Source organism: Perognathus longimembris, chromosome 12 (assembly GCF_023159225.1).
Source record: "Perognathus longimembris pacificus isolate PPM17 chromosome 12, ASM2315922v1, whole genome shotgun sequence".
Taxonomy (NCBI): Eukaryota; Metazoa; Chordata; class Mammalia; order Rodentia; family Heteromyidae; genus Perognathus; species Perognathus longimembris.
Window position 1 is genome coordinate 53,718,780 of NC_063172.1, and position 72,089 is coordinate 53,790,868.

A 72,089-nucleotide genomic window follows, 5' to 3' on the forward strand; every position below is an offset into this window, starting at 1 on the left:
GAAATCAGTTACTTTTGATATAAGTATTTCAGTAAGAGTGTCATCTATGAATTCTTTTGAAGACAGATATGTAAGTAGACACAATTATACAGATATTTTCTCTTTTATAGCATTTTGAATTTTTAAAATTTGGTTAGAACTTACAAATACTAAAGAGAAAATCATTTAAAAAATAAGCATACAGAAATCAAGGCAAGTAAGCGATGAATTAATCAGTAAAGAAAGCGCACATGTACCATCACTGCACTGAACAGCTTGACTATATACAGTGCATATATTTCAATTAAATTTCAAATAAAAGAAGAATGACACAGTAAAATGAAATACATGAGAGCAGACATCGGCAAATGACCCGTGATTAACTGGATCTGCCCATAGCAATTGGACCTAAACTTCAGCTCATTGGCCAGCAGTGGTTTAACCTGAGAGTCTCATTTGGTACAACAGGCAGTGCTGATTGATTCAGCCAACCATTTGCACATTTGCTTTCAAACCACATTCACATCCAGAGAGCCTGGAAGGAATGCAGAAAAGTGCATTTGTGAGGTGCCTGTGCCTTGAGAGGTGATAGAAGGTTTATTGACTGGGCTTCTTCCATACTCTCTTAGTTATGCCACCTCCTTCCAGGACTGGAGAAACTATGAGCATAAAAATCACTAGCTATAGGGCAGTCTGGGCATCGAGGGCACTACTCAGCCCAAAACACATGTATATTGTGTTAAGTAACCTGCAAAATAGATCAAATATGAGTGCCATTTGTCTTGAGACTCCAAAACAACAAGCATATATAATCTCATATTTACAAAATTTAAACATTTCACTATCTCTACTCTTTTCATAAGTGCTAATTTCTGACTAGTGTCCCTATCTCTAAGTTAAATAAGTTCATTAATTTATGTTTACTTATCAGTGTTTTGTTTTGGCCTTGACTATTTGATATAAAGGGCTATGAACTGGATGCAAAACTCTCCTGTAGTTCTACTGTACCTCTACAAAGACAGCAGCTTTTCCCTGATCTTTGGAACTCTTGTATTCTTCTTTACTATTCTGCTGAATTCACCAAACTTAGAGGCCATGATTAATGGAGAAATTGTGACATAAACAAGGGTGCTAATAAAGATCCTGTACTTGATAGACTCCGCCCAGGTTCCCTTGCCATCTCCTTCAACTAGACCTGATTTCTGAGTTTCCATGTCCAGCTTTTCATTTTCCCATCTAAGCAAAGACCTTGCCCAGTCCATTTAACCAGAGCCCTCTTCTCTTATTATCTAATCATGCTCCCCATCCTCTACCACCACCTAAGTAACATCTGAGTACCCTGCCAGTTCCAGCAAGAATTAAGCTAGGTCATTTTACACAGAATTTCCCTTACTTGGATGTTTCCTTTTAGTAATTTTTCCATCCATCCACCCTTACCCTGACCATGGCATTAAATTTCTGCTTGCCCATGCTATATTGAGAGTTTGGCTCCTCTCCAGCAGTCTCACACACACACCCATCCCTGCAATGGTTCCTACACCTAGGTCCCCTTGAATTCAGTCTTCTTTACTGTGCTTTAACAAGTGTTGTTCAATATATTTTTCTCTGTGCATGTGGGTGCCACAGAGTAATTCTCATCCCCACAATGAACCTTACTTTCTGTGTCCTGTTTTTGTTTGTTTTTCTGTTTTTATTTGCCCATCGTGGGGCTTGAACTCAGGTCCTGTGCACTGTCCTGAGCTTCTTTTGCTCAAGGCTAGTGCTCCACCACTTGAGCCACAGTGCTACTTCTGGCTTTTTCTGTTTGTGTGGTATGGAGGAGTCAAACCCAGGGTTTCATGCATGTTTTTTTCTACCACTAGGCCACATTCCCAGTCCATCTATGTCCTATTTTTGTCCAGAGTAACATTGGAACAAAAGTTTCCGGTAGAGAAATAGCTTGCAGCAAATTGCAGCTGGACCTTGATAAAAGCCAAATACCTTGGACCATATAGATCTCTTTTACTGTAGTGCTTGTAAGTTTATTTCTTTATTTTACAAGTAGGGTAGTTCTACTTCTATATGACAATAATAGTAAACTTGATGCTATAAAACATTTTCAAGGCTGGAAATTGAATCATTGATCACACACTAAAAGACATTTTCTGTGCTCTAAACAAGTAGACTAAAATTAATTGTGTAACAACTAAAATCAAAACAACAACAAAAATAATTACACAATGATGAAATCCTAATACTAGATATGCAAATGCTGAAAGACCATTACTATATTGTTGTAGACATTGTACAAATGGTAAATAAATATCAGAAATGATGTAATGGCAACATTTAGTTTGTGTTATATGTACATGCTTTCATAAAATTCATGCCATGTGTGTGCTTTTTCCCTTCAGCATTATGAAGGGAGAATGTGATTCTTCTCCCTGAGGTTTTAGTTCATGTTTCAAGACAAATCCCTTGGGAAATCCAGGAGACTTTCTGAGAAGTAGAGAAAACTTAATGTTCTGGTCTTTCTGCTTGAGAAATGTCCCTGCAAGGACTTGACCTGAGTTAATACCCAGTAAGAAAGACATCTTGCAGTCTGGATGCTCCACGGACAAACACCTGGCTCAAAAGAGGATTAATGCCTGCATTTTGAGAACCATGTGTGTCTTTTTTGAGAAAACAATATCAAGGTTTTAATTCCTTTTGGTGTACTTTTTTTTGGTCAAAGCCAGCTAAGGCATGAAAGTCTTTGAGACTTATCTCCAATTAGCCATCAGAAAAACAGAAGTGGCATTGTGGCACAAAGTGGTATTGTGGCTCAAAGTAGTAGAGCAGTAGCCTTAAGCCAAAGAGCTCAGGGTCAGCACCCAGGCCCTCAGTTCAAGCCCCAAGACAGACACCACCCAAAAATCAATGAATATTCCAAAACAGTATGCAAAATAACAACTCCTGCTTGGTGACAGTATGTACACCAAAGAAAACCACAAGAGTTGTCTGCACTAGAATGTCCAGGCTCTCATCATTTTGGTATTTGCAAATGACATTGGAGAAAAAATGATATAGTTGATATATCCTTCAATATTTACTATAAATTATTAGCCAAAGCATCAAAAACTTAGTATGTTTGGCACGACAAAAGAAAAAGGCATAATTTCAGAAAGCATGTTTATTTTTAAAGAATTATGTGCTTCAATAAAATCTTCATAATTTTTGTGCTGCCATACACTCTCATGTATGCCATATATTCATACACTGTCCTTTTTCAGAAAGGGAGTTCGGTCTTTTTTGGGCTGATTTTTCTCTAGGTTAGTATTCACTATCATCAACCTAGGAATTTCCTTCATATTTTCCTGGAGTTGAACCCAGGTATTATTTCTTCATTTTTCTTGGTTTGCTTCTTTATTCTGCTGGAGCACATAATTAGGTAACCTGCCTAGATGTGTGCATGTGTGTGTGTATGTGCATGTGTGTGCTCTCCTTACACGTAATTGATGGCTCATTTAGAATGAATCTGTAGGTTCAAAAACAGTTGCACATGATATTTGAAGGCTGTTCCATTTCTTCTAGTTTATTAAGATCCTTTTTTATTTTAAAGAAAATGAATTTTATCTCAAGTAAAGATTTAATTTTTTTCTTTTTCTTTTTTGAAACCTTATAATAAATTTATATCAAGAAATGAAGCTTCCAGTTATTGGGGTGGCTACTCCCTGTGTTCTTCTAGTCTGAATACTCAGTCAGACACCATGGTACATGCCTGCAATCAGAGCAACACAGTATGACTAATACTTAGGTTAGTTCTTTTTAAAAATTAATGTGACTATGGTCTCCCTCACAGGGAATAATTAGCACAGGTTTAGGCAAGTCACAGCAGAGGATCACAAGAGCCCAATAGCTATACCCTTATGAACACATAAGATGATGCTAAGTGAAATGAACTCCATGTTATGGAAATGAGTGATATATCACTGTTGTAACTACTTTCAACGTGCTATGTGTAACTGTAGCTTCTATTATTGATGATCTTCTTGTATCCCCTTCCTGTGGTGTACCTGCACTATTTCTGTATCTTATCTGAGTACATTGGAAGCCGTGTATACAGATATTAAAACTAGGAAACTGAAAGGGAATACCAAAATCGAGAGACACAGGGTAAAAAAAGACAAACAACTACAAAAACAATACTTGCAAAACTGTTTGGTGTAAATGAACTGAACAACTCATGGGGGGAAAAGAAAACGGGAAGGGGTAAGGGGGGAATGAGGGAGGAGGTAACAAACAGTACAAGAAATGTATCCAATGCCTAATGTATGAAACTGTAACCTCTTTGTACATGAGTTTGACAATAAAATTTTAAATAAATAAAATAAACAAAAAATAATGTAATCAAAGCTGTCTTCCATTAACTTCATGAACTTCATCCTCTGTCACATCTTTCAACGGAGGTATGGCAACAATGCAGACCTGGATGTTGAGAGCCTCCAGCTTTTCTATAAATAGAAGGATTTATTTGGAAATCTTTCTTAAATTAATTTTTCTTTTTTTTTTTTTTTTTTTTTTTTTTTTGGCCAGTCAGGGTCTGAGCACTGTCCCTGGCTTCTTTTTGCTCAAGGCTAGCACTCTGCCACTTGAGCCACAGCGCCACTTCTGGCCATTTTCTGTATATGTGGTGCTGGGAAATTGAACCCAGGGCTTCATGTATATGAGGCGAGCACTCTTGCCACTAGGCCATATCCCCAGCCCCTTAAATTAATTTTTGAATTGTAATTTTAAAGGTGATGTACACTGGGGTTATAGTTTCATAAGTCAGGTAAAGAGTACATTTTGTTTGAAACTCTTGATGCCTTATGAAATTTGAAATTTTCAACAATGGCTTTGTGGTTTCTTTTGCCAGTCTTGGGGCTTGAATTCAGGGCCTGAATACTGTCCCTAGCTTCCTTTTTCTTAAAGCTAGCATTCTACTACTTGTACCTCAGCACCACTTACAGCTTTTTCTGTTTATGTGGTGCTGAGGAATCGAATTGTACTCATTTCTCATTACCTAATTTTTGTGACTGTAACCCCTCTGTGTGTTGACTATACAATAACAATAAACTGTTAGAAAGCGTAACACCCCCTAAAATGTAAACTATTATTATATTGCCAAACCAAAGAATTTATGCAAACTTGTTGGGATTCCTATGCTTGATGCTCGGGCAACAAGTTGAATTCATGTCTAACATGTCAAACATACTAAGATTTTGATGTTTTGGTTAATAATTTGTGGTAAATATTGAAGGATATATCAACTATATCATTTATCTCCAATGTCATTTGCAAATACCAAAATGATGAGAGCCTGGACATTCTAGTGCAGACAACTCTTGTGGTTTTCTTTGGTGTACATACTGTCACCAAACAGGAGTTGATATTTTGCATACTGTTTTGGAATATTCATTGATTTTTGGGTGGTGTCTGTCCTGGGGCTTGAACTCATGGCCTGGGTGCTGACCCTGAGCTCTTTGGCTTAAGGCTAGTGTTCTACCACTTTGAGCCACAATACCACTTTGAGCCACAATGCCACTCTGTTTTTCTGATGGCTATTTGGAGATAAGTCTCACTTTGACAATAAATCAATAAATTAAAAAATAAAAGTACATTTCTACAAGTTCCCTTTCCATCAGCACTTGCCTCCTCCAGAAAAGCAAATTGAAGTAAGCAAAGTAATTCTATGCATTTCGATCTTTGTTCTTTCACAGGCAAATGAGGTTGAAATAACTTCTTGGGAAAATAGTTGACTCTTACCTTTTACTAGTCTATTTTATATAATGGTAGGACACCTTAAAATATTTTTAATAGCTTCATCTGCTAAAACAAAGGGAGGCTGTCCAAATGTCCTCTTGGTTTCTCGATTCTTTGAGACTATTGAAATGACAAATCCATCAAGGAAAAATGCAGAGGCTATGCTATACAGCACAATGCTTTTCCTAAAAGTGAACATCACTACATAATGACCACCAGATAAACGGGAGAACCAAACACTGCCAGGACCACAGAAAGGCCTTCAGATCATCCCAAAAAGTTTCCTTCCCACCAAAGCTAAATATTATCCAGCTTCTTGGAACTATGTAAAGTCCAGATATCTGTCTTTGAATTCTTCTCAGAATGAAATAGAACTATCTAATTCCTACTGTTTGGATTTTTTTCCTAAATTATTTCTGAGTCATTCATGTTGTATTGTATCATTCTATTTTACAACTATATGGTGTATTTTTCTCTCTTCTCACCTTGTTGAACACTTGTATTAATTTCTAATGCAAAGCTATTAGAAGGTAATGCTGCTGTAATGACTTGAAAATATGGTAGACCTGGTAGATCTATATGTGTATTCTATTGTTTATTGTGTATGCCTTGCTCTGAGGCCAAATTATAATAAACAATGAAAGTTGACCTGACTCATGGTTCTGAAGGCTAGGGTGTCCATGATCATTCTGCTGGGCATATGATGAAAGCCTTCTTGCCTTATCACAGTGTGCCAGAGGACAGCAGGGTAGGAAGGCAAGGATGTGCCAGCTCAGGTCTTTTCCTCTTCTTATAAAGCCATCAGGGTGATCCACCTTAGGGACCCATCTGACTCTGATTACCCTACCAAAGAATACATTTACAACAGCCATTACTGTATGAATGTGAAGATTAAGATTCCCAATGCATGAAATTTGGGGCCTACAGTTGAACAATAACAGTGTAACTAGAGAAAAACTACAAGAGTAAGTCCTAGGTTATAAGTCATGGAAGAGGTAGGGGAATCTGACATAAACCTTCTAAGCAGTTTAACCTCATCTGTGAAGTGCTTTTTCATCTCTTTTGTCTCATTTCTAATGGAGTTATTCCTCTTTGATCCATTAATTTCAAGCTTTAGCATGTATTATAGTGATTCTATTTCACAACACAAAAGTGCAAACTATCTCTCAAGCTTGCAGCAAAATGTCATGACCCCAGAGCAATCCAATGTGTTGTACAAACAAGATATGCAAAGCAGAAGCAAAGGACAGCTCAGGGTTGACATTCACAGTCATTCTAATTTCTGAAGGCCCTCAAATATTTCTGGATGTATCATTTCTAGGTAATCTGAACGAATGTACCTGGAAGGCACAAAATCAAGCTAGTTTTTCCTTGGGCTAGTGACTAAAATAAATTGAATCAGTAATGGCATCATCTAAAATGTGAATTTTCCCAGCCTTAAACACTAAACATCAAATACAAATTGATACAAACAGCTGTTCCAAGAAGGCCTTTCTATGAGCACTTGTGCACACACACAGACATCCTGTGGTGATGCCTTGCCTGTCCAAAGCACAGGGGCAAAGGTCTAGGTAGGCCCACGTGGAGAAAATCCAGGAGATCCACAGGAGGGCTGAGCTTGCCTCTCAGAAAATTAGTGTTTACTCTGCACCTGACTTCCCCACACAGCATCTTCCCATCTCAGAGAAGCCAAAAGTAACATATGACCATCTCTGCTGACCTATCAGCCAGAGTCAATAGGCAAGGAACAAAGCAAATTCATGCTGAACTTAAAGCATTAAACTTGTGTGGTAGGACACAGACAACAGCACTTGATTTCATCATCACTTGATTGTTTGCATAGAAATTTTATAGCACAACAATTTGACTTAATTAAAAGTAGATTTTAAATAAAAAAGGAAATGTTTAAAAGAAAAAGAATCCTACTTCATTTCTAGGCTTCCCTCTTTTGAAGTCATGTTAGGAAGAGTATTTCAAATAGCCATGGATTAAAAAAAAACACATCCTATTTACAATGGGCTAGAAAGCATGGAGTTCCAAAGGAACCCCATTTCAATGGTCTCAAACTGCACCCTCAATTCAAGTTTGCGTCCTCCTTCTCATTACATTTTAATTAGGTTAAAATGAAATGAAAAGAAACTACCAAGCAGTCTTTAGGCAGGAGAAATAAGGTTATTCTGAATCACTGGCCCTTGTGCAGGTTGGAGATGCACGTGGCAGAAGGGGCTAGCATATGGCAACCTGGGTAATTAGAGAAGGTATGTCCAGGTGGGAGAAGATGTGGGAAGGTCTGGCTGGGGGGGAGGGAGGGGAGGGAGGTGTGCCCATACCGGATGCGACTGTGACCTCAGAGCCTGGGAACCTCCCATGGTCTGAAAGGAGGCCTGACCAGGGCAGTCCAGGATGTGACCTCAGAGAAGGGGGAGGTAACTGCCTCCAGGTGTACCAGTTACCTAGGTAACACAGGTACTGGGCAGAGACTTAAACAGGAGGGGAAGGGAGACTCTACCTGCAGATTCACAGGGACTAGCACAGGGACTTTGTGTGGCAGGGATCTTATGCTTCTAAGAGCGGATACCCTGCCTGTTGAGCCCAGCCACTTCTCCTAAGACTGTGTTTACTGAAAAAGTCCATAATTGTGATATTGTGACAATTGTCCATGACTTATATAAAACAACTTGGCCCTTATTTCTTTGAAATAAGTTATACACGTACACATTCACATAGCCACCCACACATATACACACGCTCACACACATTCAGATACACATGTACACGAACAGAGTTTCATACAAAATCATAAATCTTCTTGATTGGCAGAGCACAGAATGAAGGAGGTAGGTCCTGGGGAAGGAATGGGAAGGATTGCAGTAAGGGTGAGATTTGTTGTAGTGTTGTGCCCAAGTCGCAGGACCCCCACCAAGAAGACCACTGAGAGCCAGACGTTCCAAAATGCAAAAGCAAGGCTTTTATTCAGGCAAGCTGCAGCTTGGGTCTCGTCCCATTCACCAACGCAGTGGTGATAGGGAGGAGGACCCCGAGCTGAAATCTTACAGGGTTTACAAAGGCAAAAACCACAAAGTTATAGCAACCAGGTGTTTAAGCAAGATTAGGGTTCGGGCACAGTTCTGATTGGCTCAGGGGTAAAAACATTCCAGGGTGGACAGAAGTTACCAAACAGTCCTTCAGTTGTCTGGGTTCTGACAACCTGCCCTGCTACATGGAGTATTTGGCGGCCTGAGTGGGCTCACAGTGCTTGTTTATCTTTGGCCAGCATGGCCATTTTTCAGAGCTTGTGCAGGCCCAAGGTTACAGGCACAGAGTGGGGCCTGGCTGACTTTAAGATAGCTTTGTTTAAGGAATTTACAGCTTCAACAGTTTCAGTACAAGCAAGTCTAGTTTTTACAGTCCAAAACAACAAGATGGCTATGATTTCAAAACGGAGTTACTGCTGCCTTCAAGCAGGAAAGTAGGATTATTCACCCTTCAGTAGGATTTTCTTTTTCCTAAGTAAGGAAGAATTCCAGCCTCTCATTGAAGTCAACTTCTCGTGTTCAGTAATCTAGAGTACAAAAAGATGTTTTTGATGAATATGGATACATTCTTGTGAGGATTTCAAATTTATTTTGTTAATAATAATAATAAACAGATATCATGTAAGTGCTTTTTGTATATTTAACCATTTTTAATCTTTACAACTACACTGTGAGACAGTTGTTTGGAGACTCAAAACATTTGCTTGAAAAATAACAGTACAATGAGAGTAAGGAACAAGTTCAATTTTACACAACTTAGAATTGCTAAGTACAAGATTCAGCTAGAGGAGATGTGTTTTGTTTTGGCTTTTGTTGGGTTTTGTTCTGATAGTTGACGCCTGAGCAGCAGCCTCTTGGGCTGGGGAGAGAGCAGTCAAACCAGCTTCACCCAGGCTGAGTCACAACAGGCCACTAAGCCTTTTCCCAGGGCTAAGCCTTTTCCTTATGAAAACAGACCCTCCCTGGGGACACTTGGTTGCTCAAAGACACCCACCTAATCGATTGGAAACACAAGCTACTATACCAGCTCAGCCTGTACTCTCAACTCTCCAACAGCTGCTTTGTTCCCTCTGTTATTTTTATTTTTTTATTTTTTAAAAACTCAAAGGGAGGGCTGGGGATATGGCCTAGTGGCAAGAGAGCTTGCCTCCTATACAAGAGGCCCTGGGTTCGATTCCCCAGCACCACATATACAGAAAACGGCCAGAAGTGGCGCTGTGGCTCAAGTGGCAGAGTGCTAGCCTTGAGCAAAAGGAAACCAGGGACAGAGCTCAGGCCCTGAGTCCAAGGCCCAGGACTGGCCAAAAAAAAAAAAAAAAAAAAATTCAAAGGGAATACCAAAATTGAGAGACAAAGGGTAAAATAAGAGAAACAACAACAAAAGCAATACTTGCAAAACTGTTTGGTGTAAGTGAACTGAACACCGCAGGAGGGGAAAGGGGGAGGAGGGAGGGGGGTATGAAGGACAAGGTAACAAATAATACAAGAAATGTATCCAATGCCTAACATATGAAACTGTAACCTCTCTGTACATCAGTTTTATAATAAAAACTAAAACTAAAAAAAAAATTTATTGTCAAGCTGATATACAGAGCAGTTACAGTTTCATATGTTAGGCACTGGATACATTTCTTGTACTGTTTGTTACCTCCTCCCTCGTTCCCCCCTCCCCCCTCCTTTCCCTTTAAGCCCATGAGTTGTTCAGTAGACTTTAGTTCCCGTCTGTTCTGACTCTTTGCCAGTGTCAAAGATGGTGTTTTGCTCTGGCAGTGGGGGAAGGGCTACCTTCAAGAAGCTGCCCTATCGGCGCGAGTGAGAATGTCTTTTGTGGGTTACTCACACTTTCTCTGCAGTTTCAGCCCATCCGGGCTCAGCCTGCAATCTGCCTGTGTTGCCGCTGTCTGGAGGATTTCTCCCTGCTGGCCGCTGTGTGCTTTAGGTGCACAGAGTGTGGGGCGCTGTGCAGTCCACCCGCACAGGCGTGGCCGCGGGATGCCGCCCCGAGCTCAAATCTGTGTTTTCAGGTCAGCAAAGTCGAATTTTCCTTCCTGGCCAGAATCCCTGTACTGTTAGAACTTACTTGGGCTGTCTTTCTAGGAGTAGAAGTGTCTCTGGCGTGGTAAAACTATGATGTCGGAGCAAGCTTAGCTAGGGCTCTGCTGCTCCTCCACTGTCTTCCCGAAAGTCCCTCTGTTAGTTCTTAACCAGGGGAAAACACGTTTTAGCCTGAGAAAACAGGAGCCATGAACAGATTCATGCTTTGCTCAAGTTACTGCCACCTCACGGATACGTAAGGCAAACTTTCTAGCATAGGAGTAATCTAGGCAACTGGGTTTTCTCCTTCCTTCTTTTCTACACTAATTTTGATCAATACATCTTTATTAAAAGCTCAACCCTAAAGAAAAGTTGAGTTTATGATTAACATTTTAAAATAGCATTGGCTTTCCTGTTATTGCCTGTAAGTGTGCATTCTCTCTAGTCTCTCCCCAGTCACCGGAATCAGAACAGGGACAGCTTTCTGTCAGGAGAACATTTGATGTGTGCAGCCAAATAAAGGCAGGACATAGAGGTGAGGTAAGGGTTAAAATACCATGCAATAGTTTACCCAGCTCACAGCAACTCTTATGCTAAAATAAATCTACTTAAAAATATTAATACAAATTGTGATTGTACACCAGAGTAATTAAAGTAATTGATAAGTGTTGATTTCTACATTTAAATATTTCTCAACTAGCAATTTATATTTAAAAATTCTTAAGAAATACATGTGCAGGGTTGTTTTTATTTAAGGAATCTTCAAATTGCTTTTCTTAATCATTTACAAAACTATTTTATTTCTAAATTATAAACATATGTCAATGGAAAATAAACTAGAAGCACTCACCTTTCCTCCTGACAGCCATATCTTAGAATTGCTCTGGCTTCAGACCTAGCAGAATTCCCCCTCCCCAGACATACCCTGAGGCTGTAAAAGAGATTATCTGTGAATTGAGGGCCCCACAGTTTGACATGTCTGCTAAAAACAGATGCTTCCCTATAAATACCAAAGGTAAGATTTAATCTCTGCCCAAGGAGCCCTTTCCCTGTTCCTGATGGTAATCCGCAGTCCCAAAAGTGCAAAAGCTCACTGTCCCATCCTTTCAAATAACACATACCTGAATTCATCGAAGTAGTCCACACTTGGCAGAACTGGGACCTGCTCTGTGGGTTTGCACCATGGACTCCAGGAACCAGGCCTGCATAAAGTACTTCAAGCCAAAAACCAAAAAATTGCAAAGACTGTTGGCAGCTTTTTGTACCTTCCAGCCATCTTCACCCAGAATTTTACTTAAATCCCTCATCCTTGCCCCCAAGTTTGCCATGCCTCCTGTCTCTGACTCTCCTCAGGTCACCATGGGGTCCCTCTTCAACTTTACATTAAGATTGATCCAGTCCATTGAGGTACTTTCCCACTCTCTTTATTCTAATACCCTCATGACTCAATTTCCTAACAGTTCCCCTCCTGCCACCCTTCCAGGCCCCTGCCCAGACTGTCTTTACTTTCTCTGCCTAATAAAAGAAGACCTCAACTGTAAGAGAGTGAGTCATTGCCTCTCCAGTCTGACTAGAAGACACCGTCATCCTTCTCAGAATTATACCCTTAAATAAAAGTCTTTGGGTCTGTTGAATTTGCTCTCTGCACTTTTTTTTAACATTCTCATGACTCAATTTCCTTATATATATGTTATCATACACAGAACTATATACATCCATATATAATCAAACTGACTAAAGTCTGGTATATGTAAGGGTAAATTGCAATTGTATACTTCCTTTGAACAGGTAACTTACTGTTTAACAAAATGAATACAGGAAGTTGAAATACGTTTTGTTTCAAGACAGTGAGGATTAATGGGAAAAGTACAGACAAATGGAGAGAGGAAAAGGTGGGTGAATTAAGTCATAATATTCATTGTACATATGTGAAAATGGATCTAAGTAATATGAGGATGCGTGGGGTTGGGATACATGGGGAGAGAGAGTGATGCAAGAGGTAACATTGATCAACATGCATTGTATTCATAGATAAACATCTTGAATTGAAACTGTTTTGTACAAGTACTTGAAGATAACAAAAATGTTAAGTAAGAAAGAGAAATATATGCTTTTTAAAAAGAAAGTGCCCCCTGACAATCTTTGAATCACAGAGACCAATTTATTCTCTATTCCAGCAATGTTCCCTTTGCATCAGTCCCCTCAATTCTAGCCTCACCCCGGGAGACCCTGCAGGTCACATGCTTTTCGCTGGACTTCAATCTAATACTCAGTAGGATAAGTAACTGTTATTGGAATTCACTACTAATGAATGTGAAAAATGGACAAAAAATAAATTGTGTTCTTTGTAGGGAAATAAGACCACCCAGAGAGACTGATTATAGTACAGGCATCTAAAGTTTTGTCCCCAAGATCTCACAAATTTCCTGACAATCCTTTTCAAAAGTACTATTTTAACTTTTCAAACAATTCAAAGCATTAGAACACTGGAAGTATGGTTTATTTAATTTTATGGTGGCTCTGGCCCAGTCAAATAAAGAAGGATTTAGCTTTGATCTCCATTCCCTTTTGAGTTTTGATAATACAGAAAGGCCATTGTCTCCAACAATCTTATTTTTTCTGTGTTGTTGATAATACTGACATATTTAGACATATATAGTAAGTAGATACAAATAATTGCAAAAAAAACCCAAAAACATTTAAACCACTTTCAATCACCTCGGGCTAGCCCTCCTGCAAGCCACCACCCTGAGAAGTATCTTGGTATTACCATAACTCAGGCCAGACTACTATCTTGTAGCTCCTACCCACGAGAAGGTCTTGCCTGTTTCAAACAAACCAATCACAATCCAACTAATTGCCTAACGTGGGAAGAGGCAACATAAAACAGACCTCCTGGACACTGTGGCAGACAACCCATTTCCGATCCCACTGCCCACTCCCCTTAGCTGCCTCTATTTATGCTTTGTTAAGGAAATTTTATTACCTTATTAGTTAAAACAGAAAGAAAGGAAAACATACACATATGGATCAGTAGGTATCTCTTCATGGACAGCAATCAGCATTCCTAATTTGAGCTTATTCACATGCAACCTCCCTAGATGATTTCTTCTATATTCATGTGGAGGAGCCTCACATCACCTTCCATCCATTTGACATGGATCCGGAGGAGGAAAAGCCTCCTAGGCAAGGCCCAGGGCCTAGACGGTGTTTGCTTCTCCTACTTCTCCTCGCATTGCTAAAAACATGCTTTATAATTAGTATATTTGTATTTGTAACATATTTTCAGGGAGATAAGGGTATTGTAGAGAAGAAAGTGTATGACTATGTGACTGACACAAAAATAACTACTTTCTCACCAGTGGGGGAAATGGCAGCTGTTAAAGCCCAGGATTGCTGCAAGAGGAAAAACCTGCAAGAGAGCTGTATGAGCAACTTAGAAAGAAATCTATTAGTGATGAAGAGAAAGACCCAGGGTCCAACAAGCCTCCCATGGCACAAGCTTTAAGAGCTAGAAAACCCATCTTAAATCCCAAAATTTGGACTTGGTATTTGGGGTCCTACAACCCCATCCACAAACAAGAAACCGTTAATTCCCACCATAGGGGGGACCTTTTTCTGAGGCATATATGATATGAAGTAGGATTTGGAAGGCCCTCACAGGAGCAGCAGTTAATGGGAAAAGGTTGTTGACCACACTTAGCATGGAAAGATTTTTGAACAGGATATTATGACCATGAGGGAGAAAGGAAAGTTAGGATTAATGGCAAAACAGTGAGATGCACAAATCTTTCTATTTGGGAGAGAATAAGGTGGTTTGGAAAGCAATGGTGCACAAATGACTCAACATAAAAAGGAAAAATGGGTAAACAGTTACAATAAGGCTCAAAGAAGAAAATGTATGCAGGAAAATATCCACAAGGAATGTGTATCAATGCCTATTTTAAACCTGACAGTAAAGTAAAAGGATAATGGATTCTAAAGCACAATTACAGAAAAGAGAGAGGCCTTTTGAGGTTTTACAATTACTAACCATGTTAACTATTTGGTTAACTTACTTGGCATTTGGTAGGATAAATAAAAAATAATGCAGAAACTGCGAGCTTTAAGATAAAGAGATGTCTCATACCTTTGACCAAAGCTTTATTGTGGTTAGAAACCCAATGTCTAGTCAGACAGGATATGTTAAAATAACTATAGAGAGCTGAGCAATATGCAAATGATTGGTTAGAGTTTACTGGAAAAGAAAAAAAACCTTGGAGTCATATGTGAAAGATGCTTTCTTTGAATAAATAAATACTTGTATGTAACCATTTTCCTGCTTAAAAAATAGTATAAATAAAGACCTCTGAGCTATTTGGGCCAGAGACTAACTCATCACTTTTGATTCTGCAGCTCTCACTCCTGTACCGACTCCACACTCCTTCTTGGTACCCTGTTGACTGCTGAAGCTGGTCTTCCATATCATGGCTCCAATTATTGTCTCTATGCAGAAGGCTTACAAAGTACAACTCTGTGAGAGATTTACCACTAGGATCTAGATTTGTATACCTGATGGGTTCTCAACTGTTTTCCAGATAGCTTAACGGGATCGCAAGCACATGTCTGAAATTCAACCCATATTTCTCCACCATACTTGCTGCCTTCCATTGTAGCTGTTAATGGTGTCACTATATACCTTTTTGAGTGACTCACAAAACTAGTGTTGACCCTTCCTTCTTTCTTCCTCTGTATCTGATCCAACTCAAGATTCTTTTGATTTTCTCTCCTAAATGTCTCTTGAATTTATTACTTTATCCTTTTACAAACTACTTTCACAGCAGAACAAACTAGGCCCTCGTGAGCTATAATGCAACAACCATACAACTGGTCTACCTAATTGCTCTGTTGTCTTCCATATGGAAACACTTCCTAGAAGTTTTAGATCACTTTCAATTAACAACACTCTTTATCAAAAGCCTAAACCCTGACTGTTTTCATCCAAAAGGCCAACTCTTCATCTATTCCAAGTCACTATTTCACTTTTCTGACCTCCCCAGCCTTCTGGCTCTCTCTCAGTTGTGTATTACATTGCCATGCTAAGGCTTTTTGACTTGCTTATCTTCTCAGTATGTTCACCTGTCTCACTTTGGTTGGTCTGGTGACTTCCGATTTCAGTTTTTGGATCTTACCTCCAGAAAGCCCTCCATGACCTCTCACAGCACTGAACTACTGCAGTTTTGCTATTATTTAATCTGAATTTTTCTTCCATAAATAGACTCTAGGTCACATGATGTCAGAAACCATACTGGGTTTAAGATAATTTTGATATCCTCCTTCTACCCATGTTGTAACAGATAGATAATTAACATAAAATTTCTTATTGAAAGAATGTCAAATAGTGGTTCATTCTTCCCACACACATGAGGCGAAGGCATTGATCTCATAGTATGTTTCCTCTTATAAAGCATGTGATGGCGTTTTGACCCTTAATAAAAGCTTCTGGAATTAATACTGGCTCAAAGTTTTAAAGGGCCATTACATTTCCTTGAGAAAGCACCATGTCAACATGTGATATGGCCTGGCTTTTGTGAGATTTGTAATAACGTCTGTTTTATTATGGCTTTTAAAAACTATACAATCATCAGAATGTAATGAACTCAGCAAATTCTTAATGTGGCCTCTCAAAATGAATCCATTTTGTTCCAAGTGGAAGTTTTAAAATTACATGTGTGGGCATGAACAACATGCTTAACAATTTGCTCTTATCTGAGCAAATGTTTACCTGTATTGCCACCCTTCAGTATTAGGCCATCAAAATAAGATCTAAATCTTTCTAATCATTTCTAAAACATACAGAGCAAAAAGCATGTAGTCAGAAAATGGCAACAAAAATAATAGAGAATGATTCTCAATGTGGGGCATTGCTGATATTGATTAGCTTCAGCATGAACTCACTGAGCCACATAAAAACAAATCCACTATGCCCTATGATCACCTTGGCAACCTCTCTCTAATGTGAGAGTAGAGAGGGAAGAAGAAGACTATATTTATCTGTATCTAACTGCACAATAAAAAAGTATATAAGCTCAAATGTACTCAACCTTTTTGTAAAATGTAGCTACTTCTTCTCGAGAGCATAAATAAAAAGTGCTGTGGGCAAAAGAATGTTCAACATAGGCATTTAAACTGCCTATGCCTGTGAATCTGTGCATATAGTCTCAAATGTGTTCTTATGTATGCAAAACATAAGCTAAGGATATTCGAATCTGCAGCATGCAGTTGAAGCTTAAAATAAGCTGTCAAATGAACTTAATATCCAGAATATATTTAGAACTTAAAAGATTAAATTTCAAAAATCAAACCCGCAATGAAACAACAACCACCAAATCAATAAATGGACTAATGACTTAAAGAGAGACTTCTCAGAAGTGAAGCAATTCTCAACATCTCTGGCCATAAGGAAATGCAAATAAAAATAATACTGAGATTCCACTTCACCCGAGTTACAATGGCCACTGTCAAGAAAACAAACAACAACTAATATTGGTGAGAATGTTGCCAAAAGGGAACTCTAATACACTGTTGCTGGGAATGTTAGCTTGTTAAACCACACTAGAAAGCAGTTTGGAGGTTCTTCAAAACTAAATATAGAACTCCTCTATAACCCAGTAATTCAACTCCTGGACATTTATCTAATAGAACATAAACAGCCATGTTCATTGCAGATCTATTCACCATAGCCAAGATATAGAATCAGCCCAGAGGCCCCTCAGTGGATAAATGGATCAAGAAACTGTACTATACATATACAAAATAATTTATTTATTTATTAGAAAGAATGATATTGTATCATTCATAAGGAAATAGAAAGACAGGAAACAATTAAATTAAGGGAAGCAATCCAGACACAGAGAAACAAAGGTTACATGGTTTCCCTCCAAAAGGTTGACAGGATATACCTATGAATCTATGAGTAACCATGTTAGATGGTATGCAAGCAGTTACAAATGAATTACTGAAGTATAGCAGACTATACAGAGAGCTCAAATAGTATAATCTTTTAGAAAAACTTGGTTAAAGCCCAACAAAATAAGCACTAGGAAATGGGTACATGCAAGAAAGAGGGAGGGGTGAGGGGAGAAGGGTACACAAATGAAAAGGGAAGACAGGGAGAATATAGTCAAGAATTCATTGTATATACCACAAAATTAAGAAAAGTAAGGTAAAGGGTAGGTCAAGGGGGGTGAGAATGTTGAAAGGTGACACTGATCAAGGTGCATTGTATTCATAAATGGTGCTTAAATAATGTTTTTACTTAAGTAATGTTTTTAATTAGAAAGAAAATAAATGAAATGTCAACAAATAAAAGAAGATATCAATAATCTTCACACCTGAGACTGAATTCAAAAAAGAGTGTGGGAATGACAGCTGGCTGGGAAATCTCCATATCTGATTCCACATTCACCAAAACATTTCTACATGCCTGGTACACTATTACCATTCAAATGAGCTTCAACTATTCTTTTTCTAGATTCATTGCAGAGTATTTAGTAGAAATGAGCTGTTAAACCAGACAATTTTGTACAACTTAGAAAGTGAGCACCAGAATGAAGATCTTTGTTTCAAAATCAGTAAGAAGTTTGCTGATTTTAGAAGAAATGACTTGCCATAATCCTTTAGATTCAAGAGAATAGCTTTTCTGTATGCTAAAGTCAGTAATGGTACGTGCTAAAATCTGTTATATAAATGATTACATTTAGTTTTGAAGAATTAAAACTATTTAAAAATCATGTTGTACAAGCTTCACTCATGATGAAAATATTTCAGTCATAAATTAGAATAAGTATGAAACAATCACATATCTCAAAAACTTACATGCGGGCTGGGAATATGGCCTAGTGGCAAGAGTGCTTGCCTCCTACACATGAAGCTCTCCGTTCGATTCCCCAGCACCACATATATGGAAAACGGCCAGAAGGGGCACTGTGGCTCAGGTGGCAGAGTGCTAGCCTTGAGCGGGAAGAAGCCAGGGACAGTGCTCAAGCCCTGAGTCCAAGGCCCAGGACTGGCAAAAAAAAAAAAAAAAAACAAACTTTCATGCAACCTGTTTAACCCATGAAAAGTTTTAACTCTCTTAGTTCACTCTGTATTTCTTTTTCTTTTTTCAGTTGTGGGGCTTGAACTCAGGACCTGGGAGCTCTCCCTGCACTTTGTGCTCAAGGCTACCATTCTACCACTTGAGCCATAGCACCACTTCCAGTTTTATTGTGGTTAATTGGATATATGAGTCTCCAAGACTTTCCTTTCTGGGCTGGCTTCCACCATAACCCTCAGATCTCAACCTCCTGAGTAGCTAGGATTACAGGTATGAGCCACCAGCTGCCGGCTCAACTCTGTATTCTTTTCATTGGATTTTTATTTATTGGTTGATTGCTTTTGAGACAGGGTCTCAGTGTCTATCCCAGGCAGGCCTTTAATTCATCTTCATCCTTCCACCTCCTGAATGGTGGGATTACTGAAATTCATAGGCCTGCTCCTTTTTACTTAAACTAAAATTTTAAAAAAGAGAGTCTATCTAGGAAGAGGTTATCCTGATCAAGATACATTGGATTCATAAATTGACCTGCTGAGTTGAAACTCCTTTGTATAACTACTTAAAATAATAAAAATAATAATCACAAAATATTAAATAAATAAATGCTCCATGAAAATCTAATCTTCTCTTTCCAACCACAACTACACTGGATCACCTGATAGCTCCTCCTGAAAAAGTACTACCTGGGCTGGGAATATGACCTAGTGGTAGAGTGCTTGCCTTGCATACATGAAGCCCTGGGTTTGATTCCTCAGTACCACATGTATAGAAAAAGCCAGAAGTGGTGCTGTGACTCAAGTGGTAGAGTGCTAGCCTTGAGTAAAAAGAAGCCAGGGACAGTGTTCAGGCCCTGAGTCTGAGCCCCAGAACTGGCAAAAACAAACAAACAAACAAACAAAAACGAAACAAAACTACTACTTAACACAATTTCTTTAATAAAGGTTGCTAACATCTTCCTCTTATCTAAAACTTTCCAAGATCTATTGCCAACCTGATTTCCTTGTCTTTATAACTATCCTTTAACCAAATTTTCTGTTTTTCAGCCTACCTCTCTCCATAGTGTCTAATATTCAGTATTTTCTCTTGTACTTATTTTCAGTTCTATCAGCACTTTCTTTATCATATACTCAGTGCCTTGCTCATGTTAGAAATCACTTCTCTCATCTGAGACTTTTTAGTATATAAAAATATTAATAAATGTTCATTGAGTACGAACTACCTATAAGATGAAATCCTTTACCTTCTAAGAAGTTGAGACCTTCTAAGAAAGTGGCAAAAACAAAATGTACACAGTCTAGCATGACAGATCTCATAATTATAGGCAAGAAATAACAAGACAGGACCACAGATTGAAGTCTAAACATCCATAAAGTTAAAGAAAGATTGTACAGAGAAAGATTATCTTACTAAAGTCTATGAACAAGCTCTATGTACCTAAGTGCAAAAGAGAAAAGATGATCTGAATCATGGAAAGGCAACCAGATAAGAAGCATGGAGGCAGTAGAACACATGACTCTCCCTGAAGTGTAAATAGCTGAATAGCACATGGTTGCCTGAGGGCTTGGGAAAGATAGATGTGTGAAGCAAGAGCTATGTGACATATTTCCTAGGTGTTCCACATAAAATCTGCATACTACCTTAGAGATATTAGGATACATTACAAGATGGAAAGAAATGGAATTTCTAAAAGCATTTTTCATTTTACAGACATTGCAGGAACAATGTAGACAAAAGATTAGATGTTAGCAAGAGAGAGAACAGATACCAGCGACTGTTTGCAAATACTTTCAACACAAATCAGTGGTTTCCTATTCTGGGGAAGATTTAACAGTGAGTGTAACCATCTTTAGTTGTCACAGCTAGAGGTAGCACTGTTTCTTACCTCTGGTGGGTAAACACCATGGATATTGCTCAGTGTCCTACAATGCATAGAGAACCCCACAAAATCGCTAAGCCCCAAATGTCAACAGTACCAAGGTTTAGAAACAAGTTGGAATCTGGACTATTTTTTAAGTAGAGGTGTTGGTGAAATGGCTGCTCTATGGAGCATCAACTAAGGTCTATAAGAATGGAAGGACAATTTTACTGTTCAAGGAAAAGAAACAAAATGAGCAGAAATTAGTTCTCAATGTGCTAGAGAAAAATAGGAAAGAATTTATAGACAAAAATTTGAGCCAGCACTTGTGGCTTAAACCTATAGTCCTAGAAACCTGGGAAGCTGAGAAGAGAAGGATTAATATTGGAGGTCAGCCTAGGGAAAAGAGTCCATGCATCTCCTTTTCACATGCCTGGGCATAGTGACATATCCCTGCCATTCCAAGTTGCATAGGAGGCTGAGACTGGGAGGATAGTAGTTCCAGTCCAGTCAATGCAGAATAGTCTCCATGGAGGAAAACTAGGTCTAGTGGCTTATTTCTTGTCCCAGTGATGGGGAAAAAAACCCTCACAGTGAGACAAAGTGAGGCACAGACCTATATGGGAAGGAAAACCCTTCTCTAAAAATCCAGAAAGAAGAAAAGTACAAGGAGGGAGAAAGAAAAGAAAGAGGGTTGAAAGGATGGAGGGAGAAAGGGAAGGAGGAAGGAAGGAAGGAAGGAAGGAAGGAAGGAAGGAAGGAAGGAAGGAAGGAAGGAAGGAAGGAAGGAAGGGGTAAATAGGGGTAGAGGGAACAACGGAAAAAATTGAGGAAGCACCTGTAGAGGACCAAAGAGATTAAACTGTACCAAAAACAGTTCGAAAATGACAATAATAATGATGACAATAAAAATAAGTAAAAAGCCCCAAGGAAACAGGCTAGAATAGAGAAAGAAGCATCAGTTCATCACCATCTCTTCATTACAAGGAAAGCCATCAAGAATCTTTTACTGGGCTGGGGATATAGCCTAGTGGCAAGAGTGCCTGCCTCGGATACACGAGGCCCTAGGTTCAATTCCCCAGCACCACATATACAGAAAACGGCCAGAAGCGGCGCTGTGGCTCAAGTGGCGGAGTGCTAGCCTTGAGCGGGAAGAAGCCAGGGACAGTGCTCAGGCCCTGAGTCCAAGGCCCAGGACTGGCCAAAAAAAAAAAAAAAGAATCTTTTACTATTTATCCTTAATTTTCTCCTTGAAGTCAAAGACAAAGTCAACAATGAAATTTAAGGATTATGTACAAAATCAAAAGAGAAGAGTTTTAACTTGTTACTACAGCAATCAGGACAAAGAGCTTGGCTAATTACTACCAACATGGCTAAATTTGGTGTTTATTCTTTCCTTAATTGACTTTTCAACATGTTTAACACAGTTGGAATCCCTGTACATTTGTTTCCAGAACACCACTCACTTAAGTCCTCTCTTGCCTCGGTGGTCTTGCTTCTCACATCTTCTTGCTGTTTTCCCAACTTTAATATATAATTTTGCATATTGGAATGATGCAGACTGAGTCTTAGGTCCCCTTTTCTTATCCATACTCAATGTCATCAAGTATCAGGGCTAATGACACTTTCATGTGCCAGTGGTACTGAGCTAGCAATGTTCATCCCACACCACTGTGTTATATTCTAGACCCCACCCCACCAATTACTTACCAGTACACTCTCTTAGTTTTTCTGAAGAGACTCAAACTCACTGTGAAGAAATCTATAGTCCTGAGTATCCCACAGCCTCCCCATCTAAGCTGAGAGCAATAATATTTTTTATTTGCTTATGTCATGCTTTATCTAATATCCTATATCCAAATGATTGGTTTCAAAATTGGGCCAGTCAGAATCCATTCCCATCCAACTTCTTATTTTCTTTTCCCTAATCTAGGGAACCACTATCTCTGACCTATTAACAACCCTAACTATGCTTATGCCTACATCTGTGCCAGGCCACTGGTATTATCAACAAATATATTCTTGATATATTTTCTTCACACACATACATAACATGCACATACACATAACACACACATACACACACAAAAAGAAAACTATAAAGATGAGATGTAGTGTGTGTGTTATCCAGCTCCTAATGCTATGTACCATAAATGCAGTTGTGTGTCATGTATCCAAAAGAAGCTAGTTTCAAGGAATCTCCCTCATGCCAGATAGCCAAATCTGTAGATGTTCAAATCTGTAGATGGAATAGTATTTGTGTGCAATTGGTGCACATATTATACACTTTACTTATACTTAGCACAATGTAAATGATATACACACATATGTGAGTGTGTGTATGTGTTTGTGTATGTAACTGTTCTAGTATACTGTGTAAGGAATGATGTCAAAGAAGAAATCTCTATCTGCTCAGTATACATACATTTTTTTCAAATATTTTTGTTTCAGGGTTAGTTGAATCCATGTATTCATGGATGAGGAACCTATAGATACACAGAGAGAAAGAGACAGAGAGCACATTATTTTTAAACAAATAATATTTTAAATGAAGAAAATTCAGAAATCAGACTCATAATTTTGAAAACCTACCTGATCAGTAATGTCACCTCTTTCTTTAAAACCTTCCAGTATTCACTCAGAATGAAGAGTATGCCAATCCCAAAGACACAGACCAGATCTGTTCTACCGAACCGTAAGGTCTTTGGCCAATGCTTCAGTCATATCAGCAGCCAGGCTGCTCCTCTAGCATGCCATCAGGCACACACTTGACATGTGCTGTATGCAATGGCTGTCATCATTGCAATGTTGCTCCTTAATCCTTTCAGTGCCTCCTGCTCAGTGAGCCGGTGATGCTTCCTAGTTATATTCAAAGTCACATTCCCACATTCTAGCACTCCTCAACCCCTTCCTTTTTTCTCCTCACATATACATTTTTTTAAATTGTTACCATACAGTTACACAATCCTGTGTAATTCATTCATTTATTAGTTTTTATGCTTTCCTTTCCTATCAGAATGCAACCTTTTCATGGGCAGTAATCATAATTATTTGGTTTAATGGGACAATCTAACTCCCAAGACAGTTTTGATATGCAGAATACATTCATGGAAACTAACAGAAAATCTGAAGATTGACATTATTGCCTACATGAAAACTAACACAAAATCTGAAAATTGACATTATCACCTAGACTGCAGAACTACTGCAATATTACAGATAATCTCCAAGATACTAGAGGAAGAGGAGAAGGAGGAAGAGGAGGAGGAGGAGGAGGAGGAAGAGGAAGAGGAGGAAGAGGAGAAAGAGGAAGAGGAGGAGGAGGAGGAGGAGGAGGAGGAGGAGGAGGAGGAGGAGGAGGAGGAGGAGGAGAAGAAGAAGAAGAAGAAGAAGAAGAAGAAGAAGAAGAAGAAGAAGAAGAAGAAGAAGAAGAAGAAGTCTACATCACCCAGGAAGAAGATAGGAACTATTGGTCAAGGGAGAGGGACACAGTGGAAATGTCAGCATAGTGAGCAGCTGTCCTTGCTCTGTCATGTCTGAGCTGTGGCCAAGTTCCACCTCCTCCCTTCACTGACTTACAGGAGTATGATCCCTCTTCATTAGCTCAATCCTCCTCACTAGCTCTGGAGTACCGTTTCCCCTAAATCTCTTCATACGCAACTCTATGTTCTAAAACATAGTCTGAATTATTTCAGGATCTTTCTGAGATTTGAGATGGGTTTCTTGTGACTCAAAATTTGGGGGGATTGTGTGGCTGTCTCCAATACAATTGAGTAGAAAGGAGAAATTGAAAAAAAGTGGAGATTAATTCATATTTGAGTTCAAAGGAAAAGAAAAGTGTAGAATAGGAAACGTAAGGGAATATAGTCACAGCTGAACATTTGGTGTATATGCAGAATTGGTTCCAAGATTCCCCTTAGAAAATGTTATAGTTGAATTTATCATATATCTTCTTATAGATAAAACCAACCCCACACTACATATACAGAATAAATGGTAAAAAGATTGTTATTCTGTATTATTTAAAGAATGCTGACAGGAAAAATGTCTCTACATATCTAGTATTTTTTTTTTGGCCAGTCCTGGGCCTTGGACTCAGGGCCTGAGCACTGTCCCTGGCTTCTTTTTGCTCAAAGCTAGCACTCTGCCACTTAAGCCACAGCACCACTTCTGGCCGTTTTCTGTATATGTGGTGCTGGGGAATCGAACCCAGGGCCTCATGTATACGAGGCAGGCACTCTTGCCATTAGGCCATATCCCCAGCCCAATATCTAGTATTTTTATCCATTTTTATTTTAATCCATGGATGCAGGATCCATGGAAATGGAGGGCAACTGCTTATTCTGTATCGGGCAGCTTTCTGTAACTGTAACAAGCCAATCAACTTAAAAAGATTAATTTTGGCCTGATTGGTTGTCCCTGTTACTCTTGAGCCTATTGTGTTACAGCCCATCATGGGGTGGGAGGTGGGAAGAAGAAGGAAGTTTACCACTTGGCTAGAGTAGTAGGGAAAATGGAGAGAAGGACATCAATCCCATAATTCATTTCAATGATATTCTCTCAGTGATCTACAAATCTTTCACTAGACATCATTGCTTAAAGGTTTCCATCAACATATTAACAACAAGCTAGAAAACAAGTCTTTATAACACACTGACATTTAGGAGACATCTCATATCCAAACTACAGAAGATATTCAATTAAATCTGGAAAGAATAGGTTTGTGATAAAACTGGACTGATATATGAAGGAAGCTGAGCCATGATGTAGGGAAGTATAGGATGTTTTTTGATCAGGTAACATTTTATTTTTTAAGATGCTAGCATTACAGTAGCCACAATATATGACAAGGACCAGTGTGAAGATGGGACCCAGCTGATTGGTGGAGTAAAGGCCAGAATTGTGAGTGACTGAGATTCTAGACTACAAAATATCCTGTTCTTCTTCTGAGTCTTTTTCTTTTTATCCTGTAAGAAGATCATTGTACTGAGTGATAGCTCATAGAAAGTGTTGCATTGGGTGCTGGAAGACAGAGGTTCTTAGCTTAAAGAATGCATAACGTCATTACCCAAAACAAGATCAATTCTATATAAGAAACACCAAGTGCTGAAAAACTCAATGAAGTAGAAAAAGAAGAAAAAAGAACATAAAATACCTGTGAAGAAATAGGTGTTGGTGATGATCCTTGAAGGATAGAGAGGACTTCAAAACTGCAGCTGAAAGCAGAGCAGGGTCTACCTTCACTAAACTTGAAGTAAATGGACAGGAAGAGGAGAGGTCTTTGTGCAAATGTAAATAGGACAAAAGGGGAAAGAGAGCCCTGAAAGGCACAGGACATACCATAATTACATGGGGTTTCTTAAAGGGATAGTGGTTGGTTGCTTTTAAGAAATAAAGAAATTAAAGCTTTTTGTAAGAATTGTTACACACAGTCTGGCCTCAAGTAACTCAGTAGAACAGGATAGGGAATGAGCCAGCACTGAGGCTGCTGGATTGGTCTAGGAAAGAGAACAAATGAGGACTGAATGAAGGAACAGATAGTGCAGTGTGGTGTACAAATAAAACTAAGGGAAAATGCAGGCATGGGACCCACAGCCCTGTGGAAGGCCAGATAGAGGCACAAGAAGCCCTATAGCTATCTTTTTGCTTAACTTCTCACTCACTATGTGGGAGTAGGGTTCATTATACCTCATTTCTGGGTTGTTAAAGGTTGCAGGCAAAATATGAAACCACCTAGAACCTTCTTGATACTAAAAGATATCCATTGAAGTGAGTGCTGGTGGCTCATGTCTGTAATCACAGCTACTCAAGAGGCTGAGATCTGAATATTGTAGTTGGAATGAAGATAGAAAAGTCCATGAGATTCTTATCTCTAACCAATAAAAACTTTGTAGTAGAGATGTGGCTCAAGTGGTAGAGCAATAAAGCCAAGCAAAAAAGTGAGACCTTGAGGAAAGAAAGCCAGGTGAGAGCAAGAGTATGGCTGTGAGTTCAATCCCCAGTGCCAGCATACACACATACACACACACACACACACACACACACACACACACACACACACACACACACACACTGAAAGAGAGAGAGATCCATAGTGTTTGATTGAAAATAAACACTTGAAACGCTGAGGAATTCCAAGTCGTTTAGAACTTTTCACAGAAATTAGGGCTGAGATACTTTGCCCAAGTTCCACAATCCTTTCTGTGTAGTGTTGTGAAAGGTCCTCACCCTGTGACCCTACCTGTTTACAAAAATCTGTTAAGTTACTATTTCCCTGGTGTTGTACTGTTTTCTTGGTGTGATGTATGAATTCCTGCCCTACACACCCAGGAGCTAATGGCCAACTGAGAAGCAGGAAATGTATAACCACATTCTACAACTCCACATGCAGGACTCTGTGGATGATTGGGGTCATCTGAGTAGTTTAGAATGAAGGGGAAGTTAAATACTCTGTAGTACCCCCTTCCATACCACACTGAGTTTGTTATTTGTCTTTGTAAGAAACAAGAAATGAGTGGCTGATACAGATTCAACTTTATTAGGGGACAGACCTGCTGGGAAGTTCTGTCCATCCAAGTAGGGACTGAAGCAGCAGTGGGCAGGTGTGGGAGGAATTGAAACAAAATTTTAGGGGGCAGTCACATGAGTGCCATTACATGCACCATGGGAATTCAGGGAGAGAGTCAGTTACAAGAAGGAGGTGTTATGTGGACTCTGGGAATTGAGAGGAGAGTCTCATTCCAAGAAGTATAATGAGACTGTTAACTGGAGCACAAATTTGTACATCACACCAGGGAAGCAGTATAGCACCAGGGAAACAGTAAACAGGTGGGGACATAGTGAGGACCTTTCAGAATTAGCAAGCTGAATCTGAGACCTTAGATTACCACCATTTTTATGTATAGGTATAAAAGTGAGAGGCAGAGGGTGGGTGAAATATTCTCCAGCTGCTACCTCCTGGTCACAGGCATTGGTTTTTGGGGTAGAAAGCAGAGATGGCAACCATTCAGGGAGAAGGCAGCACTAAGAGTTCCTTGGTGGTGGACGTGTGTATGGATCTTTGGATGAAATCTGAAAGAAGCAAGGCAGGAGCCAAATAATAAAAAATCAAAAGAAAAAAAAAACATTATTGGAGGGCCTATAAATGGCAGAAGAAAGGGCAGCTATCTGTTCAGGGAAGAAAAGGAAAAGATAGATGAGTTGGCCAATTCCTGTCTCCTTTCCAGACAATCCTAGTGTTGGAGGATCATATCCCTAAATACTCCTGACTGATTAATATCTGGTGACTGTGTAGGTGAGAGCATGGTGTGTGGAAGGATGACATTCCTCTGACCAGTGGGGGACTTAGCCTCAGCACGGAATTCTGACGCCCTTTCCTGGAACACCAGAAAGCCAGTGGGAGAAAACTCCCACTAAGGAGTTTCCTGTGTTTGTTGGCCAAAGGTAGCCACTTGTCATGAGATTCTCCTTCCCTGAATAGAAAGTCCCTGGGTTGTATTGTTTGCCCAACTACTCTGGAGAAGGGCTTTTATGGGTCTGCACAACATTTCACAGTATTAGGGAATTCTATTGTCAAGACAATTGAGCTTTGCGGAAGCTAATTAGAGCTTTACCTTTGCTAATCTGATATTTTGTTGTGATGATATCCATGGTATGAATGGAGTGGCAAATCGTTCTGTTTTGCTCCTGGATTTATGAATTGATCTCTAACTCTATATAACCCTCACATCCCAAAAATAAAGCACGTGTCTTCTCAAAGAACCACATCCCCCGTGCCCTGTCTTCGTTGCAGTTACCTGTGCTTCCACAATGGTGACTGGTTAAAAACAGCCAGTCAGAAACTGGGGTTGGATTGGACTGGTTAAGGGCCCCATGGGATGTCTCACTCATTTCCTGGACTATAGCTGTCTGGAATATAGAATATGGATGGAAGACCCCTGACAAAAAGAAATAGCAGCTAATAGATACAAGTTCCTGCCCAGTTAAAAGACAGACAGGTACAGGCATTAGATAAGTATGCTTATGAACTATTTTCCTTTGACCTCCTGGCTCCTATTAATTTTGAAAGAACAAGTACAAAGTGACTCCATTTAGAATCTGACACCACCCCACTTATCTGCGCAGATTTTCCCAACTGCCTCTGGGTGGACCCTCATCACCAGGACTAGCTCTGTCCTGGTGGGTCTTGAAGGTTTCTTCTTGCTGGGGTGATGGTGCATTTGGTTTTCTTGCTTATTGCTGGGATAGCATGTGCCAGTTTGTATTGCTCATTGCTGGGATGGCATGTCCTAGTTGACTGATGGTATGTCTCATGTTGGAGGGGGAACTCATGACATACCAAATGAGAGTTTTTGCCAGTAGTCCCTTTCTATTCCCAATTAAAGCAACAAGGAGATCAACAGAAATAATTTTCAAGTAGAGCCTACCTGGAACTTGTTAAAAATAAAAGTTTGACCAATAAATACTTTAGAAGTTATTATTCCTTAGTGGGTCTGACTGTAAATGCCACAGAGGATTAAATCTGTAATAATAAAACTCAAACTTGGTTAAAATACCCCTTTGGGTCACTCAAATGTTATTAAACTGAAGAAGCTCATTTTTTTATTGTAATGTGGCATGGCCTCAATACCAATTGGACAATGGATCTCAATGGCCTAAAAGTAGTATTTCAACTTTAAATATCCTTCCAGAATTGGCAGGCTGACTCTGAGAACTTAGAGTCTTCTAATCAGTGCTTCTGAATAAATGTCATGGAATTCTCCTTCTCAAGCTCAGATACAAAAAGACCTCCCTGGGGCTAGCTCACATCCCCCAAAACTATGTCCTAACCTAGTTGTCTAGTTGGAAGTTTCTGGAAGTGAAGGACAGATGACACAGGGAGTGACTATGTGGCCTTATCTGTAGGTCACTGTAGAGCCAGGGGGGCTAAAAGTACCACTCATCCATCAGTCCCTCTCCTCTTACCCTAAGGAAGGGGAAGGAGAAGGGAGAGATACAAAGAATGGAGAAAGGGTAGCCTACTCTCACAGCCAGAGTGCTTGAGAAGAAAAGTTAGAAAAGCACAAGAAGAGAGAAGTGCCCCGTTCCCTACTACACAATATTTATTATATATATATATGAATAACCTGAACCTGAATAGTATCCTAGCCAGGATACTTGATAAAAGACTTCACTTCAATTTAAAACCAAGGGAATAACTGCATGATCTTACATTTCCTTCATGCACTATAATTTTATGACTTTGTGTCAATGGACAATATTCATCAAGTCAGATGACTCCTCCTGAGACCATTTCCATAAAAATCTCCCAAGTGGGAAGTTACTCACAATTTATATGTCTACTAAAACTTCTAGAATGGAAAAAAATGTAGAAAGTATTTCAGACAAAGGCAGCATAATGAGGAAATGTCAGCACTCGTGCAGTGAAGAAAAGAGAGCAACAAAGTTAGACTCTGTGGAGGGAAGAAATATGCTGAAGAGAAATAAAGACTACAAGCCAGATTGTGTAAGACAAAGTTAAGAAATAACCTGACCTAACTGTACACTATGGGATCCCTAAGAAGTAAGATAGAATACACAAAAGCCAGACTATAAAGACAAAAAATTCAAAAGGAGTAAATGTTTCAGTCCATCCCTATCTTGGCCTCAGGGAAGGTTTATCTGTGAAAGCAGTATATAAATGGGAAGATGTACAGAATCGATTCAAAGGATCAGCAGGAAGTGTTTATGCCTACCTTTTGTAGATTCATTCACCTTTCCCCCAAACTCTGTAGTTTTTAATGCAAAGATAATCGATTTTATATAGGCATGAGATAGACGATGTATGGTCACATTGAACAGGACTCTTTAATTAGCTTTATTACATTTTCTTTGTGCTAAGACTGGGGCTTGAAGTCAGGGCCTAACAATCTTGCTTGGCTTTTTCACTCAAGGTGGGTGTTATACCACTTGAGCCACACCTCCACTTCTGGCCTTTTGCTAGTTAATTACAGGTAATGGTCTCTTGGATTTGTTTGCCTGGGCCAATCTCAGCCCCTAGAGTAGCTAGGATTACAGAGCCACTGTCAGTGAGCTCAACAGGACTTTTAACTCTCAGGTACAGTAAAGACCTGGACACGAAGAAATTAACAAGTGATTAAGTAGGATAAAAGAGCCTGGAATGCAAACAATACTCAGAGCTAACTCCTGTCCATGTGGTGGTGTGATTTTGTTACGGGGTTAGAAATGTTACATTATGGGGTTTGAGAGAGGGGAATCCTCATCCCTCTAAGAGTCCACCACTCAGACAGTCTCAAGCAAAAAGATGGATTTATTGGGGAAGCAAAAAGCAAATTGACCGGCCAGGGATGCAGCACAGACTCGGGAGCTGAAACTGCGACAGTGAAAAGCAGGATGACCAGCCAGGGACACAGTGCATTATTGAGAGCTGCCACCATGACCCCAAGCAGTCCTCAAATTGGGGATTATAAAGGTAAAAGTGTGGCACAGATGTAAAGGGTTGGCACAGGGGGAAGAGCAAGGAACAAGCAAGTTAAGCAAGCCATTTACAGAAGCACAATTTTGTGATCAGGTTGACTTAATCTACTGCCCCCAACATTTCCTACTATGTTTCCCTAACCAAGATGGAGTCAGCTGTACTCCCTTACTACCCGCCCCCCTTTTCTTTCAGCCCAGTCAATCCCTTGACTTATTTCGTTAACATTGAGGGGTGTGTACTGGATGCATAGGATCAGTTTTATGTCCCCAATTCTTTGTACAACTGAAAATGCATTACACAAGGGTGAATCCAGTTTCCTGTACCTTTAAGTGCCAAAAGTTGGCCAGTGATATCACTGAGGTCCAGCCCCCAGAGTGCTCCACCTGTTTAAAGTGCTCTCAACTGTTTAAATCTCCATCCAGTTACCTAGGTAACTGGCACACCTGGAGGCAGTTACCTCCCTCCCTTGTCTTAGATCACACCCTAATCTGGACTCACCCTAATACACTTGGATACACCTTCCACCCTAGGCATCCCCTGGGAGTGACTCTCTAGCCAGCCACACATGCTTTATCCAATTTTCTTAGAATAAGTCTGTCAACTCAGAGGAGTGGGGAGGTTACCACAGAAAAAATGAACCCCCAAAATCTCAGCTTCAGCAGATCCAAAGTAGCCTTCCGGCAGGAATCAGCTGTTTATGATGGAGTTCCATCTGCTTTCACCATGGTAGAGGTGCTCAGGGTGAAAATGTAGATACTTCAATGACTGTCAGGCTGTCCTTGATCTTAATCCAAATGGAATGGGCAGAGGCAGTGGCTCCCAGTGGCTCCAATAGACTGTCACACCTTCTGCTGAGTTGCCTGCAACTTTTCTGGATACACTGCAACTTTCTGCATAGACTCTCACAAGTGGAAGTCTCCACTCTTGTACATTTGTTACCAGTGTTTTCCATGCCTCTAAGTCATCCTGCCTCATCTTGCCAAAAATGACTCTGGTACCTTGATCTTAAAGGGGAGCTGATGGGCGAAAATCATCCATTCTGTAACTTCAGACTGACTCAGGGACGCTGATGCTACCTAGCCAGGAACATATAACCTTACTTAGCCTACTTTGCCAAGGGGTTGCCAGTATCAGATGTCCATTAGGAGCTTTACTCCAGACTGGAAATAACATAGAACAGTTAACTTTTAACTGCACAGACCTCTTCTTGGACTACAATATTGCAGTCTTTTAGCACTCTGGTTTGCAGGAGCATTTTCCTGGCTGGCTGGGGAAACTGATCTCTGAATGCCTAAATTATCTTTGCAGGCCTTAGACCTCAATAAAGACATGACCTCAAGTTCACAAGCTTCCTTTCCTGAACAGATATGCCAGCTCAAAAATCACTCATTTAGGGCTTTGAGCAGATGCAGGGGGTTGGGATTTTAAACTATACCCCCATTTGACAAACTCAGCTTTACTACCCACTCTAACAGATGACTGACAAGCCCCTGCCCAGTTACAAAGTAGACAGACATGGGCACCAGAAGGGCATTAGAAAGGCATGCTTACAAACTATTTTTATAGTACCTCTTGGCTCTGATTAACTTTTGAAAGGCCAAAAACGAGTGACTCTTTAAGATCTGACACCATCTCTGCCGTCCAAGCAGTGGCTTACTGTCTCTGGATGCTCCATCACTTTTGTCCCAGGAGTGACTTTTTATGGTCGCTGGACTTGGAACTCAGGTCTTGGGTGCTGTCACTCAGCTTTCCAGCTCAAGGCTAGCATTCTGCCACTTTGAGCCTCAACAACTCTGTTCTCAGCACTCTGCTGGCTGATTAGAGAAGAAGACTCTCATAGGGACCTTTCTCTGCATGGGCTGGCTTTGAACCGCAGATTTCAGATTAATGAGTCTTACAAAAGACAACTTTACTCCAATTAAAAGCAACAAGGTGGTCCACATAGAAGTGGTTTTTTAAGTATGCTCTTAACTGGAACTTAAGGGTCAAAGATGCATTGACAAACTTGTAGGAATCATCTGTCCTCTGTGGGCCTGTCTGCAATTTATACAGAAAACTTTCAAGGCAAACTGAAGTAGCAATTAAACAATCATCTTGGTAGCCCTAATTTTTCCTTTATCCAATTTGAAACATTTAGGACCAGTTTTACTTCCAAATTTTATATCTAGAAATGCATTCTTGATTTCTAAAGCCTTCTACTAACCTCTGCTTTAACACTTACACTTTAGCTTTCACCTGCATTTGAAGATCTCTGAAGCCTAGACAGGTACCCATTGCTGCAGGCTGCTTGTTTTAAAAGAGCCATTTTTTTTCTTCAGACTGAATTACTGCTGAAATATCTGAACTCAATTGTGGTTTTCCTTAACTCAAGACTTGTAAACATCACAGTTACAAACACAAGAATCTGGACTGAGCATCTTCACTTTTTCAATACATGCAAACTGCAAAATCATACAGAAATCAAGTTACATCATACAAATAAACCTTTTTAAGACTTCCCAATTCTTAATATCTCCCAAGGGGCAGTTTTAGAAATACCAATCGAATCATTCATTTTTACTATCAGGTTTCCAGTGTTCATCTGAAAACAAAAGACAGGATAAAGGCTTCCAATGGCCTGTCCTACAGAACGGGCATATACTCATCCCACTCCTTAGAGCTTGATGAACTACCTTGGTGCCAGCGTATCCTCTTCCATCATGCCTGGACTTCTCCTAGGGCCTGTCCCATCATGGACTCCCCCCAGGGCCTGTCCTACCACGCACTGACTCCCCCCCAGGGCCTGTGCCACCATGCATGGAGTGGCTAAACTACACCCTTGCCAGATCACCCCTCACTCCTGAGAATAGGCTCACAGGCCTGCCCCAGGTTTTTCCTGTCCTTTCCTATTGATCTCTGAATGAGAAACCCAAGCAGTTCTTTAACACTGATAATCAAACATTAATATCCAAATTTCTAACATTTAGTCCCAAACTTTTAACAGTGGAAATAAATTAAGTTCCTAATGCCTTTTGCTAAGCCAAATAGATGGATGACAATGCAAACAGCCTATGCATTAAGATACCAAGTTTTTCAACCACAAATTAGAGAAATATTTTTAACTGTTGTTTCTGTTTAAGACAATGCAATATCCCTTTAGACTTCAAGAACACCCAAACTTGACCTTTTGAGTTTAAACTTAAACTCACCCATTTTTACATCATGCTGACAGTTTTAATCTTGAACATATTCACACACACACACACACACACACACAAACACTTGTGCAATAAGATCTTAAAGAGCACAAAATTGAACATTACGCCATATATTTTGATTGGGAAGAAATATATTTGCCAATCTTACACTTGCGGGTGATCAAGATAAAGCTTTTTAATAAAGCACTTTACCAGGCCCTATTTTTCCAGGGCTTGCTAGTGTTAGCAAGGCATTTTAGCTTCAAATACATTTCAGCTGGAGAAAGCAGGATTGGGTTTCCCTGGACTAAGACTCAGCCCACCTAGTACTTGACTAGTCTTTAGCCCAATTTACTAGAGAATTTTAGTTATCAATTGACCCTTTAAGTACCTTCAGTTGGAAGAAGGGCAGTTTCCTGAGGCTGAGCTTAGCCTACCAGGTGGCCTATCTTAGGCCAATTTTAGCCAAGAGCACTTCAGGTTGAATTTGTTAACTTTAACTTTAGCTAGTTTTTAGTACAATGTCCTCAGCTGCCTGCACACTCCCAACTGCCTCATTGCAGAAGGGGACACAGCACAAAGCTGGCTCTGATTTTCCATATAGAGACAAAAGACTGACTACAAGAGACTCAAGACTAAGACAAACCCAGAACAAGCCTGCTGAGATGGCGCCTCTCCCACCTTGAGTGAGCCCAACACAACCGCATGCCGAGATCCTGAAATGCTTTAAGGAGTCCTTCAGTGACCCGCAAGCAGGTCTCCTGTTTACTTCCTCTTTCCTCCTCCTGGCACCTCTCACACAGCTCAAAGCCCCCCTTCCTTCTGTTCTTAGACAAATTGATTGGGCACTTTCCAGTGGCTTGGAAAGACCTCCCAGAAGAGTCTGGAGCCACTCCCTAATGGCGAGTCCCAGTCCAGAATCTGAGGTGAGGGCTTCCTCTGGCTCAAGGGGCTTTTCTGATAGCCTGCTGCTGTGTCCCAGGAGCAGCTTTTTGGCTTCCTGGAGAATCTGGCCTTTCTCTTCAGTGGTGAAGAGAACGTCTAAGAGTTGCTGAACCTCAGCCCAGGTGGGTTGATTAGTCAGAAAAAGTTTCTAACAAGCAGGTTCCGAGAAGGGAGGCAGGGGAGGCAGAATGGCTTTTAGCTGTTTAGGAAGCCATGGCCATGATTTCAAGGCCAAATCTGTGATTGAAGTTTTTTTCAGGACCAAGGGCCACCCCTCGGGTGGGCCGTGTAAGCCCGCGGAAAGCAGTCCGTTTTCCTGAGAAGACACAATCAACAGATAAATTTGCTTTTTTTCTTTTCAAAACCTTTAAAATGTTGTAAGACTAGGTCTAGGGGAAGTGCCTCAGCGGACGCCACTTGTCCCATGTCTTCCTATAAAATGTGTCCAATCACAATAGCGAGCAAAAGTAGAATCAAGAACAGACACAGACACAACCCTACACAGAATGAGGAACAAGATCAACACACACATCCTTCACGATGAGGACCTTCTGAAGGGGGTCAAGGCGTCCCATTACCACCTCGGCCTTAGAGAGCTCCTATGTCCAGCTTCTCTCTTCAGGCCCACAAATAGTACACTTTTCCAATACTTAAACACTCTGATCGACCAAGCTCAGACACACACACCTACACCTCCAGAGGTTTCTTTTCTTCGCCCGGCTGTCTTCCCCCAAAAAAAGAAGGTGGTTAAGGACTCTTCCCAGTCAGGGAACCAATGTTATGGGGTTAGAAATGTTATGGGGTTTGGAGAAGGGGATTCCCCATCCCTCCAAGAGTCCACCACTCAGAGACAGTCTCAAGCAAAAAGATGGATTTATTGAGGAAGCATAAAGCGAACTGACCAGCCAGGGCCGCAGAGCAGACTCGGGAGCTAACACTGTGACCTCGAGAAGTCCTCAAATTGGGGTTTATAAAGGTAAAAGCAAGCACAGATGTAGGGGGTTGGCACAGGGGGTAGAGCAAGCAACAACTTAAGCAAGCGTGGCACAGATGTAGGAGATTGACACAGTGGGTAGAGCAAGCAACAAACAAGTTAAGCAAGCCATTTACAGAAGCAGAATTTTGGGGTCAGGTTGACCTAATCTACTGCCCCCAACGTTTCCTACCATGTTTCCCTAATCAAGATGGGGTCAGCTGTACTCCCTACAACAATTTCAAGCTAGACATGGCAATAGGGTCAGAGTTGCTGAAAGGAGATTCAAACTGGGAAGCAGTGAGGGAGATGGATAGGAGGCCAGCATTTGTGTGCTCTGGCCTGTGCCTGGTGACTTAGCCTAATAGGCAGAGAGCTCAGATAGACTAGAGAATGCAGGTCAAGAAAGCATACTTGAGTAGCTAGTGCAATTATGCTATCAGTAAGAATCTTAGTTTGTACAACAATATGACTACCTTCTCCCTTCTTTGAACAATCTCAGACTTTTCACAACTTTATACAAGCATGGAGCCCCCTCCCCATGTCTCTGTCTCTCTCTCTCTTTGAGTGTTTGAGTGGGTGAGGTGTGAGGGGTAGGGGGGGGAGGTGGGGGGGTACTAGGTAATGAAACAAGGTCCTCAAGCACATTAGCCAAGTTCTCTACCACTGAGCTACACTCCCAGACCCAAACTTGACATTTGATTACTACATCAAGCTAAAAAAACTTCTAAATAAAAATCAGAATAAGTCCTTCATGAAAACTACACAAAACTGGGAAGTCATTAGATTCTCCATATTCTAAAATCCACTATATTTTCATGAGAGAACACATCCCATAATTCTTATTTGTATGCAGGTATACCCATCTCTTTTTATTTAAAATCAACTTCAGAAACATGTTTACCTGCTACATACATAGTAAAAGTTATATTTAACTTTATGTCAAAGCATTTGTACCAACTTTAAAATTACATAATTCTCAAAATGTTCTGAACTGGAACGCTCTCTCAACTGAATCCATAAATCCAATTTTTAGCCATGGTTTCTTGTCACCCAATGATTTACATCCCAAGGAAAACTAGAAATATCTTTAACCAAAGCTGCCCATAAATGAACATTGTGTTGTTGTTTTTTCCAATGCCCACAGCTACGGTGTTACTCTATATTTTATTTCTGGACTTAAGCCATGTATAGATTATGAAAAGATTGTCATCCATGAACAGCCCAGAAAATGACTGAGGAAGAACACTGAGCTCCTTTGCTTTCTGAAGAAGTTGGCAGGGCTTGAAACCTCAAGCATATTAGCATTGTACTGAGAACTAATTGCTTCTATCTCAGTTGGAAGTATAAGAAATAAACTAATAGTACATAGGCTTTAAATACTTAGAGCAAATTAGAGTAAGAATTGACATAAAAAGAAAACATAACGATCCATTTTTTGGAATGGCTAATGAATAACTTTACTAAGAAGATTCTATTAGTTCAATCAGCAATTGTAAGCTTGTTTCTTTCCTTTCAAACTATTGATTTCATGTTTAGTAGAAAATGTCACATTAGTACATATGGAATCATCACTGAATGAAGCTTTCCAATTGCAACTGTTAGATACAACTCCATATAATGAAAATCCACAGGGCTGGTTAACTGAAGCATTTGTGAGGTAACTGTCTTTAATATACTTCTGTCTTTCAAGTCACACATTCAAATAGTATAGTCCAATTTCTTTCCTACATATGGGACTGGTAAAGAAAGCTAAGTTTGATTTGCTGAGCCTTCAATCATTCAATACTTCAACATGAGTTCATTGCCCCACATACTGCATTACCCCCAGTTACGTCCAGGCAGTGGTGTAAGATCTTTTGGGGCTCTGTGGAAAGGCCACAGACTCAATAAATAAACAAACAAATAAGAGAGAAATTTATATTCTACACTAGTTGCTAGAAGCTAACATTAGAAAAGTGATGCACTTGAGACTGAGATAATATTTTCTGCACCCCATACTGCACCCCATATTGTTGCTAGTGTGAAATTCCTACTCCATAGCAAATTCTTGGAGGAACATCTTTAGAACCTTTGGTCTGAAGCATCATGCCTTTTCATCAGGAATGGGAATTCAAAGTCAAAAAACAATGAGGAAACCAATTCGCTTTAAAGGCACACTGGATTCTCTCATTAACCAGCAGGAGTGATCTAGGAGAATGAAATCTCCTCACCTCAGCCATCACTGATTGTTCAGGGATCTGAGAACCACTGTGCAGAAGTTGCAGAGCCCAGCACCAGCTGAAAAGGACAATGGCAAGAACATTCCAGGGAAAACTTGATGACAGGAAATGTCATGAATCTTGAACTGAGGCACTCCTTGTACACACAACAGAAGAGAGTTTAGATGGGAGAGCAATGTGGAAAGAGACAGCATGCAAATATATCCTTCCTGGGTGAGGGGTGAAAACATGAAAGAGAAGCACAGCTGCACTGGTAAGCTGCCAGATTCCAAATAAGGGAAGCCATGTTGAGGGGCAGAGAAGAAACACTGGTCTGTTAGGGGAGGCTGTTGGCTTTCAATTTGATATAACACCATATTGGATGGCCATTCCTATCTATTTTGATGACTTGTCCCCAACTTCTTGTACTAGTAACACTTGAGATTCCTTATATTCTTTTCCATCTGCATTTGTTCGCTAAATGACCTCATCCAGTGCATTAGCTAGATGGCACTGACAAAGTCAGGCTCTAAAAAATATTTATACTCTGAAAATTCCTGAAATTTGTATCTCAAAACCCTACAAGTCCTCTGAGCCTGAGTTCTACTAGAGTAACTATATAGTTGAAAAACCTTAACATTTACTCAACATATCAAACTTACACATCTCCAACCCCTCTGCCAATCAAACCTTCCTCTCCTCACCTGCCTCACTGCATAACAACCCGATCCTTGAAACCACTTGGGAGTTGTTCCTAGCTCTTCATTTCTACCCATCACATAGCTAGTCCATCATAAATTTTCTAATCACTTCTTTTGAAATACAGTGATTATCTGACCATACCCCCAAATCTCTACCACCCTATAAACCAAGGCACCATCACTTCTTACCTAGAATGTTGTGCATCTGCTCCCACTGGCTGCCAGTCCTGTAGTCAAACATTAGTGAGGGATCCTTTAAACATGTATGTCAAATCCTACTTCTCTGCTGCTCAAAACATTCCAATATCTCATCACTTCCAAGCTAAGGAGACATGGATCACCAGCCCACATATTGGTTTGACTTTGGAATTAGTGCAAATAGTCAGCTTTCTCTAATTGTCTCCAGACATCCCTATGTCTTCCAGGTTGGAGACAACAGTCCATTCCACTCTCAAAATTTCAAGAGATACTGTTTTATAACACATAGGCTGTTTTACAACATATTTTGCTAGATTTGAGTGGATTCTCTGCCATCACGACAAGGAGATCGTGACACAACTCTTTCTAGAAAAGCCCACTTCAGGGGCTGGGGATATAGCCTAGTGGCAAGAGTGCCTGCCTCGGATACACGAGGCCCTAGGTTCGATTCCCCAGCACCACATATACAGAAAAAACGGCCAGAAGCGGCGCTGTGGCTCAAGTGGCAGAGTGCTAGCCTTGAGCGGGAAGAAGCCAGGGACAGTGCTCAGGCCCTGAGTCCAAGGCCCAGGACTGGCCAAAAAAAAAAAAAAGCCCACTTCAGAAATCCCTATCATGGCTGAAAATTATGGTATAGGCCTTTAATCCTAATACTCATGAGGCTGAGAAAGGAGGAAGACAAGTTCAAGGTCAGCCCATGCTATGACACATGACTTTGTTTCTAACACGCACACACACACACCTCTGACCTAATTCTTACCTTCCAAATCTTCTATTCTTCAAGTTGGTAGACACACATGCTTTTCTGTGACTACAAAGTGTTTCCATATTGGCTGTTACTTCATTTGTAAGTATTCTTTTGATTTAGCTTCCTATGTTTTAGGTTTTGTCTGTTTTCCCCAACCAACCTTTTAATACCTCTGGATTGTATACTTCAAAACAGTTACTAGTATAAAAAAAGTTCTCTGTATTCTTTGGTGGAACACATGGACAATTGGTTGGATGAATGGAAGGATGGATAGACCGATGGATAGAGATATATATATAGCTATTTCTTCAGCTTCTTGTCCAACTGAATAGAGCCAACTTTCCGGCCTATGGTGGTAATTGTGATGATCATTATTCTATTTGAATATGGCCTCCATATTGTCTCTATACACCTTCCTATATGGCCTCTGACATGGATTTTACACTTCCAGTTCTCCTATGCTCCAAAAATTCCCTTCACACTTATTGTAAGAAAAATTCATTTTATAAATGTACATGCCACTTTTTTGCTTAAAAACTTAAATGGCAGAACCAAAATTTCAACTACAGTGTCCCTCAGAACCTAACTTTAACTTAGAGGCTTTTTTAAGGTTCCATCTACAGAGAGGATCACAGTTCAAAGCCAGCCTGGAAAGACAAATCTAAGAGACTCATATACCCAATTAACCAGCACAAAGCCAGAAATGGAGGTATGGTCCAAATGGTAGAGTACTAGCACTGAGTAAAAGAGCTAAGGGGCTAAGGGATAGCAGCCATGCCCTGAGTTAAAGCCTGGATACTTGCATTGAAGAAAAAAAGGAAAGAAGGGAGGGAGGAAGAGTGGGAGGGAGGGAGGGAGGGAGGGAAACAGGGAGGGACAGAGGGAGGGATGAAGGGAGAGAGAAAGAAAAGAAAAGAGAGAGGGGTCTAGGAATATGGCCTAGTGACAAGAGTGCTTGCCTCATATACAAGAAGCCCTGGGTTTGATTACTCAGCACCAAATATATAGCAAAGGCCAGAAGAGGCACTGTGGCTCAAGTGGTAGAGTGCTAGCCTTGAGCAAAAAGAAGCCAAGGGACAGTGCTCAGGCTCTGAGTTCAAGTGCCAGGACTGGCAAAAAGAAAAGAAAAGAAAGAGAGAGAGAAAGAAGAAAGGAAGGAAGGAAGGAAGGAAGGAAGGAAGGAAGGAAGGAAGGAAGGAAGGAAGGAAGGAAGGAAGGAAGGGAGGGAGGGAGGGAGGGAGGGAGGGAGGGAGGGAGGGAGGGAGGGAGGGAGGGAGGGAGGGAGGGAGGGAGGGAGGGAGGGAGGGAAAGAGGGAGGGAAAGAGAGAGGGAAAGAGGAGAGAGAGAATGGAAGGAGGGAAGAAAGGGAAGGGAGGAAGAAGGATAGGAGGGAGAGGAAGAAAGAAAGAGAAAAGAAAGGAAAGAAGGAAGAAAAGGAGGAAAGGAGAGGAAGAGAGTGAAGGAAAAAGATAACCCCAGCATTGATGTCCTTTGTGGCACATTATACACTGAAGGTATGTCCAACCACAACATAAATGATAGATGAAGCTTTATATACCCATCTTCTTAAAATTTTTGACAACTAAAATCTTTGACAACTATGAAGAGAATGTCTTCCTTGCACTTGCATTCTGCTCCTCTTTTTGCCTTTAGCTCAGGATTTATGCAAAAACTAAAAAAGGTAAGCTCTTTAAATGACCTGCTCTGTGGCCCACATTTTTCTGTTTCTTATTGAAACCTGCTGTCCTAACTTGTCACCACTAACAGTAACTATCTTTTGGAAGTTTGATGAATGTAAGGAAAACATTATTTATACACACACACACACACACACACACACACACACACACACACACCACTCATACTGAGTAGAGACTGCCTCTTAATAAGTTATCTGTTATCATATTTCTATTCATTTTTCCTTATTTCTTTTGATTTTATGAATTTCTAAAGTATTCATGTAATTCAAGTTTTCATATTAATAAAAACATATAGCAGGTTTTAACATCTATCTTTTAAAGCCACTAAAATGTGAAATTCCATTCAGGATGGAGGTATAAGGAGACATGGTATGTTTCAATAATAAAATGAACTGGAACTTGAAGTATGGGAGTTGAGGTCAAGGAGAGGGGACAGACAAATGGAAACAGGAAGGGCAGGGAAATGCTTTCGTAATATTTAATGTACATGTGTGAAAATGGAACTAGGAAAACTGAAGGGATTGGAAAAAAATGATGGAAAATGATGAAAGACATGACATTGATCAAGATGCATTATACTCATAAACATACATGTTGAATTGAAACCTCTTTGTATAACTAAAAGAATTTTTAATAGACAGTATCAAGTTTTGTCTTTAGGTGAATTTTTCTTTTTGTATGTGTCTGTCTCTGAAAGAATATCATTACAGCTTCTTCTGAAGTGAAATCATGAACAGCAAATTTCTGAGATTAAAAATAGTATATATAATTTAAATTTAAAACTGTGATATTCCTTCAATTTAAATTATAGAAAAATATACTAGGTCTAAAGCAGAGGTCTCATGAGAAAATGAAGCATAGCCACTTTTGATTAGAAATGTAAGTTCAAGTCAACTCTAGAAAGAAGCTAATTTTCACTTGGCCCAGAGAGTCGATAAACTGGCATTTAAGTCTGAGCCTTCTTGAGAATCTCAGCTTTGACAGATATAATTTAGTCTTTCCAAGAATACATTTTCATTTTTATATTTCTCCTTCAAAGTAAAAGGATGGATAGTGAGAAAATCCACCGTGATAATTAGAATTCTTTGACGCCTTTTCATTTTACTTTAAATTGACATTCTACCCAGTATATTCTTAGATAAAATTAGTTTGAAAATATTAGCATTCCCTAGAGAGAGCCATATTATTCCTATTTGCCAGAATGAAGTGAGAAATACAAGGAAATGATATAACTTGCCTCCAGCCACACAATCATTTCTACTCTCACCATTGGCTATATTGTAATTCACTCCTTAGCAGTAAAATCCTGCAGAGGTTTTTTTGTTTTTTTTTTTAACTATTTCCTAACATTGGAGAAATGATGAAGCCCTTTATTTATGCATTAAATAAATGTTCAGTCTTTTGAAGAGTTAAAATATCTCTAAAGTCCTATTTCAGTACTAAAGCCTGACAAAAAATAAGAACTCTCAAAGCCACAGAGTTTGGTAATGCTATCTCCTACTTATCATTTCCAAGTTATCAAAAAGAGCTAATTATTTAGTTTCATTTGTGGCCAGCATATTTTCATTCTTTGTTAATAGAAAAATCTCAATTTTTGTTTTTAAAGAACACATAAACAGAACAGTACTAGGAATTTTCTTTTTCAGAGTTGAAGACTGAACTCAGGGCCTCACTTGCCTGGCAAGTATTCTTTCACTAAGCTAAATCCTCAACCCCTACTGACTCTGTGTGTGTGTGTGTGTGTGTGTGTGTGTGTGTGTGTGTGTGTGTGTGTGTGCGTGCACGCGCACGCTAGTGCCTGTTCCAGTCCTGGGGCTTGCACTCAGCACCTGGGCACCGTCTCTGTTTGTCTTCAAGGCTAGCACTGTATTACTTGAGTCACAATTCCGTTTCCTGCCTGGAAGACTTTTAAAATATATTTTAAAGTACCCACTCTAAGAAATTCTGTTTGAATTGTCTGAATAGGACCTAGTCGTTGTTATTTTTCACTAATTCTCCAAGCAATTCTTCCTTGATGCTCTAGAAGAAAACCATGAATTAATAGCAATAAAATATGATCCTATACTATATCAAAATTAGCTGAAATCTATTAAAGTTCTTTCTGAAGAAACTATAATTACATTGAGTACAAAGTGTTTTTATTGTACTCAAACAAATCAAAGCCAACAACCCAGGCATGTGTGTGTTGGGGGGTGGGTGTATGTGTGTGTGTATGCCAAAGTAGTCAAAAATGAAAATATTCTCTATCTATTTTACATGGAATTGACTATGGCTTCCTCAAGGTTTCTACAAGCCTAATTCTCTTCACAGAACAGTATATTTATTCCTATAGTGTTAGCCCAAAATAAAATTTATCATACTAGCTCTATGACACATCAAAAAGTGAGTGATAACACTATTGTATGTGTAATTGCTTCTTACATGTTTCATCAAAGGAAACGTTTACATATACGTTTTCTTTCTACCTGGTGACAGGCTTTTAACTATCTTCAGAGGAAAACCTATGATTAACTGCAGTCTAATACACTGCAACTGTGGCTTTCAGTTTGTGAACATCAGTATCTAGCAAATAATATATTAATGACTTTTTTTGCCTTTGCAAATTAAAAGACAAAGACAAAGAGGTGTTTTTGTTCTGTACTCCAACACTCATTTATAGGTGGGTATGAAGTTAAAAAAAAAAGAAACAAACATAATTGGAATTTTGATTACTGTTGACTTTAACTGATTGCTTCTGTTTAGTGTACTTAGTTCCTCAATTTATCTTCATGTAATGGCAGGGATGTATCTCCAAACAACCTCTTTAGCCTACTGTTTCCTAGCAGTGTTCTTCTTGGACTTCACAGTAGGTATGGCTTATTTTTATTTCTTCATAGGCTTTTTTAACATGTTAGTCATGTTTAAGTATAACAAACAAAATATAACCAATCCACATAGAAAGCTTAGATAAGCCTTCGATGGGCTTTATCACCCTACACCTGGATTCCTGCCCTGCACTGTCCATTGGTTTCACAAGTGCTCTGGGAGCTCCTGCTAGACAAATGCTGCTCTTTCTGGGCTAATGTCTGGCAGTCTCTATTCTCCATCAAAAGCAGAGCCCTGAAACAATCACAGTGTAAGAACACTTAACAAGATCCAAGCTGTGAGCTACAACTGAGTGTTTTACTTTTTTTAAAAATTTTTATGTTTTTGTCAGCCTTGAGGCTTGAAGTCCAGGCCTGGATTCTGGCCGTATCTCTTCAGCTCAAGGGTAGCACTCTACCACTTTGAGCCACAGTGCCACTTCCAGTTTTCTGGTGGTTAATTGGAAATAAAGAGTCTCACAGCCTTTCCTGCCCTGGATGACTTTGAACTGCGATCCTCAGATCTCAGCCTCTTGAATAGCTACAATTACAGTCCTGAACCACTGGCACTCAACCAACTGAGTGCTTTAATTGGTAAAAAGTAACATACGGGGCTGGGGATATGGCCTAGTGGCAAGAGTGCTTGCCTCATATACATGAGGCCCTGGGTTCGATTCCCCAGCACCACATATACAGAAAATGGCCAGAAGGGGCGCTGTGGCTCAAGTGGCAGAGTGCTAGCCTTGAGCAAGAAGAAGCCAGGGACAGTGCTCAGGCCCTGAGTCCAAGGCCCAGGACTGGCAAAAAAAAAAAAAAAAAAAGTAACATAGATCTTAAGGACTTGGGGTTATAAAAGTGAAAGCCATCTTGATTGCATCTTGAGCAGCTTTTAGAGCCTTCCTTTCAGGTATCTCTATATGAGAAAGAGGGTAGTGATGGGAAAAGACCATGAATCCTAGCAAGAAAAGACAACAAGAAGTTCTTATTAAGCTCACCAGAAAGTTATATGCATTGCACAAATAGAGTGAATTCACTAGTAGGTAATACTACTGACAGGTTAATACCCTAAGAATGAGGTAAAGGAAACCTCCTTCCATCTCTGTAGCCAGCAGAGAGCAACTATACCTTAAGAGAAAGAAAGTGGTTGAAGTGGAGCCTGACTGATATACAAAGAATGGACTGGATAGGAGAGCAATAGTGGTAGAATACACAACTAGGTGTCAACTATGCAAGTTACATGATAAGGAAGAAAGAAGAACAGAGGCTGAGTGAAAGGAGGAAAGAAATGGAAAATAAAAGATGACTCCTGGATTTTGGTAAGAAAAAAAACAGAATTGGGAATACCAAAAGAAGAGACTTTTTAATCTGAGTAGGTAAGAAGAAAGTCATGCAAAAACATGGGGAATTTTCATTTTGAGATGATCAGACAAATAAGTTAAAGTTAGATAAAAATCTAGATTGAATAAAAGGAATGAAGGCTAATATAAAAATGATAAAGTGCAACAGTGTTCAGGATATTTCTGAATGGAAAGAGTCAAAAACGGAAGGAAAAGGAAAAAAAAAAAAACGAGGAAATCATCTGAAAGAATTCACACCAGAACCTCAATTGACAGCTCCAGACTGAGTTAATTAACAAATGCAGATCAACAAATCAACAATAACAATTCTAATAGTTAAGTCTTAAGTACTAAAAAGGTAAATTCCCTCAAATAATGAGACACTAGGGCCTATAAAGAGATGGAAAGTCAGGAATTCTGTCCTTATAATAAAAGCAAGCTATCAAGTGCAAGCCCTAAGTTAAAACCTTAGTACTGAATAGGCAGATAGATAAATCAATTGATTGATCAATAAGTAGATATTTTTAAGAGCCCTGTTGGTAGATTTGACAGAGTTGTAAAAAAAAAAGTAAGCAAACCTTAAATAAGTCAGACAAAATTGACTCACAAGGGAGCGAGCACAGCAGCTTATGTCTCTAATCCCTAATCCCAACTACTCTGAAGGCAGAAATTGGACATTTGCAATTCAAAGTTTGCCTTGGTAGAAAAAAATTATGAAATATGTCATCTCAATTAATAAACTGGGCATGATGGTTTTCATCTGTGATCCTATATACAGAAGACACCAATAGGAAGACTGTGGCCTAAAGCTAGCCCCAAGCAAAACATGAGACCCTACCTGAAAAGTAACTAAGGCAAATATAGGATGGAGGTTTGGCTCCAGTGGTAGAGTGCCTGCCAGTTAATCACAAGGACCTGATTTCTAACTCCAGTACTGCCAAAAGAAAACAAAAAAATCTGAAAGAGAAATCATTGACAAATTAATAATAAATAGTAGACTATGTAAGAAAAGTGGAGAAATGTTAAAAGTTGAAACATTTATACAATTGAAATACAAAGGAATAAAAAGAAAAATAAATCCATGAAAAAAATATTGGAAGAAATAATGACTGAAGAATTTCCAAAATAATTCCGAAATTCAAGCTCCAGAGGCAATCAGTTCAGAGTATATGAAAGGATAAATACCAATGCTTCCATCTGGATATGGGAGATTCCAACAAAAGAGCAGCAAAGGGAAATACTGAAATAACTTAAACGGTAAAAAGAGCCAAATTCATCTATGAAGGAGGAAAAATAAGAACTATACTGAACTTCTCATTAGAAACTATGCAAGCAGGAAGAAAATGGAAGGAAAATTTAAAGTGCTAGAAGAGAAAAGTACCATGCTGGGATTCTCCCAGTAAATATGTTCACAGGCAAACAAATAACAAACTGTGTAAGAAAAGGTCCCAGGCACTAGTGGCATATAAATGTAATTTTAGCTACTCAGGAGGCTGAGAGCATAAGGATCTTAGGTAGTGGCCAGATCCAGAAAAAGTTTAAGAGACCCTATCTCCAATATAACTAGCAAAAACAGGTCTTGGAGGCATGACTCATTGTAGAGCACCAGCCTGTCAAATTCAAAACCTCAAGTTCATATCCTAGTACTACAAAAATAAAATCAAAACAAAGCCCCAAAACATCAGGCAGAAAGAAGTGATTACATACATACACACTGGCATCTGCATACATGAGGACTGAAGTTCAAAAATCAAAGAAGTGAAAATATAATTTGCGGATCTGCTTCTTTTCTCTCTAAAGTGATGGTGAGAAAAGAATATATGGTACAAATTTTCAGAACTACTGAAGTAATTAAAGATTGTGGATTAAGAGTAAATTCAGAAGGAATTATCTACTCAAAATGATGTATCAGCCATGCACTGGTAAGCCACCGCCTTCTGCTCATAATCCTTGCTACACAGAAGGCTAAGATCTGAGGATCATAGTTCAAGGCCAGCCCAGGCGAGAAAATTCAGGAGACTCTTACCTTCAATTAATGACCAAAAGTCTGACCTAGAGCTCAGGGACAGTGCCCTGGCCCTGAGTTCAAGCGCTAGGATAAGGAGATGGGGGGAGGGCGCAGGGGAATAGACAGAACCAACAGACAGACAGAGACAGAAGGAAGAGAGAGAGAGATTAAGAAATAGAGAGACAGGAAAGATGGCACCGATAGAATAGGGAGGCACCCCGACTCGCTCCAACGGCATAGTGAGCTGGGAACTCCAACACCCAACACCCCATCAAGAACCCAGCAAAACCAGCAGCCAGAAGCAGTGGAGAAACACAGGAAAACAAAAAGGGGCAAAAAAGAAGAACCGAAAACCTACACGGAGCCGGAGATTCTCCAGGGCACCCTCCCCCTACCAGCCAACCCTGGCCCAAACAGGGTCAGGCTGGGAAAGGGGAACCCGGCGATCGGCAGACAGGCTGCCAGGAGTGCAGAATTCATATAGTGGGAGACCCCACGGACACAAGGCAGGGTGCGGACCAAGACACACACCGGCAGCAATGAGAAGTTCGGGTCCACACCGGGTTCGGACAAGAGAACCCAGCGCGGCAGAAATCGGGAACCAGGGAAGCCACCATGACACTTAGCCAACCCTTGGAGGGCCAACGGCTGCTCGGGACACACACACACAAAGCAGCAAAAGTGAGTGCCCCATTATCCCCTCCCCCCAACGGGAGACCAGCTATCAGAGACCCAAGCCAGACAAAGAAACTAGATCTCCCTCCCTCCCCTTCCCCACTCCTGAGGGAACAAAGAACCCCCAAATCAAGCGGGGAAGCTCCCATCAGGCGCTGGGAAGTCAGTTTAGCAGGGGAAGGGCACAGCAGCACCAACACCCCACAGGTTCCTGAACCGGCAGAACCGGACCCGCCCCCTTCCCAACAGGGGCCGGGAGACGGCCGGTTGTGCAAACCCCACCCGAGGCACCTGGACCTCGCAGACTCTTACAACTAAAACCACAGGCGCTGGTGGGCAATACCAGCCCAGCAGGGTCACTTGAGCCTGATCACGTCCCCCCTCCTCACAGCGGAGGTGAGGTCTGAAGGTGCCAAGCCACACCCGGACAGTCGATCCCACTGGGCCCCACACATACCGCCCCCCCCAACGGACTCGCGGGAGGGCGCAAGCACAACCCAACAACCCGGGACTTGCTCTGGGAGGAATATTCCGCCGAAGTGCCTGTTGAAGGGGACGCACAGTGCACAGGAGGGCGGGGCCCCCGGCGACAGCGCCCGCTCTGGTAGGCGTACCCTGCACTGTTGGGCAGGGCCACAGCAGCAGCACCTGCTGCCGTAGTCACGCCCACACAGGAGGGAGGGAAGAGCTACAAACCAAACCTGAGAAGCCATCCAGATCTCCAGATGCGCAAATCACAAAGAAACATAACTCAGTTCATCAAAAGGCAAGCCAACTCGCCAGCTCCAAAAAGCAGCACGACTGAAGAGGAGATGGAGACTAAAAAAGCAAATGAGGCCATGTTAACAGGAATGATCGAAAGCGTCAGAAATGAAAACAGAAAACAATTCCAGGAATTTAGAGAGGAAATCTGGAAGGACACCCAGGAAGCCAAGAAAGAAATGGAAGCAAAACTGGATAAAATGCAAGCCTGCTTTAAAGAAATGGAAGCAAAAATGGATACAATGCAAGCTGCCTTTAAAGAAAATCTCCACATCCTGAGAATTGAAATGCATGAAAAAATAGATTCAAAACACAACTCTTTAAAGGAAGAAATCTCCATGATCAGAGCTGATATGACAACCATAAATAGCTCTCTAACATCCATAAACTCCGCAATTGAAACCATAACACAAAGAGTGGACCATATAGAATCCAGAATATCTCGCCTGGATGATGAAGCAGCTGACAACAACCAGAAAATGACCACTCTCCAAGAAAAGGTGAAGCTTCAGGGAAGACTAATCCAGGAACTAATGGACAAAGACAAGAGATATAATCTGCGCATAATTGGAATAGAAGAAGGAGCCGAATAACAGAGCAGAGGGCTTAATCATGTTCTCAATAAAGTTATTGCAGAAAACTTCCCCAATCTCACAGGGGACCCCATCCAGGTAACCGAAGCCTATAGGACACCTGGCAGGCCAGACCCCAGGAAAGCCACCCCAAGGCACATAATATTCAAGACTACAGACCTCAAGATTAAAGAGCAAATTCTGAATTCAGCCAAAGCGAAGAAGGAAACTTTTTTCAATGGGAAGAGGATTCGAATAACATCCGACTTATCCACACAAACTTACCAAGCTCAAAGTGAGTGGAAGAACACCATCCAAGTACTCCAGAATAACAATTTACAACCTCGGATCAAATATCCAGCGAAATTGGAGTTCACATTCGAAGGGAGAACCAGATCTTTCCACACCAAAGAGGAGCTAAAAGAGTATGTGAATAAAAAACCAGCCCTACAGCGAATATTAAGAGGGGAACCCCACCCAACAGAGATCGTAAAAGGCACACAGACAGAATCAGAAAGAAACTTCAATAGCCAAAGTCCAGCAGAAACACCAGCTCACTAAAGACAAGAAAAAAAAAAGAGGAAAAAACAGCCCACCAAGAAAATGGAAGGAGAAAAAACACCCTTATCCTTGATCTCTTTAAAAATAAATGGTTTAAACTCCCCGATAAAGAGGAGCAGACTGGCAGAATGGATTCGCAAACAAAAAGTTGACATCTGCTGTCTACAAGAGACCCACCTTACAGCAAGGGAAAAAAATAGGCTTCGAGTGAAAGGATGGAGCAAGATCTACCAAGCAAATGCACCCACCAAAACGGCAGGTGTAGCCATTCTGATCTCAGACAAGCTGGACTTCTCTTTAAAGTCCACTCAAAAAGACAAAGAAGGACACTACATATTAATACAAGGAAAAATCCAGAATCAAGAAATCACGTGATAAATGTATACTCACCAAACAAAAGAGGCCCGACATATGTCAAGCAAATTCTCAAAGAATTACAGAGCAAGATAGACGCAAACACAATCATAGTGGGTGACTTTAATACTCCTCTCTCTCCAAGAGACAGATCCAACACCCAGCGGATTAGTAAGGGAGCTGAGGACCTAAATAACACCATTTCCCAAATGGATCTAACAGACCTATATAGAACCTTTCACCCTACAGAGACCCAATACACCTTCTTTTCAGCAGCCCATGGATCATATTCCAAAATAGACCACGTCATAGCCCACACAAAGAACCTTGGCAAATACAAAAGTATTGACATCATCCCATGTATTATATCTGATCACAGTGGATTAAAGGTAACCCTCAACAACAAAGGATACCACAGAGCCTATACACACTCTTGGAGGCTAAACCCCATGCTGCTATCCAATACTTGGGCCACAGATCAAATTAAAGATGAAATCAACGAATTCATAAGCCACAATGACAAAGAAAACACATCACAAAGAAACCTATGGGACACAGCTAAGGCAGTACTGAGGGGCAAGATCATTGCACTCAGCACCCACATTAAAACAATGGAAGCAGAGCAGGTGAATACCCTCACAATGAAACTAAAACAACTGGAGAAACAAGAAATGACAGAATCTAAAACGACTAGGAGGGGAGAGATCACAAAGATTAAAGAAGAGATAAATCTGATTGAAAATAGAAAGACCATTCAACAAATAAATAAGACTAAAAGCTGGTTCTTTGAGAAAATAAACAAAATTGACAGACCCCTTGCAAGACTTACAAAAAAAAGAAGAGAAGAGACTCATATTCGTAAAATCAGGGACTCCACAGGAAAAATTACAACAAGTGCACACGATATTCAAACAATCATAAGGAGCTATTTCCAAAACCTCTACTCATCAAAAAACAATAATTTTACAGAAATTGATCAATTCTTAGAGAAGTACAAACTGCCCAAACTGAACCAAGAAGAAATAAATCAACTAAATAAACCAATAACTTACGGTGAGATTCAGGAGGTAATCAAGAACCTCCCTACTAAGAAAAGCCCAGGCCCAGATGGACTCACCAACGAATTCTACAAAACCTTTAGTGAGGAGCTAATTCCAACACTCCTCAAACTCTTCCGCGAAATAGAAATGGAGGGAGAAATCCCAAACTCATTCTACGAAGCTAATATCATACTCATTCCCAAACCAGGCAAAGAGCCAACAAAAAAAGAGAACTAAAGACCAATATCACTAATGAACACAGACGCAAAGCTCCTCAATAAAATATTAGCTAATAGGATCCAGAAACTGATCAAGAATATCATACATCATGACCAAGTAGGCTTCATCCCTCAGTCACAAGGATGGTTCAACATCCATAAATCAATCAATGTAATTCACCACATAAACAGAACTAAAATCAAGAATCACATTGTTATCTCAGTAGATGCCCAAAAAGCCTTTGACAAAATACAACATCCATACCTATTAAAAGCTTTGGAGAGAACAGGAATAGATGGAACATTCCTCAAAACAATAAAAGCCATATACAACAGACCAACTGCTAATATCATATTTTTTTTTCCTTTTTCCTTTTTTTTTTCTCAAATTTTTATTATCAAACTGATGTACAGAGAGGTTACAGTATCATACGTTGGGCATTGGATACATTTCTTGTACTGTTTGTTGCCTTGTCCCTCATGCCCCCCTCCATCCCCCCTTTCCCTCCCCCCCCCAGGTGTTCAGTTCACTTACACCAAACAGTTTTGCAAGTATTGCTTTTGTAGTTATTTCTCTTTTTTTACCCTGTATCTCTCGCTAATATCATATTAAGTGGAGAGAAACTTAAATCATTCCCCCTAAACTCAGGAACAAGACAAGGATGCCCACTCTCCCCAATTCTGTTCAACATAGTGCTGGAATCCCTAGCCATAGCAATAAGGCAAGAGGAGGACATCAAAGGGATCCACATCGGCAAGGAAGAAATTAAGTTATCCCTATTCGCAGATGACATGATCTTATATCTGATGGACCCAAAAAACTCAGTACCCAAACTCCTACACCTAATAAACCAATTTGGCAAAGTAGCAGGATACAAAATCAACCCACAAAAGTCAGCAGCTTTTCTGTACACCAGCAATAGACAAACAGAAAAGGAAATTATGGAAATAATTCCATTTACAGTAGCCAAAAAAAGAATAAAGTACCTACGGATCAACTTAACCAAGGACGTGAGGGACCTATTCAATGAAAACTACAAAAATCTAATAAGGGAAATCAAAGAAGACACAAGGAGATGGAAAGACCTCCCATGCTCATGGGTAGGCAGAATCAATATAGTGAAAATGGCCATATTGCCCAAATTGTTATACAAATTCAATGCAATACCTATCAAAATCCCAGCCACATTCTTCACTGAAATAGAGAAACCAATCCATAAATTCATATGGAACAGCAAAAAACCTAGAATAGCTAAAGCAATTCTAGGCAAAAAAAATAGTGCAGGAGGTATCACAATACCAGACTTCAAGCTCTACTACAAGGCCATCATAACAAAAACAGCATGGTATTGGTATAAAAACAGATCGGAAGACCAATGGATTAGAATTGAAGACCCAGAAATAAAACCGCACTCTTACAGCCAACTGATATTCAACAAAGGAGCTAAAGACATACGATGGAATAAACATAGCCTCTTCAACTACTGGTGTTGGGAGAACTGGGCAGCCATATGCAGAAAACTCAAAGTAGACCCAAGCCTATCACCATGCACCAAGATCAACTCAAAATGGATCAAGGACCTCAACATCAGACCTGAATCCTTGAAACTACTGAAGGACAGAGTAAGAAAGATGCTAGAACTTATAGGCACAGGAAGGAACTTCCTGAATAGAGTCCCAGGGGCACAACAAATAGGGGAAAGACTCGACAAATGGGACTACTACAAATTAAAAAGTTTCTGCACAGCTAAGGACATAGCCACCAAAATAGAAAGACAGCCAACGATATGGGAAAGGATATTTACCAGCACAGTAACAGACAAAGGCCTGATATCGGTCATCTACAGAGAACTCAAAAAACTAAGCCCCTCCAAGCCCAGTAAACCAATTAGGAAATGGGCAAAGGAGCTAAAGAGAGACTTCACAAGAGAAGATATAAAAATGGCAAAGAAACATATGAGGAAATGCTCAACATCCCTGCTAGTAAAGGAAATGCAAATAAAAACAACCCTGAGATACCACCTCACCCCAGTTAGAATGGCCTATACTCTGAACTCAGGAAACAACAAATGCTGGAGGAGCTGTGGGGAAAGAGGAACCCTTCTCCATTGTTGGTGGGAGTGCAAATGAGTACAACCACTTTGGAGAACAGTATGGAGGTTTCTCAAAAAGCTCAATATAGACCTACCCTATGACCCAGCCATACCACTCCTAGGCATCTATCCTAAACAGCAGAATCCAAGATATCAAAAAGGCATTTGTACTTCCATGTTTATCGCGGCACAATTCACAATAGCCAAAATATGGAAACAACCCAGATGCCCCTCCACAGACGAATGGATCCAAAAAATATGGTACTTATACACAATGGAATACTACATAGCGATTAGGAATGGTGAAATACTGTTATTCGCAGGGAAATGGTCAGAACTTGAACAAATAATGTTGAGTGAGACAAGCCTAGAACACAGAAAACAAAGGGGCATGATCTCCCTGATATATGACTGTTAACAAAGGGAGACGGAGAGACAGTAGAGACCAAGTCTGTGAATACTGTATATGTTCTTGATACATTGTATATTGCATATATGTCAACCTGACCTAGACAAGGGATAGAAAATCAGGTAGTAAGATATCACAAGAAATGCACACACTGCCCTACTATGTAACTGTACCCTCTTTGCACAACACCTTCTAAAAAAAATTATGTCCAATTAATAAAAAAAATTAAAAATAAAAATAAAAATAAATAAAAAAAAAGAAATAGAAAGAACTCAAGTAAATACCTATAAGTATATTTTTCTATTCCTTCTTCAAGTTCTTTGTCCTTCTGACTATAAGGTGCAGTCTGGCCCTGCAGGTTTGAATGAATATAAGCAAAATAAGAATGATATTTTTCTGAACAGGAATTTGGTTACACTAAATTATATCCTCAAAGTGTTTATTGAAAATAATATGGTTAGAGAAGATGCAAAAGAAGATGGCAGAGGAGCAGCAGAGCCCTATCTAAGCTCTCTCCAAGAACCAGTTTTTCTTTCACAGGGAAACTTCTAACCCTAGAAAAGCTAGTCCAAGGAAGGTATAACAGCATAGAGATTCCAGCCAGGAAGAAAAAATGAGAGAGCAGATCCAAGAATCCAGATTTCAGCCACAGGCAGCAGTGCCACCAGCCACACTCACCTCCAGCATGCACCAGCAACAGGCAGAAATGCACCAGATGGCAGCAGACAGATGCAGAGTCCACAAGCAGAGCGGGAAAGCACCAGAGAACCAGAGGAAGTATGAGTACTCCACAAAAGACAGTCTTGCTAGTCTACACCCACAGAACGCCATTCAGAAAGTATCCCTCCCCACATCCACCACAGTGAACCTCCATCTTTGTCCCTGGCATAGACGTCCAGAGCATACCAGAAATAAAGCTCACCAGGGGAAAGTAAGGTCAAAGGGGCCATCTTTGAAAAGGGCAAAGGTGTCAGAGTAGTGAGTCCCAACTCCACCCAGGGGAAGGACTCTGAACCCATATGGGAGGAACAGTAAACAAAACAAGAGGCCTGCCTTCAGGCCACCATCATTGCAACTGCCCCTGAGGCAGCAACTGGCTAGACTCCCAGGCCAAATATTTTCAACCAGTGACTGGGGGCATCCAACCGTTACCTGCAAACCCCAGCAAATGACACAGCCTGCTCCTCTCAGGAGAAGACAGCCCCACCCAAGTGGGAGCAGCTTCCCCACAGGCAGCTCCATTTTTCCAGCCAGAGCTTGCCACACACCTTCAGCAACTCCAGGATCTTGCTCAGGGCCCGCCACAGCCACAACCAGCTCGAGGTTCCCACCCGGGAGCCCCACAGCTAGTTGGGGAATCCCTGCCAGAGTCTGCTGCCCACTGGCGCCAGCCCAGGGTTCTCAGATGGAACTGCTGTTGACAGCTCAGGGGTTCCACCTGGGGCCACTGCAGGAAGCGCAGGGGTCACAGGCAGAGCCTGCCACCTGCCCTCAGCAGCCCAGGGGTCCCAGCTGGGGACCACCGCAGGCAGCTCAGTGGTTCCAGCCAGAAACCATGGCCTTCCCTCAGCAGCTCACAGGTCCCACCTGGGTGCCATAGGCCCTACTGCCTCCAAAGTAGAATGCTGCTGTGGCAAACACCTTGGGAGCAACAGACTGGTTCCCCAAGCTGACCACAGTCCCCCAATCACTGACGGCACCCAACTTCAATCTACAATCCTCAGAGTACCACAGAGTCACCACTGCCCAGTACCTCTAGATTACATTGAGCCTAGGCAAGATAATAGGTATCTGGGGACAATTTGAGTGTGCCAAAGGGGTTCTTAGAGCAATTTTATCAACCCAAAAAGAAATAACAAGATTGTAATGGAATACATCTAGCTACTGAGTACAAGGCTCAGGGTTGGTTTTTACTTCCAAAGGGAAATTTCTGGGGACACTAAATCTGCTGCTAAATGCATATAAAGAGAGGGAATTTACCTGTCTAGGATTGTATACCTATAAGAATAGCACAACAGGACTTGATAGGTTTGGTTCAGGTCCAAAACAGTGCCAAAGGGGGCTAGCAGACTAGCATTCTAAATCCAAATGGGCAGAAGAAACACAAAAAGTATGGCAAGACAGGGAATCTTATCACCAATGCAAAACAAAGAGGAAACAGAGCACTCAATTGAAATCCTAGAGGAGAGCCCACAAAATGCTCTACCAACTTATGCTGATAAAAATGATAAATGAAAAGTTTGAGTCTCTCCAGACAAGTATCCTGGAGCATGAGGTGGCCAACCAAAGAATAATTCGTGAACCCAATGAATCCAATTGTAAGTTAATAGAGGACTTCATGTCCTCCACAAACAGAATGATATATGAACTCCAACAGAAACAGAAATAATCCTATGAAAAGATAGCTACTCACCTAAAAGAGATTAGAGATAGCACCCAGAACCAAATTAATGAAGTGAGGAAGTCCATACAGGACCAAAGAGAGAATTACAGCAGAGATATGGAAGCCATCGAGAAAGATTAAGCAGAAGGTAGGGAGACAAGAAACCAAGTCATAAGTTGAGGGAGTAGACTGGATGATGCAGAAGATCAAATCTCAGGAATTGAGGACAGCCTAGGCTTTATGGAGAAAGAACAAAAAGCACTACCAAATCAATCCGAAAAGCAAGACAAATCACTTCAAGAGCTTCAAGATACAAATATGAGACCCAATATAAGGCTAATAGGTATTGAAGAAAACCTAGAGAAAGAAGTTAATGGAATAGGCAACTTATTTAACTGAATATTAGCTGAGAATGACCCAATCATCCAGAGGGATAGAAACATTTAGGACGCCTAACAGACCAGACCAGAACAGGACTTCCCATTGACACATTTTAATCAAAACAGGATCAATGGAGGCCAAAGAAAGAATTAAGCCACTAGGGAAAAGAGAACAGTCACATATAAAGGAAAACCAATCAGAATTATCCCAGATTTCTCAGCGGAGACCATGAAAGCAAGGAGAGCCTGGAATGATGTTTGCCATATCCTAAAGAAAAATAACTATCAACCAAGAATTCTGTATCCAGATAAACTCTCATTCATAGCCAAAGGTCAAATAAAAGTCTTCCATGGCAAGGAAAAATTGAACCAATATATCTTCACCAAACCAGCACTACAGAATAGCCTCAAAGATGTCCTTCACATTACAAACACCAAGACCATGACCCAGACGGGGAAAGTATCCCTAAATAAAACTCCAGATTCATAGAGAAAAAAGAGAAGACACAGCCCCTACAAAGACAGATACAATGAAATTAACAAGCAAACACCTCTCAATCCTAACTCTCAATATTAATGGACTCTCCAATTAAACAACATAGATTGACAAGTTGGATCAAAAAAAAGATCCGTCTTTCTGCTGCCTCCAAGAGATGCACCTTGTCAGCAAAACCAAACATATTCTAAAAGTGAAAGGCTGGAATAAGATCTTTCAACTAAATGGCCCCTGGAAACAGGCCGGTGTCACAATTTCAGTATCACATAAAATTGACTTCAAACTAAAAAAAGTAAAAATTGACAAAGAAGGTTAGTACATGTTAATAAAGGGATCTCTTTGGCAGGAGGACATATCCATCTTAAACATCTACACACCAAATTCAGGAGCTCCCAACTTCATCAAACAAACACTACTCACTCTAAAAACTCTCATAGACCAAAACACATTGATTGTCAGAGACTTTAACACACCACTGTCACCTCTGGACAGATCAATATGCCAAAAACTGAGCAAAGAGACCTAAGAACTAAACAACTGCATAGACCATATATACTTAACCTATATCTACAGAATATTCCATCCGGCAACACCAGAATATACAGTCTTCTCAGCAGCACATTGAACATTCTCCAAAATAGATCACATGTTAGGGCACAGAGCAAACCTTGACAAATTCAGTAACATTGAAATCATTCCTTACATTCACTCAGACCACAATGGGATAAAACTACAGCTCAATGCTAAAGGCCACCAAAGAAAACCACACACAACTCATGGAGACTCAAAAATACATCGCTGAACCAACAATGGATCAACTAGGATATCAGAACAGAATTTCAAATGTTTATAGAATTAAACCAAATTGAACACACAAATTACCAACTCCTCTGGGACACAGAAATGGCAGTACTCAGAGGAAAATTTATATCTCTGAACACCTACATCAACAAATTGGAGTAATCTCAATTCAACAGCTTAACAAAGCACCTTAAGCTCCTTGAAAGGGAACAAAGCCAAACCCCAAGCCAATAGGCAGAACCAAATAATTAAAATCAAATCAGAATTAAATGACATGGAATCCAAAAAAAAAATCATAGAAAGAATCAACAAAACGAAGAGTTGGTTCTTTGAAAAAATTAACAAGATAGACAGACCCCTAGCAAACCTGACCAAAAACAAAGGGAGCCCACCTAAATAAACAATATCAGAGATGAAACAGGTAACATCACCACAGAAACAACAAAGATATAGAATATAATAAGGGACTATTTCGCAAAATTATACTCCAACAAATTCGAGAATCTGGAAGAAATGGACAAATTCCTAACAAAAATTGATATGCCCAAACTCTACCAAGAAGGCTTAGATCTACTGAACGGTACCATATCCAGCAATGGAACTGAAACTGCAATAAGAGATCTCCCTTCCAGGAAAAGCCCAGGTCCAGATGGATTCACAGTAGAATTCTCATACCAACACTCCTCAAACTCTTCAATGAAATAGAGAGTAAAAGCTCACCACCAAACACATTCTAGTATAACATGAATCACCCCCAAAACACAGGGACCCATCAAGGAAAGAGAACTATAGACCCATTTCCTTGTTGAACATTGATGCAAAGCTTCTCAACAAAATTCTGGCCAACTGACTTCAGCAAGTCATCAAAAAGTACACCATGATCAAACTGGATTCAATCTAGGAATGCAAAGTTGGTTCAATACACGCAAGTCAATTAATGTAATCCACCACATCAACAGGAGCAAGGTAAAGAATCACATGGTTATATCCCTAGATGCAGAAAAGTCATTTGACAAAATCCAGCACCCATTTATGATAAAAGCCCTGGAAAAACTGGGATTCCAGGGAACATTCCTGAATATAATAAAGGCTGTCTTTGACAAACCAACAGAGAGCTTAATACTGAAAGTGAAAAGTTAAAGCTATTCCCTGTAAAATCAGGAGTAAGACAAGGATGTCAGCTCTCCCTTCTCCTCTTCAACATAGTGCTAGAATTCCTAGCCAGAGCAATTAGGCAAGAAGAAAATATAAAGGAGATCCAAATAGGAAAAGATGAAATTAAACATTCTCTCTTTGCAGACAAGATGATCCTATTCCGAAAGAAACCCATAGACTCTACTCCCAAGCTACTAGAGCTGATTCAGAACTTTGGCAAAGTAGCAGGATATAAAATAAATTTTCAAAACTCAATGGCTTTTATATGCATCAACCAACAGAAGAGCAAGGCTCAAATCAGAAAAGCAACACCTTTTGCAATAGCCTCAACAAACATAAAATACCTAGGAATAACCTTAACCAAAGAAGTGAAAGACATCTATGATGAGAACTTTAAAAACCTGAAAAAGAAATTAAGGCAGAACTCAAGAAATGGAAAAACTTCCCATGCTCCTAGATTGGGAGGATTAACATCGTGAAAATGGCAATATTACCAAAAGCTATCTACAAATTCAATACAATACCCATCAATATCCCAACACCATTCTTCAATGAAATAGCAGAACCAATGCAGAAATTCATATGGAACAATAAAAAACCACGAATAGCAAAAACAATCCTAAGTAGAAAGAACAGTGCAGGAGGAATATCAATGCCAAGCTTTAAGTTGTGCTACAAAGCTATAGTAATAAAAACAGCTTGGTACTGGCCCAAGAACAGACTGGAAGACGAATGGAACAGAACTGAAAACACAGAAATGAACCCACAGACCTACGGCTACCTAATCTTTGACAAAGGTACTAAAAATATAGGTTGGATCAAAAACAGCCTCTTCAACAAATGGTGCTGGCAAAACTGGGTTAACACCTGTAACAAACTAAAACTAGATCCCCATTTATCACCCTGCACCAAAATCAATGGATCAAAGACCTAGAAATAAAATCACATACCCTGAAAACACTACAAGAAGGAATAGGAGAAACTCTAGGACTCCTTGGCACTGGAAGAAACTTCCTCAACAAAGGCCCAGAAATGCAACAAATCAAAGAAAGGCTGGACAATTGGAACAGAATCAAACTGCAGAGCTTCTTCAGGGCAAAGTCGTAGCTTCCAAGATAAAAGGAAAACCCACAGATTGGAAAAAAATCTTTACCAGCCATACAACAGACAAAGGCCTGGTATATAAAATATACACAGAACTCAAATAATTAAATTCCTCCAAAACAAATAAAGAACCAACAGCCCTCTCAACAAATGTGCTAAAGACCTGAAAAGAAACTTCTCTGAAGAGGAAATGAGAATGGCCAAGAGTCACATGAAAAAGTGCTCTACATCCCTGGTCAAAAAAGATATGCAAATCAAAACAACATTGAGATTCCATCTCACCCCAGTAAAAGTGTCCATTTATCAGGAAATCCAATAATAATAAATGCTAGAGAGGGTGTGGCCAAATGGAACCCTACTACATTGTTGGTGGGAATACAAACTTGTTCAACCCCTCTGGAAAGCAGTGTGCATGTTCCTAAGAAGGCTAAACATAGAGTTCCCCTAGGACCCAGAAGCCCCACTTTTGGGTATCTACCCAAAAGACTACAAGCAAGACCACACTAAAGCCACCAGCACAACTATGTTTATCGCAGCACAACTTGTCATTGCTAAAACATGGAACCAACCCAGATGCCCCTCAGTAGATGAGTGAATCAGGCAAATTGGTACATATGAACAATGGAATTCTATGCCTCCATCAGAATGAATGACACTGCCCCATTTGTAAGGAAATAGAAAGACTTGGAAAAAAATCATATTAATTGAAGTGACCCAGACCCAAAGGAATATAAACCCTACGGTGTCCCTCCTAGGGAATAGCTAGTACATAATTAGGCTATCCATGGGAGAAGATCAAAATACCATAAAAGCTAAACCCATATGATCACATAAGATGATGCCAAGTGAAATGAACTCCATGTTACGAAACAAAAGTTATACCACTGTTGTAATTATTATCAACATGCCATGTGAAACCGTACCTTTTGTATTTTTTTGTGTTTCTTTTTCTGTCTGTTTGGTTGTTTTGTTTAGTTTTGTCTCTCTTGCATTCTCTTCCTTTACCTTTGCTTCCACTATATCTCATCTGAATACCCTCTATACTTTTTATAAGGGTATTAGAACTGGGGAAGGGAAAGGGAATATCACAAATGAATGACAAAGGACAAAAAGACAAACCATTCCAAAAGTAATACTTACAAAACCATTTGGTATAAATCAATTGCACAATTCTTGGGGGGAGAAGGATAGTGGGAAGAGGGGAGGTGGCGGAAAAAGGAGGGAGGAGGTAACAAGTTGAACAAGAAATGTACTCACTGCCTTACATATGAATCTGTAACCCCTCTGTACCACACTTTCACAATAAAGAAAAAAGTTTAATAAAAAAAAGTATATGATTAAACAAAAAAAGACCTTAAAAAGGAAAATAATATTATTAAATGGAAAACCACAAAAATTGTCATATAAAAGCATTTTTCAATGAAAAAATAATAATATATTCAAGCTGAGCACTGAGTGCATGCTTGTGTAATCTGAACTAGTCAGGAAGCGGAAATCTGCAAAATCAAGAGTTGAAGCCAGCCTTGGCTGGAAAGTCTCCAACTAACCAGCAAAAGGTTGGAATGCAGTATGGCTCAAGTGGTAGAATACCAGCTATAAATGGGAAAGTCAAGTGAGTGTGTGACACTCTCAGTTCAATTCCCAGAAGCAGATAATAATTAATAATAATAACAAATTATAGTTGACACTGCAGAGTTCAATAGAAGTCTCTTACCTAATAAACACTTTTTTCTTTGTTAATAGCCTGCAAGTATATTAACTAATTTATTCTTCTTATCTGGGGATGGCAATACCTATAACTTCTTTTTTTATAATCAAGTTTACCATTAGAAAAACTAATTATTTTAATGATAATTTTAAAGTATGTATATTTATAAAAGTCCTAGTATGCATGCTGGAGTTTAGAAGAAACACAGTATTAGTTTGGGAGACATAAGGCATATAATTCATTATTTTATATCTAAAGAAATGTTATATTAAAATGAATATATTATATACTATATACATTTCAAAATATTCCCATACATTATAGAAAGTGGTTTGGTAGCTGCAAGATTTATTAGTTTCTACTTGTTACCAATACTGATTCTGATTACAATTCTAAATTTTTTTTGTTTTTATTCTTGTTAATTTTAATGTAATGGTGATGTGCAAAGGGGTTTCAGTTACCTAAGTCAGGTAATTAGTACATTTCCTTTGAATAGTGTTTCTCTCATTCTCTCCAAGTTTTCCCATTACAACTTCCCTAACCCCCCAACTCTGAGTTACATAATTCATTTTCAACGTAGTGTCTAGTGGGTTTCACTGCTGAAAATTTTATTTTAAAAATAACATTCATTTGGGCTATGTATAGTATTGTACACCTAAAATCTCAACTACTTGGAAGCAGGAAAAAAATCATAGTTTGAGGCCGGTCCAGGTAAATGCTACAGAGATCTTATCTCAAAAATAAGCTGAGTTTAATGACTAACACTTGTAATCCCAGCTATTTAAGAGATAAAGGTAGGAGATTATAGTATGAGGCCAGGTAGGCCAAACCATAATACCTTACCTGAAAACAAAATAAAATACTAAAATAAAATGAAAGCAAAATAAACCTGAGTATGGCTCAAATTCTTAGCAGGTATGAAGCCCTGAGTTCAACTCCCAGTACTGTCAAGATAATAAATAAATTTTTCTCTCAGTAAATTGTGTGGACAAAAAGTAGGAAAAAAAGTGGCACACTGGAAGATGCGGTTTATGATTGAGACACCTCAGTTCTCATTTTGCTGTATCTCTCACTTGCAGTTTTCACCAAGTCAATTCATTTACCTATGCCTTAATGACTAAAAAATAATTGTAACTAAAACTTAAAAGACTGGATTGATGTCCAAAGTCCACATCATCTCACGAGCCACCCATTTGTGCAAAGGAGGCTAATGTCCTCTCAGGGATCCTACATTGCTGCAAACTGCTTTCCTTACCCCTCATACACCAGAAGCAAACGTTCACAAGTGCCCCATGCTGGTGTTGTGAGGTAGGCCAGTGTGACCAGGGCCCTGTGTGCAGGTGGTCCATGTCCAACGATAGCTCAAGAAAGGAAAGGAGAATTTTAATTGATCCAAGACAGAGCTAGATCAGGTTAGGTAGTAATACTGTTACTATTATTTCCTGAAAGCAACAGAAAATTCTTTGGTCTTCCAGAGGTGAAATTAGGACTGGAAAAGGAAACTTTCTAAATAAACAAATAAATAAAAAGTTAGCTTCATATCTGAAACCTAAAGGCTCAAATCCTTCAATAAACACATTGGTCAGAGCATGCCTGTAATCCTAGGTACAACTGAGGCTGAGATATGAAGGATCATGGTTCTAAGACAGCCTAGGCAAACAACTCTGAAAGACTCTATTACCAATTAACCAGCAAGGAGTTGAAGTGGAGATATAGCATATGTAATAGAGTGTCCATCTTGAGTGAAAAGGCCAATTGAGAACACAAAGCCCTGAGTTCAGTTCCCATTTCCAGTATGCAGCACATGTGCACATAATCTCTTGATGAAGCCATTTTTGAATAATGAAAATCAATCACTGCAAAATACATAATAGGCATCTAATAAATATTAACTATTATTAAATCAGTTCAAAATTAACCTGCTTGTTGGGAAGCAGATTGTATAAGTTGGAAGTCATTTTTCAAAACTCTCTTGCATGCAGGAGGATGAGATCTGAAAATTTCAGTTTGAAGTCAGTCCAGGATGAAAAGTTCATGAGACACCTATCTCCAATTAAACACCAAAAATCCAGAAGTGAAGCTGTAGCTCAAATGGTAGAGTGACAGTCTTGAGCAAAAATGGTAAACAAGAGCATGAGGCCTTGAGTTAAAGCCCCACTACAGGCATACCCCCCACAAAACTTCTGGAATTCTATGGACAATTTGGATTGACAGCTTGATTCTCCTCAATAAAGGCTGTGCAGTTAAACTGAGAGATGTGAGCTTTTAAAAGCAACCTTTGGATCTCTTTCTTGAGCTTTCTGAAAAATCATCACAACTCTCAACAGAGAGGCAAATCATCCAGCTTCAGGAGGATTCAAGAAAACCACAAAAATGCACAATGCTGGTGCATTTGTCTTGTGCATTTGTCACTGTGAACTGAAAATAAATTAATGTAAAATGAAATTTTATTAATTTCTTACTGGTCTCTCACAACATACCTTTCTAACAGTCCAGATGTGCTAGTAAAATTCATCTTTGATTTTCTTTTGAGCCTCTCCCAAGAAATCATCAAACTGTATTCATTATCTCTCCTGGAATAGAAGCAGTAAAATTCCATAGGAAATTACTCTTGGGAGTTTTCCAACACAATATCACAACCTTCCGACTTTGAAGATCTGAGAACCAGTAGGTTAGAAATGCAAAGTTCCAGTGGAGGCTAGAAAGAAGGAAGGTGTGGACTAAGCCTTACTGAAAGCTCCAGAAGCCTCCTCCCAAGGACAGAGCATGAGGAGAAGGAAGGACAATTCTAAAGCCAATATTGCTCACAGCTCCTAAAATTTGTTTCTCGACTTTCTGTCACCTTTACAGAAAAAAGAGAGATGAGGAGAGGAGAAGGAAGAGAAGGAGGGAGAGAGGGAGGGGGGAAAGGAGGGAAAGAAGGAAGGAAGATAAGGAGGAAGGGAGATGAAGGAGGAAACAAGGAAAAGATGGAGGGAAGGAAGGAAGGAGGGAAGAAGGGAAGAAAAAAGGAAGGAAAGGAAGGAAGGAAGGAAGGAAGGAAGGAAGGAAGGAAGGAAGGAAGGAAGGAAGGAAGGAAGGAAGGAAGGAAGGAAGGGAGGGAGGGAGGAAGGGAGGAAGGGAGGAAGGGAGGAAGGGAGGAAGGGAGGAAGGGAGGAAGGGAGGAAGGGAGGAAGGGAGGGAGGAAGGAAGGGAGGAAGGGAAGAAGGTCTTTGGGTTTCCACAGCTTCCTAATAGGAACTATACTGTGTCCTCCATTCCATATTTTGTCTAACCTGCCATAAATGGTACAATCATTTTAAAAACCTGCATGCAACTTTAAATATGTGATTTTTAAGGAATATAAATGATGTTTCAATAAAGTAATTAAAAATTATATATTCCTTAAGGAAAATGCAAACAATACAGAAAAATCATATTTCAAAACCCAAACTGTGCAACCTCCCCCAAGCCCCCATGGATCAGATCATCAGTGCCTTTTTTTCTGCTTTCTGTGTTAAAAACACTCTCTAATATGGATCCAACCTCAGGATTTCCCTTGCCACTCAGCCATGTTGTCCGCACTATGTTGTAAATATGAGTCTTTTAATAGAAGAGAAATCAAGCCTCAACTACAAGGACTATACCGTTCCAAAACCAAAACCACTCGGATGACTCGGGGCGGGGGGCGGTAATCTGAGCTAATCTGTTGTCTTAGTAAAGCTTTTACAGGCTGCCAAAAACACCCCAAACTCCAAACTTAGTGTTCATACATATAATCAGAAGTAGATACCATGCCTGATAAAATACCCCTGGTTCTACAACATTTTCAACCTCCGACAGATTTACCCTAAATATACAAACCTTGGTCGCAGTGCAGACTTATGGTAACCCCAAACCGGAAAACAACACTGTATTTTTTAAATTTTTCATTATCAGTTTGCACATTTCCAAGTTAGAGGAAGGTGGCTTCCAGAAACATAAACACCTCTCATTCCTTCAGCTGGAAAGTTATTGCAATCTAGTTTTTTTTCTCTTAACACCATTATCACCGTTATTTGACTAGCCCATCAATCAGAATCCTCTCAACATGGATTGGAGAGGACTGGGAAGCCAGGACTGTGAGTTCACACTGCCACCTGCCGGAAAGAAGGGGAATGACAGCATGCCTCCTGAAAAATCAAAAATGACTGATCTGCCAGGACTATGAGGAAAATCTTAGGGGCGTTTTATTCATTTGTGAGACAGCCCACAGGGTCAGCATCTAAGCTAGCAATATTCAACCTGTTAAGAGTGGCTATGTTTTATGTGATAGAGGTGGCTAGAGCTATATAGGGAGAGATTTGAGGGAAAATGGACAAACACTTAAAGAAAATTTCCACTTAAGAATAAACACTAAGGATGTCATTATTAATGTCTCTCCATCTAACTTCCTCCTTCATCTAACCTCCTCTTTTATTCTCTATTCCTGATGCTAAATAGTTATCCTTCCTGTTGCTCTAGCTCTGTGTATCCAAACACACCACATCCCCTTTATGACATTCAGGCTTTCATATATGATGGCTAACCGTGTTTGTCCTTTAATTGACCTTCAAAGACCCAGTAACAATATGACTTTGTCCCTCACTGGAGGACTGGCAACTCTCAATGCTGATAACCTTCCAATTTATTCTTCTAACCAACTACTACACTTCTACATTCCTAGTTATCTCCCAGTCTTTCCCAAGTGAAGCATCAAGAAGACTGCCCTCCAGTAACTCCTATGAGACCTCACTGTTTACCTGGCCAACAAGCCAAGTCCCTGTGAGCAACCCCCCTTACCTCCATCCACCTGCATGTCACATGGTATAGTGTGGCTTCTACTCTCCCCATATGCTTTGTCCTGTGTTCACTGAAGTCCTTCTCTCTCAGCATCTCCTCTCTTCCCCTCTCCTCTCCTTTTCTCTGCTCTGTCTCTGTCCCTGCTCCCATCTCTCTCTCTCCTTCACACACACACACACACACACATACACACACACACAGATGCATGTGCACACACCTGGGATTGAACTCAGAAACTCATAATCTCACTTTGTCACTCAAGTCTGATAGTCTAGCACTTGAGCCACTCTTCCAGTTCCAGCTTTCCATGGCTAATTGGTGACAAAAGTCTTGTATACTTTTCGCTTGGACTGGCTTTGAACTGCAATCCTCAAATCTCCTGGGTAGCTAGGGTTATGTGGTAAGTCATGAACATTTAGCTCTTCTCTCTTTTCTAACCAACCATATTACTCTACCTCCCTCTCTGGAACACATTCCTGAAGTTACCACAATTCGTGAACATTTCTAACCTCTTTTGCAGTTGTTTCTTTACCTCCCATCTCCAAAATCCAGATGGCCCAGGATCACATACTAGGTCTCCTGCGTCTGCTGAGCTCTTCCCCCAACCTCATGAGCTATCTCTGTCATTTAAATCTTACTCAAATACTAATCTCTAAACTGGACCTCTAGGTGCTGCCTGGCTCTGCCAATGCCCAACACCTGACAACCATTTCCAGTCTCAACTCCCGATCTCTCTTCCAGCCACACCTCTGACATCCTCCCACATCTCCACAAGGCAATAATTCTTAGCTGACACTTTCTACAGATATTTGGGGCCTACCAGTTCTTCTGAGCCCAGGTAACAGGCATTCTCTGCTCTTTGTTTCCTGCTTTATAAAGCCAGCTCTGCAGGACATTGTGCCTGCTTATCCTTCAATATTCAGCCTAGTAGAAATGTTTTTCACCCTCTTCTACCTCGTTTATTTCTATTCTGCTTCTCTTCTCCTTGTGAAATGGTGCAAAGAAGCCAGAAAGATCCTTTCAAACATCATTTGGATCGGCTTGGATCAGCTCTGTATCTTCAGTATCTTTTTTTTTTATGTATACATTTTATTGTTATTATTTTTTTTTTTTTGCCAGTCCTGGGCCTTGGACTCAGGGCCTGAGCACTGTCCCTGGCTTCTTCCCGCTCAAGGCTAGCACTCTGCCGCTTGAGCCACAGCACCGCTTCTGGCGGTTTTCTGTATATGTGGTGCTGGGGAATCGAACCTAGGGCCTCGTGTATCCGAGGCAGGCACTCTTGCCACTAGGCCATATCCCCAGCCCACATTTTATTATTTTTAAGTAACTGTACAAAGCAGTTGCTCTTTAACAAAGCAGTTTAATTAATAAATATATCTTGATCCATGTCACCCCTTTCAGCATTTTCACCCATCCCTCTCTTCCCCTCATCTCTCTTCATTCTTCTTAATTTTGTAGGAAATACATTGGACTCTCAACTGCATTCTAAGTGTCATTCTTATTTAGGTAAAAGTATCAGATATCCACATGGCTCAAACAGCTCTGCTCTTCTCTCCACCAAGCTCATCCATCAACTGTCTCCTTCTGTTCTTTAAACACAGGCCTTGTGATTTCCTCCCTCGGGGGCCTTGGAACTTGTCCTCTGCGTGCTCTCTGTTCTTCAAGCTCCTACTCTCCCTCCCTTTGGGGATGCCTCTCCCCTCTTACCCTCTTTTCAGTGGGACCACAACCATCTCCCTGCTGTTCCTTACATTGTCTTTCAGTTTGCTCTCCTCTCTAGCAAGCAAGTGGCCAAAGGCCTGTCCTGTCTTATATTTTCGGTTTGTTTTCTAGTGCTTAGAACACATTCGGTATGCTGAGCATCTGAGTTGGAGGCTCAATAAATTTTTAGAATATGCTCAAGACTGAATGAACGAGTGGATGGGTTTTTAATAAAAAGAAGTCTAAATATGGCAAGCTATCCTGCATGGTTGCTAAAACTCAAAACAATCCCTAAATCTCTGAAGAAGCATAGCAACAGATGGTGGGCAGGTAAAACTACTCAGCCCAAAACAAGGATCATCTACCTAATAAGTGCCACCAAGAAATGTATTAGTCAGAGCCCCACAGATGTAGTGAAGTGCTTACCTGAGGGATTGACGTCACCAGAAGAAAACTGCAATTTTGCTCATCAGGATGGTCATGCATACATCCTAGAGCAGTGCATGTCTCTGCTTTATGTAAGGCATGTTGTCTAGTTTGGGGTTTTGTCCAGCTTATTCTTCCTCACATGTGTTATCAAGGAGGATGGCAATGAGTCTGGCTGCCATCTGCTCCTGGGAGATCCATCAGGGCAGCTGTGAACCACTGCAAGGTGCAGCACCCAGAACATCCAGCAGGAGCAGAAGCAAGAAGGCACTTGGCCAGTATGAGGGAGGGCAAATGCATTTATTCCATAGTGAGAAAGATATAAACACAAGGCATGTTCATGTCAGTGATGAGGTGGATGGTGTTACTTGATTCTGAATACAGTTCTGATTCATGCAGGACATGAGCAAGGAGAAGTTTTATCTGAGAAAAGAGGGTAGGCTTGAGAATACTGAAATACAAAGAACCTCTGCAATGTTTGGAATGAGAAAGAAGTTGGATACATTCGTTGTCATCACAGACTATTGACAACATGAAAGGTAACAGGCAGAAGCAGGAGTTGGCCACTGCCATACTTCAATCATAAAAAAAGGCAATGAATGGGCTTTACCTCAGTATCAGGGTGCTTGTCTAGCACCCATGAGTCCCTGGGTTCAATCCTCACACTAGAAAAAAGTAAGCCACCTTGAAGATTATAATAAGATAAAGTAATGATGAAGGTTTCAGTAAGAGCTCTGCCCTAGACGAGGTGTGTGGGTAATGGTTAGTGGGTGAGTGTTCATATTAAAGATTAATATCTGACTGACTCTTGTTATAACACCTTGCAAATCTTTGCTACATATTTTGTGCCAGCCAATGTACTCTGATAACTGAGGTCCCAGGTCTGACTGGTGTAAGGCTCAAATACAGCTAATTTGGCCCAGACTCCATTCTACTAGGATCTCTAATGGGTAATGAAGGAGAAAAAGGAAAAGCAAAACAGAAGGCGCAGAGAAAAAGTATATACAAAAGTGCAGAGCCCAGACGGCATTGCTACCTACAGTAATATTGGTGTAGACTCTATTAAATAATCTACCTTTGTAAAATACTATGAATTTGTTTATCCTTTAAGATTTTAATTTTTTAAATTTCTGGTGCTAGGGCTTGAATCCAAAGCATGAACATTCTCCCTTAGCTCCTTCACTCAAGGCTGGCGCTCTACCACTTGAGCCACATCTCCATTTCTTTTTTCTTTTCTGCTATTACATGGACTTTCTTGCTGAGCTGGCTTCAAATCATGATCCTAAGATCTTGGGGCCCTGTATAGCCAGGATTACAGATGTGCTCCTTTGGAGCCCAAGTATCTTTTTTGATAATCTATTACAAATTTTACATGTGATAACAGACATAAAAATTTGCTGCAACACTGAAAGAAAATGAAATGAAAGTGTCGGCTACACCAGCAGCTTTCACAACATGCCATTAGCAAGGAGTGTTCGTGTGGAGCAAGGATGGCAGGCACAGGAGTCTGGGGTATAGGAAAAACATCAAGGAGATGACATTTCTATGTCTTGTACCTCTTAGATATCCAAATTTCATGTTTATAAAAATCTACTTGTGGAGAGAGGACAAGAGAAGGCATGACACTGATCAAGACACATTGTACTCATACAGTGAAATGTTAAACTGGAATCTCTGTGCAAACTACTTAAAAATAATTTCAAAATTTAAAATTAATACTCCCTTTGTAGACCAAACCTAATGTGCTTATTTCACTGGTATGTATCACAGCTTTTATGCCAATCAAAGTAAGTTTCAGATGATAGACTTATACATTAGAGACATTGGTAGTGTGGAGAGGGTTATGGACCAGAAAGGAAACAGTGAAGATGCATATAATATCTTTGAGTAATATACCATAAAACCTGTAACGTAGAGAAAACGATTCTTAACTGTCTGCCCACTAGACAGTCCTGGGTAAATGATGAAGAAAACCATTGCCAACATCCTTCTCCTGATTTCCTGTGTGTTGGGGCAGGTGGTGCTGGTTCTGAATCCTGATTGGTGGTCACAGCTTCCATGGGGACAAGCTCTGGCTGGAGACCCCACAGGGCATCATTGCAGTTTCTGACACCTGTCCTATAAAACATGAGTTAGGAGCAGAAAATTCAATCAAAAGCACATTCAACATGCAGCAGTTCTTGACAGAATCTCTTCAAAACATGTTACACAGTTATTTATTCACACATTTGTTCTCTTCTTCCATCACTTCAACAACAGCAGAGACCAAGTCCCCCTCCCTCCCTACCCAGCTCTGAACCTAGCCTCATAAACACCATGAAGGAGCAAAAATCCACCAGGGAATGACAAAAACTCGATTACACATGCACACACACACACACACACACACACACACACACAC

General features: G+C 40.2%; 1 long non-coding RNA gene across 1 annotated transcript; it reads right to left on the minus strand.

Moving 5' to 3' along the window:
- Nucleotides 1–18,172: 18,172 nt before the first annotated feature.
- Nucleotides 18,173–36,252, minus strand: LOC125360831. The gene is made up of 3 exons (XR_007212813.1): nt 36,115–36,252; nt 19,814–19,818; nt 18,173–18,184 (listed from the first exon to the last, which is right to left on the minus strand). It is a non-coding gene; the product is annotated as an uncharacterized LOC125360831 (long non-coding RNA).
- Nucleotides 36,253–72,089: the final 35,837 nt, after the last annotated feature.